At 53.1% G+C, this 61,333-nt stretch overlaps 2 protein-coding genes across 2 annotated transcripts; both read left to right on the forward strand.

Annotated features, from left to right (window-relative positions):
• The first annotated feature begins 3,910 nt into the window (after positions 1 to 3,910).
• FAM180A (family with sequence similarity 180 member A) lies at positions 3,911 to 19,339 on the forward strand. Its single transcript, XM_062198109.1, has 3 exons — positions 3,911 to 4,318; positions 16,506 to 16,606; positions 18,284 to 19,339. Exons 1-3 carry the CDS (start codon positions 4,243 to 4,245, stop codon positions 18,626 to 18,628), a joined length of 522 nt encoding a protein of 173 aa, XP_062054093.1. The 5' UTR covers positions 3,911 to 4,242; the 3' UTR covers positions 18,629 to 19,339.
• Positions 19,340 to 24,791: 5,452 nt separating this feature from the next.
• Positions 24,792 to 60,505, forward strand: SLC13A4 (solute carrier family 13 member 4). Its single transcript, XM_062198115.1, has 16 exons — positions 24,792 to 24,890; positions 29,139 to 29,267; positions 40,623 to 40,759; positions 41,859 to 42,031; positions 42,428 to 42,482; positions 44,999 to 45,038; positions 45,734 to 45,814; positions 46,405 to 46,589; positions 47,924 to 48,043; positions 50,103 to 50,204; positions 51,552 to 51,653; positions 52,464 to 52,561; positions 52,787 to 52,911; positions 55,800 to 55,961; positions 57,391 to 57,528; positions 59,435 to 60,505. Exons 1-16 carry the CDS (start codon positions 24,792 to 24,794, stop codon positions 59,570 to 59,572), a joined length of 1,884 nt encoding a protein of 627 aa, XP_062054099.1. The 3' UTR covers positions 59,573 to 60,505.
• Positions 60,506 to 61,333: the final 828 nt, after the last annotated feature.

Here is a 61,333-nt window from a genome sequence, read left to right on the forward strand (position 1 = left end):
CCAAGATGAGGCTGTTTTCACCAGGGAGACTGGCAAGCAAGCCTCTCCCCAGTGCTCCAGCGCTGGTTTACTAGCTGTCCTCTGAATGTGAGGCTGTGAGGCAGGCTCGGGGGGCAGTTTTGCACGCAGGCCATGGAATCACATGGCCCTAGGTCATCTCCACTAGACAATGGCCTTGGGCAAGTTACTGAACCCCTCTTCACATGTACATAGAGCCGACGTGTTGAATGCTTACTGTGTGCCAGGTAGTGTTCTCAACATTTATACTTGTTAACTCATTGATCTCACAACAGCCTATGAAGGAGAGACGAATATTTTCTCCATTCTTTACATGAGGAAACTCATAGCAAAGAAAGATTAGAGAACTCCACTGTCGCGAGCGCCACTTGTTATGCAGCTCAACAAGGCTAATGCAATGTGTCGGAGCACAGGGAAGAATAGCACAGAATCGTCATAGTCTTTTCAATACAATTTACTATTCAATGATCAATACCACTCAATATATATATTCAAGGCACACATCTACAGATCAATATCACTCAATATGTCGTTAGTCCACAGGTTATAACACTCATCTAGGAATAAGGCAATTTCCAGAAATATCCAGCAATAGTAATAAGTATAACACATACAAAGTATAAAAGCATAACCAATCTAAACGCTCATGGCTAAGGATGTAATATGAATGCTGCATTCTCAAGGTCCATGTCACGTTCATGAAAAGTCCAAGTCCAGAGTCCAAAGTCTCCATTACCACTTGGAGAGATGGATCTCAGAACAGTCACTTACAGGCAGGAGTCGTGGGATGACTGGCACTCTGGGCAGTAGGCTCCAAGTTCCAAGATGGACAGCAAGGTGAAGGGTTGGAGAGGTCACCTGATGAGAGGTCGGTCCAGCTCTGATGTCATCTCCGGCAGAGGCTGGGGTGTCCAGGCAAGGTGGGCTCCAGCAGAGTGGCAGGCAGAGCATCAGTCAGTGGAGACTGGGGCAGTTTCAATTGCACTGAGCCATGGTCCCCGAGGGGATGAAGAGCAGCTCTGAGGCTTGCCTTTTTATCCCTCTCTGGGGTAGGTGGGCAGTGAATGTGCCCTGCTGTGTCACCAATCACAAACTCATCCTTTGGGGTGTCACCACCCAGATGTTGGTGCCTGGGTGTGACCAATGGTGTTTCAGGGGTCCCCTGGGTGTGGCAAATTATGGTGCAATAGTGTGGGTGAAGTAATGCAGTAGCCAGCTGGTTCTTCTTGTGATGTAATGTCCCCAGTCCTTATCAGGCCTCACCACCTGTGTCTTCTGACAGATAGTCTGGGCAGTTCCTGGTGCTTAGCGATCTTAGCTTAAGTAACTCCATTTTGGTTTTGCTTAGCTTAAGTAATTCCATTTTGGTTTTGCTTTTTCTCTTTCTTTTTGGGTTAGCGGTGCTCTGTAACTCTTTTGGGACTCCTGTGGGATTCCCCACATCTACCAAGATCACTAGTAAGTGACAAGAGGACAGGCAGTCTAGCCCTAAAGGTTGCCTGCCTGAGGCAGTAGCCATTGATGACCTATGGCTATCAAGGACATGAAAGGTGTGGCTATGTGAACCATATGATTGGTTTCAAAGAGTTCGTTTCAAAAAAAAAAGGAAGGAAAGAAAAAGAAGGATAAATATCCTGTCGATATTGTATTGATGAGGCTGGTGTGGTGCAGAGGGTTAAACTGCTGTCTGTGATACTGTCATCCCTTATAGGCGCCTGTTCTAGTCTTGGCTGCTCTGCTTCAAAACCAGCTCCCTGCCAGTGCTCCTGGGAAAGCAGCAGAAGATGGGCTCCTGGTTGCACCCTGGCCCAGCCCCAGATGTTGCTGTTGAACCAACCAGTGGATGAAAGATCTGTGCCCCTCTATGTGTGTGTATGGGGGGGGGGGGGGGGTTCTCTGTCTCTTTCTATGTTAACTCTACCTTTCAAATAAATAAAATGCATCTTTTTAAAAAGTATATTGATTGGGGGCCAGCGCTGTGGCATAGTGGGTAAAGCCCCCGCGTGCAATGATGGCATCCCATATGGGCACCGCCAGTTAAAACCCAGCTGCTCCACTTCCAATCCAGCTCTCTGCTATGGCCTGGGAAAGCAGTGGAAGATGGCCCAAGTCCTTGGGCCCCTGCCCCTGCATGGGAAACCTGGAAGAAGCTCCTGGCTCCTGGCTTCGGATCGGCTCAGCTCTGGCCGTTGCGGTCATCTGGGGAGTGAACCAGCAGATGGAAGACCTTTCTCTCTCTGTCTCTGCCTCTGCCTCTCTGTAACTCTGACTTTCAAATAAATAAATATTTTTTAAAAAAAAGTATACTTATGATGTGCCAAAATGATAGTACCCTGGATCTACTGCATTAAATAAAAGGTATTATTAAAATCAATTGCACCTATTTCTTTTTACTTTAATGTGCTGCTAGGAAATTTTAAATTTGACTTGTGGGACTCGAATTCTACCCCTGTGGGAGAGTGCTGCCATTCACCACCCAGGGGCTTGGAGTGAGTGAGCACTGGTTCAGCCAATGTAAGGAGGACTCCAAGCACAGAGCACCAAGCACCCAGCAGCTATGACTGTGATTCTTATTAGTGAAATTAATGATTTTCACCTTTTCAAACAACTTTTTTAGGTCTATTTTATTTATCTAAAAGGCAGAGTGACAGAGAGAGAGGGAAAAACAGAATGAAAGAGAGATCTTCCATCTGCTGGCTCATTCTCCTAATGGCTATAATAGCCAGGGCTTGGCCAGGCAGGAGTCAGGACACCCCGTCCAGGTGTTCCATGTGCGTGGCAGGAGTCCGAGGTCTTGGGCCATCCTCCACTGTCTCCCCAGGTGCACTAGCAGGAAGTTGGGCAGGAAGCAGAGCAGCCAGGACTCCAACAGGCTCTCTGACGTGGAATCTGGACATCACAGGCAGTGACTTAACCTGAGGCACCACAATGCCAGCCCCTCCAATTCTTGTAACAGATAAAAGAGGAGCTCCGATTGAAGGGATGAGACCCTCAAGAGTTCATCTCCAACAGCCCGCTCACCCTGCCACCCTCCACAAGCAGCAATCCCACAATGTTAGTGACTTTTACATGTGCTGTCTGTGGTTTCATACAAGGTGAGAAAGTCATATTGGACAAAATTAAGGTGTCTACGGAAGCACTTTTCAAATGATCATGGGAAAACACTACCATTTTGCTTGTGAGAATCAAAGTGGTTTGGTCCCAGGTTCCCTGTCTGTCTCTTGCCCAGAGAAATAATAAAAAGAAGAAGTTAATGTAGTTCTCCTGAAACCCCAATTAGTTTCGACAAGAACGGGTTGTTATAAAAAAAAAAAAAAAAATGAGCTTGACCTTGAATCTTCTGGCTTCTTGTCTCACCATAGGATCTCTTTTATTGTGATGCTGCTCCCCATGGCCCTAATAAGAGCCAATGAGATGCCAGTGCCATGCCCTTGGGCCCCTAGAATGGTGAGATAAATAAACCTCTTTTCTCTATAGCTGACCCAGCCTTGGGTATTTTGTCATAGTGATGAACACGGGTGGGGAGTCCTCTGACCCTCGAATCCTCACCCACACACGTTCACACATACACCTACACACCTCTCCACTTCTGCTCCCTTACAAGTGCAACGACCCCTCTCCCAGCCAGAGCGCAGGGAAGACTCAGCACCCAGACGCCTAGGTCTAGCTCCAGAGAAGGGCACCCCTGACACCCGACCCAGGCACCACAACGCTCTTGCTGTCCCGAAGGCAGCCTCCTCCCAGCCCTTCCTCCGGTCGGCCCTGGCTCGGGTGCAGTGTGTGTGGACGGGGAGAGCAGCCAATGCTTCACCGGGCTCTCTAACAAGTTCCGCGGGTCTGTTTGTGAAAGAAAAATTCCAGTGGGCGCATCCAACACATGGAAGTCAAGAGCAGAAATTATATTTATCCACCCCACTGCCAAGGAGATCACATGCCCCGTGAGTCACTCCAGATGTGCTCAAAAAACAGTCTCTGTGTGGAAGCCCGGTCCCCCAATCCCAGAGAGAGAGCTGGATTAAGAGAGGTGCCGGCTCCCGTCCCACCCAGGAGGCAGCCGTCTGCCTCCGCCCTCCTGAGGCCAGGCGAGGGCACTTCGGCTCTTCCCGAAAGCGAAGCGAGTGGCGAGCCATCGTCTCCCGGGCAGCATCGGCTTTCCCGAGCGTACCTGTAGCCACCGGGGTCCCATCGGGGAGAAAGGGCCACTTTCTCACCTTGGCAGACAAGATGTGTTGGAAGACACTGCTGCTTCTGCTGTTGTACTACAATGCGCAGGCCACCGTGTCCCACAGGTGGAGCAGGGGTGAGTTGCTTTTTATTCTTTTGTTGGTTTTCTGCTGTCTTTCCTTTCTTAAAGACAATTAGGGACTTGGAGGGGAAGGAGGGGGTGGGGAGGAAATTAGAAACCCCGCCACACCCTCCTATTATCTCTGCCCATTGCTTTACGCTCTGGCCTTCTTATAAGACGGGGGTGGGAATATGGCACTAGGAAAAATCAACGCCGCTGCTCTGGGTCCTTGGCCGAGGCAGAGCACGCAGAGAGCATCCCTCCTGGGCAGGCCAGAGCTCACTGCTGCTTCACAGGATGTGGGTGTGCTCCCTGCAGGTCCCCCCGCGCTGCTGCAGCTGGGGCAGGGCGTCAAGAGCAGGTGCTGTGGCCCGCAGCTGAAAGCCTGGAACATGGGTGCTGGGCCGCAGAGGCCTCTCCAGGCTGCCTCCTGACCACAGGTGCACGCAACTAGGCAAGCAGGTAGAGCAGGCCCCGTGGCAGGCAAGGACAGACAAACCCCTCTGCACCTGCTATGCATGGGCCCTGTTACTCCCACCAGCCCCTCACCAATCCGCCATGGAAGGCAGGGTCCCCAGCAGAAGCTCCTGTCTCACTGCCTGTCCCCGAGGATGTGGCCCTCAGACCTGGGGTGACATCTTTCCTCCACACTCCCGGGACTGGCTCTGCTTGGCAGACACTGGCAGCACCCCCAGCCAATCAATCGTTCTTAGGAAATGAGGGTCCAACGTTGCTGCCCACTCTTGGTCAGTTTAAAAGGAGGCCTTCCCATGCCCAAAAGCCGGCTGAGGTCACCCTCCCAGCAAGAACCGGAAGGAGGATGGGGCTCCTTCAGGTCAGGCTCGGAGGTGCTTCTCGCGCTCCCACTGGCACGGCGGCGTGGGACGGGATGAGCCCCCTGCTGTCAAGGGCAGTGTCAGGAAAGGAGTGAGCAACACAGAGGAGCCTGCCCTGAAGTCGGGGTGGGGGGGGGGGAGTGGGGGCAAAGCCACTGAGCTTATTTCGGTTTTTAGTGCCTCACAGTTCAGCCCGGTATTAGGGACCTGCCCTCCTCTGAGCTGAGCTGTGAAATAATTGTTGCCCAGAGGCAAATAATGTAGCCTTTTACCCTTTCTTTTCATACCAACACTGCATTTACACACAGAGACACACACGCGCACACCTGCTCATGATGTGCACACACATTGGGAGAGGCACAGTGCAAAGATGTCCCAGGGCTGGATTCTACTACCTCCTCCCGTGTCCCGTCTACTGACCTTGCCTGTTGAAAAGGGATAACCCGGGCTGTAGGAAAACCAGAAGGGATCTTGAACTCATAATACGGCTTGTAAGCACGTATGGTGAGCTACCCTGCAAGGGACTCAGATTGAAGCCAGCCACAGCTGTGTGATCGCTGGCCAATCTCGGAACTTCTCTGAGCTTTGCTAACAACTGCCCCTTGTGGTGTTACTGAGAGGCCCATATTAAAAAATGGGAGAATGCTTTCTAAATGACAGAGCACCCTGTAAATGCCGGCTTAAACATGAAACTCCTTCCTTAAAGGAAAGTCTGGGGCTCTCAAAAGAGGGTCCAACAGCAACTACTCTGGCCCAGCCCCCTCCTCACTGGGGAAGGGCTGTCCCCCGTAGGTTCCCAATCGGTGGAGAGACCCAAGGCCAACGTGACCAGCACAGAGGGTGCGGTGAGGCCACGGATGGAAAGTGCTGGAGCAGTGGCCCTAACCCGCGTTCAGAGTCAGCAAATGATATGGAATCCTTCCACCAGCTTCGGAAGTCGTCCCTGATTCCCTTCATTTTGAACATTTTTTTTGCTAATTACCAAAAGGAACACACAATACTTGCCATTTTTTACAGATGGACTGGGAGTCACACCCAAATAAAGAACAGTTTGGCCACATGTCCCATTCCTCTCACACCTTCGTCCTTCTCCCACCCCAGCTCCAGCTCCAGTTTAGAACGTCCTTTGGAAAGAGTGTGAGGATGCCCTCTGCCTACACCAGGCTCCTGTGCCATCGCGTGGCCTTGGCCCCCTGCCCCCTGCCACCCCCCCCGCCCCATCCCTGCTCCCCCTGCAGAGATGCACAAAGAGCCCAAAGATGCGCAGCTGCGACAGGGCGCCCTCTTTCCTTCCACGGCCCCCACCTCTCTCAGAAACGCTCTCTAGGATCCGCCCTGGGAGGCAGCTTCCACGCCAGGATCCAGGGTTGCCCAATTCCCGCCCCGCCTGCTTGATTACCACCCAATGACTCACCTGCGGTCAGTGCGGCCAACCTGGGGCGCCCGATCTCTCTCTCCCTCTCCCTCTCTCTCTCTCTCTCTCTCTCTCTCTCTCTCTCTCACACACACACACACACACAGTGGCCAGATTCCCCACATCTCAGGTCCTGCTGAAGCACTGCTTCCCAAGAGAGCCCTAGCCAGACTTCAAAAAATTAAAGTATATGTATATATAATTTTTAAAAGATTTATTTATTCATTTGAAAGCATTATGGGGCAGGGGGAGAGAGAAAGAGAGAGAGGGAGAAAGAGAGATCTTCCATCTGTTGGTTCATTCCCCCAGGCAGCCCAAAGGCCAGGGTGGAGCCAGGCCAAGGCCAGGGGCCAGGAGCTGCATCCGGGTCTCCCACATGGGTGCAGGGCCCAAGCACTTGGGCCATCCTCTGCTGCTTTCCCGAGGTCTTTAGCAGGGAGCCGGATCAGAAGTGCAGAAGCTGGGACTTGACCCAGCACCCATATATGGGATGCCAGGATCTCAGGAGGCAGCTTTACCTCCTATCCACCACCTCGCCACTCCCCCTGGGCCGCCCTCCTAACCTAGTGGATCTTTCTGGCCAACACCAGCTCCCCACGGGAGCACTCCAGGGAACCCCAGCACTCAGGGCCAAGACCCTGGCTCGCTCAGAACTCAGATTTCCAAAGGGCTGGCTTAGGAGCCAGAAAGTCAATGACATCAGGAGGACCTGGCGAGAGATCTTTCATGAATGAGAGCTTTTCCCTCCACACTCACTGTCCTTTCCATACAGCTGCTTTAACCAGTTCATTCAGAACTCAGTTGTCTTTTGGCTTGAGCCGGTCTGCAGGCTGAATCCTTTCCAACAGCCTTTCTAAGACAAATGTTAGGCACAGTTAAGTGGAAACAGGGGTGAGCCTTCATACTCTTCTGTTATCTGCAGGTCTAAGCCAGAAAGCCTGGAAGAGGTAGGTGTGGGGAGGCAACAACAGCCTTCATTGAGAAGTCAAAAGCCACTTCTTCCTCGCCAGAACAGGGGCTCCTCTGAGCCGAGGGGAGGAGGAGGTAGAGACAGATGTCAACATCTAATGTCTGATCGTTAGCCAGGACCTGGAACTGCAAAGAAACTCCTGAATCGCCCTGTCAGAAAGAGAAGCAAGGGCCAGTGCTGTGGTGTTGTAGGCTAAGCATCCACCTATGGATGGTACCAGCATCCCAAATGGGCACCAGTTCCAGTCCCAGCTGCTCCACTTCCCACCCAGCTCTCTGCTATGGCCTGGGAAAGCAGTGGAAAGTGGCTTACGTGCTTGGGCCCCTGCACCCGTGCAGGAGACCTGGAAGAAGCTCCTGGCTCCAGGCTTCAGATCGGCCCAGCTCCGGCCATTGAGGCTATTTGGGGAGTGAACCAGCAGGATGGAAGAAGACCTTTCTCTCTGTCTCTCTCTCTCACTGTCTGTAACTCTACCTCTCAAATAAATAAATAAAATCTTAAAACCAAAAAAAAAAAAAAAAAGAAGAAACAGAAGCATTGTGTAAATCACTCTGACTGAAAAGACTGGAGTTTAGTGACAAGGATGGGTAATGTGTTTCTATGGGAATACCACCATGAACAAAACAGACAAGTCCCATACCTTCATGGAGCTGATATCCTAGTGAAGGGAGACAGGCGATAAGTACATACAGTAATCAGAGAGATGATAAAGAGATACAGATTTACAGGAGGACATATAGATAAGAAATGGGGCTATGGGATGGTGATAAAGTAGGGACAGGAGTTAGAGTTCATTTTAAATATAGTAGGCACCGAGGGCCTCACTGAGGAGGTGATGAAAAACCTGAGAAGGGAGAGACTCACATGGCCTCCAGAGGAAGAGTATTCCAGGAAGATGTGCAAAGGCCCTGTGGCAGAGGCAGGCCTGGTGTCCACAGGTGAGGAGGAGGCCTGTGGCTGCAGTGGCATGAGCCTGGGGATGAGGGCAGCTGAGTCCAGGGAGGTGGTAGGAGTCTGGCGGGGAGCCATCTGAGGAGCTGCGCTTCCCTGGAAAGCCACAAGGGGCAGCATCGTCAGACCTGTGTGTGCAGATTCCCTCCGGGTGCTGTGTGAGGAAGGCAGTGAGGGCCCGGGCCAAGGATGGACGCAGACACCATGGGGAGATGCTGAAGGTCGGGGCGAGGTAAGACCCAGCGAGAGCCACGGGAATCCAGGGCAGGCCAGGGAGATTCGCCGGAGAGGGGAAGCGGAACTGGAGAGGGGAAGGCAAAGGGAGGGCGACACCTGAGCAGCCAGCGAGGGAGATGACGCAGGAGGGGTGCGTGCGCGTGTGGGTGTGTATTGTACGTGTTCAGTGTGTGCTGTGTCGTGAGTGTGGTGTGTTGTGTGTGTTGTGTGTGTTGAATGTGTTGTGTGTGTTGTATGGGTGTGTTGTGTCATGTGTTGTGTGTGAATGTGTGTTGTGTTTGTTGTGTGTGAATGTGTTGTGTGTGTCATGTGGATGTGTTGTGTGTTATAGGTGAGTGTGTGTTGTGTGTTGTGTCATGTGTTGTGTGTGTTGTGTGTGAATGTGTTGTGTGTTGTGTGGGTGTGTGTTGTGTGTGAGTATATGTTGTGTGTTGTGTTGTTTGTTGTGTATGAACGTGTGTTGTTATGTGTGAGTGTGTGTTGTGTTGTGTGTTGTCATGTGTTGTGTGTGAATGTGTGTTGTGTGTGTTGTGTGTGAGTATATGTTGTGTGTTGTGTTTGTTGTGTGTGAATGTGTGTCGTGTGTGTCATGTGGGTGTGTGTTATGTGTGAGTGTGTTGTATATGTTGTATGTGTCATGTGAGTGTTGTTGTGTGTTGTGTCATGTGTTGTGTGTGTTGTGTGAATGTGTGTTGTATGTGTCATGTGTTGTGTTGTGTGTGTTGTGTTGTATGTGTTGTGTGTGTTTGTGTTATGTATGTGTGTTGTGTCATGTGTTGTGTGTTAAGTGTGTTGTGTGTGAATGTGTGTTGTATTTGTCATGTGAGTGTGTGTTGTGTGTTGTATGTGTTGTGTTGGTGTTATGTGTTGTGTGTGTTGTGTATGTGTGCTGTGTGTGAATGTGTGTGTCATGTGTGTTGTGTGTTAAGTGTGTTGTGTGTGTCATGTGAGTGTGTGTTGTGTTATATGTGTTGTTTGTTGTGTGTGAATGTGTGTTGTGTGTGTCACATGGGTGTGTGTTATGGGTCTGTGTTGTGTGTGTCGTGTTGTATGTGTTGTGTGTTAAGTGTGTTGCGTGTGAATGTGTGTTGTATGTGTCATGTAGGTGTGTGTTGTGTGAGCGTGTGGTGTGTGTGTTGTGTGTGTTGTGTGAATGTGTGTGGGTGGGTGTGTGTGCCCGCACTGAGGGTTGAGGATACAGTAAGGAGAAATGACAGCTGCCAATGCACCAGGTGTCACCAGGCAGCTGGCAACAGCGCTGGATCCATCAGGAAGTGCGTGTGGCCAGCAGCGAGCACAGCGCTCAGGGCCGGGGCCAGCGCTGCGGAACAGGGAGGCCGATGAGCAGGAAGTGAAGACGGGAGGAGCAGCAGCACTGGAAAAGTGGGTGCCCGTGGTGGGCGAGTGAGAGCGAACGTGGGGCGAGCGCACATCACAGGGGCTGTTCTGCAGCCACGCGGGTGCTCGGGGCCAAGCCTAGAACAGGTGGAGCTGGGCTGTGCTTGGGCCAGGAGATTGCAAAGGACCAGGAAGGGAGACAGCAATGAAGGATCCATGCAAGCCAGCTGGGCCTCAGGTTGTAGCAATTCGGCCTGATACACACACTGTTATAAATCAACGTTTGAGCTTTTACAAATGCTTGTGATTCATTTAAGGATATGTGAGGTTTTTGTTTATTTATTTGAAAGGCAGAGTTAGAGAGAGATAGAGAGATCTTCCATCTGCCGGTTCATTCCCACAATGGCCACAATGGTTGGGGCTGGGCCAGGCTGAAGCTAGGAGCCCAGAACTCCATCTAGATCTCCTACATGGGTGCAGGGGAAAAAAGCATTTGGACCATCTTCCACTGCTTTCCCAGGAACAGTAGGAGGGACGTGGATCAGAAGTGGAACAGTTAGGGGCCAGCACTGTGGCACAGCAGGTAAAGCCACCACCTGCAACACCAGTGGCCCGTATGGGTGCCAGTTCCAGACCCAGCTGTTCCCCTTCCGATCCAGCTGCCTGTTGATGCACCTGGGCAAGCAGCAGAGCGTGACCCAAGTGCTTGGCCCCTGCACCCATGTGGAAGTCCCAGAAGAAGCCCTAGGCTCCTAGCTTCAGCCTAGCACAGCCCTGGCCATTGCAGTCATTTGGGGAATGAACCTGTGGATGGAAGATATCTCTCTCTCTCTCTCTCTCTCTCTCTCTCTCTCTGTAATTATGCCATTCAAATATTTTACAAAATAAATCTTAAAAAAAAAAAGTGGAGTGGCTGGGACCCAAGCCAGGGCTCACATGGGATGCTGGCGTCCCAGGCAATTGCTTACCCTGCTACCACAACACTGGCCCTAAGACTATGACAGCAAATGCATTCACTCACCCATAATTCACTGGTCGCCCTTCTTGTAGTTACTTAGAACTTGGACTGCCCAGTCTTTGGGCAGATGCACCCACATAAAAACATAACTGATCACCCTCTGGGTGAGACTGGGTTTTAGGGTCTCGGAGATCTGGGTTACAGCCTAGTCCTACCTACCTCAAACAAATTGGGTGGAAGGATTCCTGAGCCGCCTAGTTTCTTCATCTATGAAACAGGAAGTGAGTACCTACCTCCTAGGAACACAGGGACAGCACAAGGCACATAGACAGGCACCCAGTGCTCCCGAGCTGCACACGGTACAACTTCTGTCTGAGGTCCAAAGTTGTCTCCCGCCAGGAGACGCGGACAGAACACGCCCTTACCCGGGAGCCTTGAACCTCTGACTCCGCTCCTGGACTAACTTGGGCCGTGTGGCGTGACCTTTAGCAAGGGAATCACTTGTTCTATGCTGGTCGGTCCAACCTTTCAGAGGCCAGGAGCCCGTGCCAAGGGCCAGCCTGGGCAGCGGTCTTGCATGTAAGGAAACGACATGCAGCTCAGATGTCCCCCGGGACAGAGTCACATCCTGGAGGGTGAGCTGGGCTGGGGTGTGGACTGATGTAGAAAGCAAACAGACTCGGTTTGACACCAAGCGGGAGGTGCACAAAGCCAGGAGTTCGGACGCCCACGCCTCTGCAGCCTTGGCTGTGGCTCGGTGCTCAGGTGACCTGTGGCAAGCAGGAAGCTGAACTTGAGATGACCTCCAACAGTGCGGGAGACAAGACAGACGGGACGGGAAGAAAGCCCAGCAAAGCCTCGCGTCTCCAGGGCTGTGGTTGTTCTTTGCGTCTAGCTCACGGTCTAGAAGTCATTCCTAAATCTGCATCAAGGCTGCACTCAGAGCTCCTGCATCACCCAGACCCCACGGTCACACAGGAGAAGCGCGGGCCCCTTCCTGTCCCTGCCCGGAGCTGGCCGTCCGGTGACAGAGGGGCAGGATGTGAAACAGGTAGAATGGATGCTGAAAGCACACGGAGACAGAGATGGAAAACAACGGCACACGGTGCGGCTGCCCCGAAGGCTCCCCAGGAAACTTGGCTGTTTCTCTAACGCTGTCAGAGCAAGAGTAGCTTCAAGCTTCGCATCCAGGTGGACAGCTCGGAGTCGGCCGGCCCTTGTCTCGCCATGGGTGTGTCTGGCAGGGTTGAGCCTTCATCATGGACAAGAACATCTCGGGGTGCCTGGACATTCAATTGTTAATCTCTGTAGGTTTAAAAAGAAAAATATGGATTTATTTGAAAGGCAGAGTGACAGGGGGAGAGAGAGAGAAAGAGAGAAAGAGAGCAAGCTTCCATCTGCTGCTTCACTCCCCAAATGGCCACAGCAGCCGGAGTTGGGCCAGGCCGAAGCCAGGAGCCTGGGATTCCAGCCAGGTCTCCCTTGTGGGTTCAGGGGCCCAAACACTTGGGCCATCTTCCGCTGCTTTCCCAGGCGCCTTAGCAGGGAGCTGGATCGGAAGTGCAGCAGCCAGGACTCAAACCTGCACTCCAATGTGGAATGCTGTTGTGACAGGCGGCAGCTTAACCAGCTGTGTCACAACATCAACCCCACTTCTGCGTCCATACACCGCGTCCACCGAGCGGCTTCTCACCCACCGCCTCCAGCATCTCCGGGGGAGATGGATTTGTCCTCTCCAGGTCTCGTCTCACATAGAGTTAGGCATGGGCAGCTGCAGCCAATGACACCCTGCCCCAGGGCTGGCTGCCCTCCAGCCACCTGTGGGGGCACAAGCACCCCCACCTCTGCCCGACACCCACTGTCAAAGCGGCTACGGAAACGTGACGGCAGTTACTGCTGGGGCTGGGGGCCGGGGAGGGAGGGACCCGCCTGTAAGATTCCTGTGCTCCCCACACAGACCTCCCAGAGCAACAGTCTGGACACTGGAGCCCTGGCTAATGTTACCCTCCAGACGGAGGCATTATTAAGTAGGCGAACGAGGGCTATTGGAAACAAGCGTTCCCATTATCAGGCTCAGCTTTGAATCGGAAGCATTTTCTTCTCGACCCTTTGAGAACTGGGGGTTCACCTGGCGCGAGCACGCTACCGCAGCATTGCTGTGTGCAGGCAAGCCATTGAGTGAGGAAAGTGCAGGTTTAGGGCAGAGAATGGCTTCCCAGGAGGTGGCCACCCTGTGATTACAAGGGCAGAAAGGCCTCCACATCCACGCCTCTCCCTCCCTGTCCCCTCCATCGGCAGAGCAGTGAATGTTTTTAAAAGGGAACAATACCTTTAACTTTGCAACAAGAGAGAACTTCTGGGAGCAGAATTAAAGAAGCAAAATGGATCTCACAGATAGAGCCTACCCTGAAAAGGGGTTTCATCCATGCTTTCTTGATGGGAAGAGGAGTTGGGCACAGAGCAAGAAACAGGTCACACCCCAGGCGAGACCCGTCTAGGACCACTGTGAGCCTGGTTCCATGTCCCACTGAGGAGAAAGCAGAGGCAAAGTCTACACCCTCTTTGTGCCTCCACGCACAGCCTCCAACAGCGTGATGCCCTTGGTCTCTTCAGATGTCTCCAGGAGGCCTGCTGGAGTGAGCCTTGAACTGCTTTATGGTTCAAGGGCTCTATCTGCTTATCAGGGACCTGGGCCACCCAATGGTGATCGACACTGGCTGCCATTGTCACCTGGAAGCTGTCAAAGTTCCAATGCCACCCCCAGGGAACCCCTAAGGTGGCCTAGGGTGTGATCTTCAGTTGAGAGAGGTTCCCGGGTGATGCTGGAGCAAAGTCAGGTTGATGACCACTGGGCTAGCCCAAGAGCGGACACCCAGCAGGGGCAGTGGCTTCTGTACAACTTCACAAGCACGGTCCAAGCTCCTCCTGATGAGGACAGTGATCCTCTACCCTGGGAAGATGTACAAAACCTAACATCCCCATTACACCCTGGCTCTGCAGAATCGGCATCCTGGAGCTGGGACCAGGGCTCAGTATTTTTTTAACAGGTGATGCTAATGGTATGAACCGGCAGAGTCAGAGATGCCTCACTCGCCTGAGCTCCCCTAAAACCACAGGCAGAGACAATGGATGAACAGAAGCCAGGGCTTCCACGAGCCCTAACAGCTAGGAAACTCTCCTAAGACCCTGGGCTATTGCTCCGAGTTCAAAGGCTGCTTCCCACGATGGTCGCACTGTAGGCCAGAGAGTCCTTCAGAGCAAGGATTCTGCTGACCAGTAGCTAAGCCTAGTGCACTCCCTAGAAGCCTGCCAGGCTCTGCCACAGGTGCCCAAACACAAAACCACATGTATCCCAGCCCCTGAGGAACTTGGGGTATGGATCGTAACAAGCTACCTCCAACCAGCTCGTTTGCTGGGAAGTGGGAGATTCCTACAAGGAAGTTTCTGGAAAGTTCCTGTGAGTTGAAGCTATTTCACCTTTTATCCCTTCTGCCAGAAACCCATCTTAAATGCATGAACGTGGTCCCTGCCTCCTCCTACAACACCGTGCACCGGACACCACCGGGCCTTCTCCTCAGGGCTCCAAGCTCCATCCCTGACCAGCAGAGTGGTCGTTTTCGGTTCTACACGTTGCACTTTGCACAACTTCAGGGGGCGCCACTCTGCCGTCTCAGAGTCTTAGTTATGTCCTCCATTTTCTGGCAGATGACAATCAAGTGTCTTGGAAAAACTGCACCTTCTGTTATCAGCTGGCAGCAGGCTTAGCAATCATTGCAGCACAGGGGGCTGTGGCGGTAGTCAGGGCTGTTTATCCCAGCCTGATACCATCTCCGAGAACTGCAGCTTATAGCCATCACGCCTGTGCTTGGTAATAAGTAGTCTATCTCCTCCCCCTGCTGGTCCTCAGCAAGCTCCTAACCCTGGCTATCCCGTGTCTCTCTGTGCTACCCCTGGGGAGCAAGATTGACAAATCATTGACTGTGGGCTGAGTGCATTCTTAAACCACGGTGCCTGGGGGAAGCCCTGAGCTGGGCCTCACGGTCCCTCGGTCCCTCGGAGCCAGATGTCCGGGTCTTGTAGCAGCTCTCTCCCTTTATTTTTGCCCTCTGTATATATTTTGGAGGCCAGGGTAGCCCTGATCCTTGATGAAGAGCATGGAGAACGATTATAAAGCAGCACTTTATTCTGATAAAATAAAGCGCGAAGGGGTGCAGTACTGTTGGAGAACAGTACAGAGGAACTTCCAAAAGTTCACGGAAAACGGAATTAAAAATAAGATGGGCGGACGCCGCGGCTCAATAGGCTAATCCTTCGCCTGCAGCGCCGGCACCCCGGGTTCTAGTCCCGGTTGGGGCACCAGATTCTGTCCCGGTTGCGCCTCTTCCAGGCCAGCTCTCTGCTGTGGCCTGGGAGTGCAGTGGAGGATGGTCCAAGTGCTTTGGCCCTGCACCCCATGGGAGATCAGGAGAAGCACCTGGATCCTGCCTTCAGATCAGCATGGTGTGCTGGCCACAGCACGCCGGCCACGGCGGCCATTGGAGGGTGAACCAACAGCAAAAGGAAGACCTTTCTCTCTGTCTCTCTCTCTCTCACTGTCCACTCTGCCTGTCAAAAAATAAAAAAAATTAAAAAAAAATAAGATTATTTGAGTGCACAAACATTTTGAAATCCAGTGCATAGATTATTCACCATATACATGTTCCCATGAGCTTTTTCAAGGTCTCTCATATAGATGAACTTTAAAAAATTTGAACCAAAACAGACATAACACCACTCTCTGTGAACTCTTTGAGATACCCTCCTATCTTTAGGGACTTCTTTGTTGAATTTGGGACTTTAGCTTTGCTCACTTCTGTTCTGTTCATTATCTGTCTTTGCTTTAGTATAAATTCCTCAGGGCCTACATATGCCTAAGCACATGCATTTTTCACAACTTTCTCAGGGGACCAGCGCTGTGGAGTAGCAGGCATCCTATATGGGTGCTGGTTCAAGTCCTGGCTGCTCCTCTTCCCATCCAGCTCTCTGCTATGGCCTGGGAAAGCAGTAGAAGATAGGCCAAGTGCTTGGGCCCCTGTACCCATGTGGGAGACCCAGAAGAAGCTCCTGGCTTCAGATTGAACCAGCTCTGGCCATGGTGGCCATTTGGGGGAGTGAACCAGTAGATGGAAGACCTCTCTCTCTTTCTCTCTCTCTCTGTCTCTCTCTGCCTTTGTCTGTAATGATACCTCTCAAATAAACAAATAAAATCTTAAAAACAAAACAGAAACCTTCTCAGGTGGGCCTGATGAGCCATCAGGTTTGAAGCCACTGCAGGGTCAGGGTCTGATACCCCCCGGAGCTCTGCAGGACATGCCAGGGGAGTCGGTCCCCATGCCCACTCCATGTCCACCACCATGCTGAGTCTATGGCTTCCAAGACTCTCTGGCCATAGCAAGGCTAAGGAGGGAGAAGGGCAGTGTAGACACAGCCTCCCGGAGCTCACGTTCTGTTTCTTTCAGCCGTGCTGTTCCCTGCTGCCCATCGGCCGAAGAGGTCCTCGTCCATGCCACTGAACCCAGTCCTGCAGAACTCCTTGGAGGAGGTGGAACTGCTCTACGAGGTAGGCAGACGGGACGGTCATCAATCTGGGTCGCCTAGAAGGCACTGGATCTTCTCGATGCTTTCTGGAGGAGTGACCTCCTAGAGACCCTGAACATGACTGGTCCCTGCTGCTGCAGGGAACGGCCTAGACTCGTTGCAGGGGTCATGGAATCCTGCGGGTCCCAAAATAGCCCTAGGACCTCCATCCCCCCCCCCCCCCAAGCAGGGTAGGAAGGCATCAGTCCAGTCGAGGCAAGATTAGTGCTTTGGTTTGATTCCTGGGAGTCACCGCCAGCTCTGAGGCAGGACTCACCAAAGGGTCCAGGGTCTGGGTGCCGTCATGCTGCCAGGCTTCCCTGCAGGCAGAGCGGGGCTTCTGGAAGCCCAGGGCCACCCTGCAGGCTCTCTGCGCTCGCCTCTGAGCCCCACCAAACCACAGGGCACACGTCCTGAAGCTGCACTGCCCACCTCCCCCGCTCTGTGGCTCCAGATCTGAGCCTCAGCCCTGGCTCTGTCACCCCTCAGCCGTGTGACCGTGCGTAAGCCACCATTTCTCTCTGGGCCTAAATCAGGGTGTTTAACTCTGCCTTTGGCATCCCCTGATTTCGCACACTGAGACTACTGGGTTAAGAAAGAGATACTGTGCTCTAGCCACACCACTGAATCCTGCCACCGGGAACACAGTGGAAATGCCACGTCTCACACATGGAAGTCACACAGCAGATCCTTGTTTGGCTGGTTTTTTAAAGATGGATTTGTTTCATTTGAAAGCCAGAGCGATAGAGAAAGAGATCTCCCACCCAGTGGCTCATTCTCCGGATGGCTGCAATGGCCAGGGCTAGGTCAGGCTGACGCTGGGAGCCTGGAACTCGAGCCAACTCTCCCACGCGGGTGGCAGAGACTTAAGCACTTGGGCCATCACCTGCTGCTTCCCAGGGACACTGGCAGGAAGCTGGCTCCAAAGTGGAGCAGCCAGGGCTCAAACTGCTGCTGTGATATGGGACGCCAGCATTTGCAAGTGGTGGCTTAAGCCACTGTGCCACAGTGTCAGCACCCCCACCCCCACCCACACGCCATCCATGTTTTAAGAAGATAAAAGACAGTACCACGCAGGAGGGAACAGAACAGGGGGAAGATGGAGTCAGAGAGAAGAGTTGGGATTTGGAGTTCCTCCAGCTACGAGCATCTGTGAGGTGCCTGCTGTGTGCCTGGCCCTGCCCAGGGAAGGAGACGGCAGGCCTACCCAGTCCTTACCCTGGGCAGGCAGAGAGAGACACAACCCAATCTCTGTATCCCACCCAACTCCTCACACAATCTCTTCATCCTTCAAATCCCGAGATTCAGATTTGGGAAATTATCCAGAAGAGCCGGTGTATGCATTAGGAGGTATGTGGTGGGTGGGATGGAGTTAGGGCGGCAGGGAACGGCACCAGACCCTGGAACCAGTGGTCCCCTAAACAGCAGCTCTGCGCCCTGCACCAGGCTGGGTGTGTCCGCGCTCCAAGGCTCGGAGACATTGAGCAACTCTCGGCCCACTCCATGGGCAGTGGGAAAGGCAGACCCGGAACCCACATCTCTCTGGATTCCAAAGCTCCTGCCCCGCAGCCTCCCCGCGCGAATGCGGGTTGTGAGGAATGTGGCTTTGTCCTCAGCACGGCCCGCCCTCATGTCTTCCGCCTCCTGTGTTTCTCACCAGTTCCTGCTGGCCGAGCTGCGCATCAGCCCCGACCTGAAGATCTCCATCAGGGACGAGGAGCTGGACTCCCTGCGCAAGGCCGCGGCCTTCCGTGCCGTCTGCAACGAAGTCATCCCCAAGCGCCTGCCGGACGTCCGGCGGCTGAGTGCCAGCCTGGCCGGGCGCCCCGGCGTCCTCAGGAGGGAGGACTTCGAGAGGACCGTGCTGACCCTCGCCTATGCGGCCTACCGCACGGCGCTGTCCCAAGGGTATCAGAAGGACATCTGGGCCCAGTCCCTGGTCAGCCTCTTCCAGGCCCTGAGGCATGATCTGATGCGGTCCGCAGGCCCCGGGGCGGCTCCCTGAGAGCCTGGGCCCTGTGCAGGGACCTGTACACACAGCAATCCAGAAAGGCTTCCTTCCCTCACTCCTCCCACACAGCCCAGCAGGAAGACCGCCCAGCAACACAGATCGGCCGAGATAAAATGCGAGGAGCCCCTCTGCGCTTGGTAGCTTCCTGCCAGGCGCACCTGCCGGGAGAAGGGGCCGCTGAGGTCCCTCGGGATGCCTGTGAGGCGGGATGCTCTGCCTGAGGTCATGCAGGAATCTTTAGGCTTCCCACGCAGAGCCATCGCTGGACACACCAGGAGTGAGGGCGGGAGAGGGAGAGGGCGGCAGAGACGTGTGGCCATGGCACAAAGATGGGGTGGGGGGACAGCGGCCTGGCGCTGGCTTGAACGAATGTCTCCCCAGCAGTTCCATAGTAAACTCCAAGAAGCTAGAGCTACACCCAAATAAATGCGTTGTGAGCCAAGGGTGTACTTCCTGAGTTTGTCCGAGGTCAGGAAATCAGTAGTTTTATGACCTGTCTTAACTCACCCTCTCTACAAGAAAGGGGGCCACAGAGATGCTGGGAGCCCAGTCCTGCCTTGTCTTTCCAACAGAGAACCCGAGCTAACGCAGAGGGGCCTTGCGAATGGAAGAGGTGGCCCCGGCCTCTCTCTCCCAATCCTAAAATAAGTTAGCATCTTCAAATAACCAGGTGCTCCCAAGAAAACACAGGATTTTACTCTGTCAAATGCCCAAATATTGATTTAAGTTGATTCAATACTGATTTCCACATCTAAACTATACATATGAAAAGCTTCAGCTTTTATTTACTAGCTTAAAAGACTCATTGGAAACAGTCTAATGAACGAATTGATAAGATAATCTCTAAGATTCCTTCCACCTTTGAAATTCCTACAATCGTTGAACTAGCTGTGAGATACTGCAGGGAGGGACAACAAGAGGCCTGCAGGACTGTTTGTACCGACCCTGCCCTGCAAGCTGGGGCTTGGCCTGTTCTCTGCCCAGGTCTGAGTTTTTCTGCTACCTCCCTCACCATCACGCATTTTTACCGATGTGACCTGCCTTCCCTAGTTCATTCTTCCTTAGCCTAAAGATTAAGGTAGTGAGCTATGTTCTCATTCTATGTTAAAGAGCAGTTCCTGGCTGAAGTGTCTGCTAGGAATAAAATACCTGTAAGGGCTCCTCACAGCACAGGAATGCTACCAGCTTTGGCAAAGTATCAGCTGGGGTTGGAGTGGAAGCTGCAGAAGTCTAGTCTTCGAATGACGATCACTGGGCTAAATTCGATTCTGCGAAGGTTATTCAACAATTGTCATTTGACACAAACGAGCTTTGCCTATCAGCCCTAGCAGCAGGGTCTTTTTGGAGAAATACAAGGATGCAGGAAATGTCATCTGCATCATCTCCAGTCTTGCATAGTGCTACTCTCAGGCCCAGAGGAGCGATAACTCCCAGCCTCTCTCCCCATCATATTGCTCTTATACCGCCCTCAAGCTCAGGTTCTGAGTTACGCTTGTTGTTCAGTCTTTCTCTTTCTAACTGACATGGTAGCTCTGCTGGTCTCTTCCCTTTCATTCCAGCATTTCTGCCACTCTGTATTTGGACCCAACTCTGAATATCTGTATCTGTTTCTTGATACACCTCCAGGCCCCTTCTGGTTGACTCTCTCCACTTCTATCCCTCTGACTGCTCGTACTCTGATACTGTCTTTCAACCCAACTCTGAATATCTGTATCTGTTTCCTGATAGACCTCCATGCCCCTTCTGGTTGACTCTCTCTCCCTCTCTCTCTCCACTTCCATCCCTCTGACTGCTCATACTCTGATACTGTCTTTCAGTCTCTTTGGCTAAAACCAAGAGCAGTGTACAGACAGGACTGTGACTCCCCAGAGGAAGTGAACCTTCTTTCTTTCCATTCTTCCTGCTTGTGGGATTGGGAAGTGACCAACAATGGCTTCGGTCCCTAGACACAGTGCAGTCAGTTATGCGCCTCCCCCCAGACTCCACCCCCATCCGAAGGGATCTGTACCCAGACCTCATCAGATGGAAAGACCAGCTCTGCAGTCCCTGCCTACTGTGTATGATAAATGCCTCCTCCAATGGTAGGAGACCTGTGAATTGAAGGCTCAATCCCAGGATCACTGGTAGCAACGCTAGGTTCATTCATCCAGCAACAAAAAATTGAAGGCACTTTGTATGTTGAACTTTTGGGACCTGAAAGTATATGGTAGTCAACAACTGACAAAAAAGAAATTGCCTTTTTAAAGGCAAATGAAGACTTCATTTCCCATAACTAGGTTCTTAAACACTATTTGAATCTGAAAGCAGATTAATTTCTTACCCCCAAAAGTTTTATAACAATTACTTTATTGACATGAAAAATGATATATTATGCTCACCATCCCTCACTCCCCAAAATACCCTGCCCCTTGGAGCAAGAATTTAACACTTAGTGATTAATACGCCTACACTCCAAATTAGAGGGCCTGGGTCTGATTCCTGGCTCCAGCTCCTGACTCCAGTTTCCTGCCAATGCACACCCTGGGAGGTAGCAGTGATGTCTCCAGTAATTAGGTCCCTGCCTCCTACATGGGACACCTGGATTACACTACCAGCCCCTGGATCCAGCCTCAGCCCCATCCCCCAACCCTCAGCCCCTGGCTGTTGCAGGCATTTAAGGTGCAAACTGGAAGATAGAAGCGGTTTTCTCTCTCCCTTAATTTTTTTTTTAAGATTTATTTATTTATTTGAAAGTCAGAGTTGTACAGAGAGAGGAGAGGCAAAGAGAGAGAGGTCTTCCATCCGCTGGTTCACTCCCCAAATGGCCGCAATGGCTGGAGCTGCGCCGATCCAAAGCCAGGAGCCAGAAGCTTCTTCCAGGTCTCCCAAGTGGGTGCAGGGTCCCAAGGACTTGGGCCATCTTCTACTGCTTTCCCAGGCCATAGCAGAGAGCTGGATCGGAAGCAGAGCAGCCTGGTCTCAAACCGGTGCCCGTATGGGATGCCAGCACTGCAGGTAGTGGCTTTACCTGCTACGCCACAGCGCCAGCCCCTCTCTTTCTTTCTCTCTTCCTCCCCATTTCTTTCTTTCTCTCTGTCTCTCTCTGTCTTACTCTTAGCCCAGTGAACAAGAGAAGTAGACTAGATAGAAACTGACCCTCCCATTTCACCTTGATGATGTTGCTCTCTTCACAACGACAATAGGGCTGCTTTTTGTCACATTTACTCACAGAATAATGTGACAGTGTGATGCTTGCAGTGAAAACTTGTCTTACAGACTCATTTCTGCCATTTGTACATTGCTGGGAGATTGTAGGATCTAAGACCCTGAAGGTTTCCGCCGTAGTTGGCATCCTCACAGCTATCTCCCGCATCACGCAAGAGACATTGACAAACCTCTTTGCACTGCAATTTGCATTGCTCTGTCGTCTCACCTTGAACTGACTGAAAATACAATCACATAAGTGGTCAATCAGCCAACAGATATTTCCACAGCTAAACTCATCTAAAAGGAAATGCTCATTAACTGCCTGTGCACAACACCCTTTACTTTCTTAACCCATTTCCTTGTTGCTCATTAGAGGAAAAAACTCATAAAAGTTACCATCTTAACCAATGTCAAGCGTACGGTAACGTTAACTAAATGAAGGATTTTCAGGAAGTTCATGAAGATGCCTATTATGAAAAAACAATACAGAACTTTCAAAAATTCTTGGCACTCAAATAAACATGGTTTCACTCCATTTTCCATGAACTTTCTGAAGCTTCCTCCCATGCTTGTGCCACAGATGGCCACAAGTTTTAGGTCTTGTGAAACTGAAGCTCCGCACAGTGGATCCGCCCCGCCTTGCCCCTCTGCCAGCCCTCGTCGGCCACCCTTCCACTTTCTACTATTCAGGGTTAACTACTTTAGACCTCTCATCCGAGGGGAACCAAAGGGTTTTTCTTCATCTGAAATATGCGCCAAGTCCTGAAGGAGAACTTCTGGTCTTACTGTGTCACTTGCCTCACCTAACTTTATGGAACAAATATTCCTTTACGGTGTAATAAAAATGCCATGATTGAGTTACTAAAGCCACTGGAATCCTTGTTTTCTCAGATTATCTCACCCAGGAATCTGAAGTGGCTCTTGGGTGGAACATCGGATGTTGACTTCCCCAGCTGTTCATTACCAACCAGTCTCTTTAATATTTGCAGCCCAACACCACACAGGCAGTAGTGTTCATTCTGAGTTTCAAAATTATTCCACATTGGCATCCCCATTAATCTGAGTGGACGTCTAAGAAACTGAAGGAAGGTAGTTTAGGTGGTCCTAACAGCCCAGAATATAGTGAATTCAGTAGCAGGTCTTTTAGAGAAATGAGCCATCCCAACCAGTCCTACAATGGCAAGATAATTCCAAAGAGAACCTGGATGTCCCACAGTTGCACCTGCCTTTGAAGTCAAGAACTGGTTTTGGGGGCATTGCTCCCCTGGGCGCTTTACCTTCACCCCAGGGGATCGTTTTCAACTGGCCTGGCTGTACATCTTGGAAGGCTGCCATTCCTTGGATTGTGTGAACTCAAGAGATCATGGATTTCCTGACGCCTTGACCCTCCTTAGCATCTCCCCAACTAAGGCAATGCTGTTGAGGACCACCGCTTAGAGAAGGGTTAGGGTTTTCCTCTGCATTTTTTTTCCCCTTGTCCCAAATCCACATGCCCTCCCTGAGAGAAGAGCTACAAGCTTCTCCCAGTCTGTAAGCGGAGGAGATTCCAGAGTGTAACTGCTGGGGAAGGCTTGTCCCTGAACTTGCCAACTTCTTCCCTTCCCTCTCACCTCCCCTCTGTGGGCCAACCAAAGAAGCCCTTCTACCTCCTATCTGGAAAGCAGCGTTTGAACAGCTGCCCCAGCCAGAAAGGTCACTGACGTAGGAGCTGGAGGGGCCTCTTAAATGGGCCTGGCATCTAGACTTTTGCAGGGATGCAGCAACCTTCCCATTCGTCCTAAAGGGTCTGGGGTCTTCCTTGCAGGCTCAGGCTCTCTGCTGGCTTAGGGCCTTTCTTTTCCCCCTGGAACAGAGCAGTTTTTCCTTTCTGAAACGGGAGGTTTGATATTGTACTCTGTGGCCAAAATCCTCACCCTCCACCGGGTACATCATCTTCCTAAGCAGGTCAGCAGGTGGCCTTCCCTGGGAAAGCTCTGGGGCTTATGCCCTGAGGCAAGGAAGCGGCTGGGGGAGTGGGACTATGTTTATCAGGATGGTCATCACTCCAGCCCCAGGATGTTGGAGAAACTGGAAAATAAGCTTTGCAAGCCTCCCAGGTTCTGCAGAATCAGCAGGCCCCTGCTGTGGCCAATCAAGAACTGCCTCTGGCTCATTCTTTTCAACTTGCTGATTGGCTTTGAGCAATGGGTGGGGCCACTGCCCCTGTCCTGCCTTCCCATTGGTGAAGGAGAGTTTAAGGTGGGCCTCCAGCAAGTTTTTTTGTCCTGTGACAAAAAGGAATGTCTTGGGGATTTGCTGCTGCTCTGGAGGCCTTGGCTCAAGGCAGATTCTAAGTAGGAAACCAATTGGGAGGAAAGAAAGTTGGAAAGAGTTAAGGTGTCAGGTCCTGGCCGAGACCAGCAGAAAGTCTGACAAACTCTGTGCTCGTCTTAGGGGCCAGGGCTACTACATTCTGACCCACGGCGGGCACAGGTAGGAGAGCAAACAGGTGCGCCTCCAAGCAGGCCAGCAGAGGGAGGAAGATGATGGCAAGCGCGACAAGCTCTTGGTCTTTTTAACTTTGCCAAGCTTTTCAATGACTTCTTTAAGCCCCAGCAGCAGCCGCGGAGGTGTCATTGTAACTGCTTGAGACGGCTTCCGTCGGCACCCAGAATGGAGTCACCGGACTACTAACCGAGCGAGGAGGAGCCCACGATGCCCCCGCATAGAACCCTGTCCCAGTTCCTTTTCGCCGGCCATAAAACCATGCTCATCAATCCTACCTAACGCCGAAGGCAAGGAGCCCAGGCTTTTGTGGAAACCGGGGGTGCAACTGCCCTCCTGCTCTGTCCCTGAGGCCAGAGACGGACTCTTGGGAGCCAAGAGGGGTGTAAGACGTCTCTCTGGACCGGGGCCGCCGAGCAGAGCCCGAAGCCAAGGCGGCCCGCCTGCGAGCGGCTCTGAGGGGAGCGGGAGAGCAGCCAGGGCCACCATGGGCTGGCTGCAGGGCCTGCTGCGGGCCCGGAACCTGCTGCTGGTCGTCTGTGTGCCGCTGCTGCTGCTGCCGCTGCCCGTCCTGCACCCCAGCAGCGTGAGTACCGCCCGGGCCCGGCCCAGGCGAGGGCGCGTGGGCACGTGGGCGCGTGGGCACAAGCTCCAAGGTGGAGGTTTGCGGGTTGGAGGCAATGGAAAGGTTTCCCCCGGAGAAGGCCAAAGACGTCTTCCTCCGTCTCCGTGTCCCAGTCTGCAGACCCCAGGCCCGGGCCAGGCGTGAGGTCAGCGCAGGGGCCTCACAGAGCGCTGGGCCAGCCAGGCCTCGGAGCTGGGGGCCGGTTGGGAGAGCCTGGCTTTGTCGGGGTCAACCTGGCAGCTGGAAACAGAGCCGCCCGCAGGCCCTCCCCAGAGCGGGCTGGGGGCCGAGAGGGGCTGTGGAGGCTCCTGGGGTCTGGGGTCGGGAAACGCTGAACCCCCGGGGCTCCCCAGGAACTCAGAACCGAGCTGTTGTCCGGGCCCTGCACGCGAGGCCCCTGGCTGACTCCTGTCCACTCTGTTTTCTTCTCTGTGCGGACACAGAGCGACCCCCCCACCCCCGGCACGACGGGAGAGGCCCCGCACCCCAGACTCTGGCCCTGTCTTACGCAGGGCTCATGAGAGCCAGGGAGCGACGCCTTGGCCTTGCTCCCTGGCCTCGGCCCCCTCTGGCTCCCCTTCCTCTCCTGGTCTCCTCCTCCTGTGTGGCTTTGCCCCCCCACACACACACCCCGAGCTGGCACTGCCCGGGAGATGTTGAGGACAAATGAGCTGAGACAGGCTAAACGTGTTTGCGAGAGGGAGAGAGCCTCTTCCACTTGGCTCCCGAGTCACTTGGTAACCAGGGTTATGTGAAAGCGTTAAATAGCGGGGATTAGAAGATTCTTCTCAAAAACAAGCTGGCTTAAGTCTTTAGTGGAATAAGTAGCCCAGAGTGCCAGGGAGACGCTGATTACAGCTGGGCTGGAGTTAACAGTGATTGCCACCGACTTCTCTCCTAGTCAATTTTCTACTTTGTCCAAAGGCACCTGATTGTTTTCCCTTTTTTTTTTTTTTTTTTTTTTTAATTCAATGTCAGGTTGACTTAAGGGAATGCTAACAAGATACACATTACCCACCTTATCTTTGGGGTCCTTGTCCACTGCTTGCAGGAGACACAACCCAGGTTCCTGACACATAGGATGTCTCTCATCCATCCTGGACCCCTGGCATCAAACCTGCAAATTCTGATACTTAATCTTTAAAATTCCTAGATGGATTCGCTGGCTCTGGGCTAGAGTGGGGCAGAGTGGCTGGGTAGCTGGGCGGGAGCTCCTGCTGGTTTCTCAGAGCAACAAGAAACAGCTGCACTCGACAGAGAGTCAAAATACCCTTCCCCCTGTTCTTGCAGTCCCCTGAAACCCTAGGTCCAGGCTTGCTTATCATAGTAAAAAAGAGAGTACAAGAGGGGCACCCATAACTAAACCCGTCTTCAGTATCCCCAGCAGGATACAAGTTGCACCCCAACCTGCCAAGCTAAAATTTTTTAAAAGGCCCCTTCCCTAGTTATTTTGACAGTAAAGAAATAGACACCAAGTCCCTTCCAGTGGACTGTCCTTGGCGCAGCCAACTGCAAAGAAAATGAGCAGATCCAGGCCTACATTCGCCACAAGGAAGGGAACATTGCACACAGGGATGTACTACTTTTGAATGCTCTCCTTTACTTAAAAACAGGAGCCAAAGAGAATGGATAACACTCAGGTCATTGCCCGGATACGCACCAAACCCAGTGGTGTTAATAAGGGGTTTGGGGGCTCCAGAATATTCTCCCCGGTAGATAAAAGAGAACTGTTGTCCAGCAGAGAAGTCCAAAGCAGTGCCTGCAACACTGCTTGGCAGGATGATCGGGACGCGAGACTCCAGCAACCAAACATCACAGGGTGTTGGGTTGTCCAAATACAGGCTCGCCCGTTTAATGTTGAGAAGCTTGGGAAGAGGTGGAAGGACGTTTATGTGAATTCCATGGGTGAACTAAGTGAGAAACAGCTGGAAAGACCCTCTAACGCTGTCTTTCACCCATTTTCCTGTTGGAAGGGGAGCCCAGATAAGATTGATAGTGGTTTATCCTGTTTTCTACATTGCTAGATGAAGATGGGTCCGGGGACTTCCTCCAGTAACCTATTCCAGTGCCTAATGAGAGTTATCTCTGCTTACCCAAATTCCCCTTAATTTGTGGCCCTGCAATGACCAGCATGAGAAAAACCAAGGGTTTTCAAGAGGAGATAAGGATGTCCCCATAAGGGGTAGATACTCTGTCCCATTGAGTTAAGCCCTGTCATTCTGAGTCTTCCCCAGAAAAGAGATAAGAAAAGGGAGACTCCAGTGGGCTTTGGACCCCTTGGGGGTAGTTTTATTTCTCTTCCAAATAGAGTTTTTTGGTTTTTGTGTCTGTGACCCTCACTATTGATTCTGTTGTCTTATCAGCACTTCCAAAGTGTTATCTGCTCTCTGGTCTTTCCACCCCAGAAGAAATCTCAGTGGGAGCTACAGTCAACAGTCCCTGGGCCCCAGTCCCACCTCAGACTCCAGCCCTGTAACCCATGACTGCCAGGAGAGAGCAAGGTCCCCTCAGGCCGAGCCGGGTTAATCACTCCTGCGCCCTGCTGATCACTCTGACCTTTTGTAACTTTTATGCAAGAGTTTGAGGACCCTGTTCGCAAAGCAAGGGGCTATAAATAGAACAAGACTTGTCCAGTTCCTAATCCGCAGCCAGCCTCCAAGGAGGAGGTCAGACCTGAGCCCTGACCATTTAGAACTGGAAAAAAAATCAGCTGTTCAGGGTAATCAGTGCAACCAGAGACCAAGGTGAAGGGGGGCTGGGTTCTGATGAGTGTTAGACTTGGGACTCTCTGCGCCCCTAGGCTGTGCAGCCAGCACGTTGAACGGGCTGGAGAAAATGCTGATAAATTTCCAGGCCTGGGCTTTGTGGAAGGAGGCGTCCATGGCATCAGGCGTGTGTGGAATACAGTCCACGAGCAACGAGCCCAGATCCTGCATGGAGCATGGCTCCCAGCCAGGGGCCAGTTGTCTCCTCCCCCACAAGGGATATTTGGAAAGGCCTGGAGACCTGTTTGGTTGTCCCCGCTGGGGAGACAGGGCAGGTTCTACTAAACACGTAACACTGCCCAGGACCATCTCCACCACAAGGAATTATCTGGCCCCGTATGGCCTTAGTGCCAAAGCCGAGAGGCACTGAGCTGGGAGTTCGTCCTTCTTCCTCATCCCAAATGCGAGCCCAGGTCTCGGGACCGCTGCCCTCCCCTCCCCTCCCCTCCCCTCCCACCAGGCTCCCTGCAGCTCCTCCAGCTCTCTGCTGGGACGGCCACATGTGAGGAGCCCAGCATGCCAGCTGAAGTAGGACACAGTCTGTCCGTTCTTGTCTGTTTATCCAGCTACAGTTCACTGCTAGTGAGCTGTTTCAGTGACTAGTCTGGAACACGAGGATTTAACTTCACTCATTCATTTTTGAAGCAGTGAGGCCACTTTTAAAATTCTTGCAACAGAATCCGTGTGGAATGCTGTGATTTACATGACTGATGTACCTGTAGGTCGTATAGGAAACCTGGGCTACTTTGGCTGGGGTGAGGCAGGAGAAGGCGTCTGGATCCAAGGCCCCCTGGGAGAACCCCTGAGACACACTCCAGACCCCCCCCCCCCATCCAGTGGCTGTGAGAGCAGAGTGCAGAGCCACTTTGGGGATTACATACAAATCTCACTTCCTGCTCCTCTACTTCCCCTTGGTCAGACACACATCTAATGTTACTACGTGCCCATAGCTTACGCACAGGTGCTGATCTTGGGATTGCTGATCTCAGCACTCCCATACGGACCCATCATACACGTTGATTCCAACCTCCAACTACCCCAAGAGCCACTACTGTCCCATCAACTTGACACAGCTATGTTGGGTCCCAGTCCAAGTTAGAGCTTTGAACTTCACTCTCCTACTGTACGATCTCGGGGCTGGGTGTTGGCAGTTCATCAGTCCCCACCATCCCCAGTTTCAGAAACCAGCAGAGCTGTGATAGGACCACGGTCCAGTGATCCCTAGCTGCATACTGATGCAAACCATATGCCAGGCGTGAGCCCCAAGGACCAGCCATAACACCACCCCTGCCAAACACGTGCCCAACACACCCGCCTGCCAAGTTCAGCTTGGCACCTCCCAGGGCTGCCTCCCAGCGCCCGTGTTCGAGTCTGAGGGCTTGCTGAGATTCTCGGCGGCTGTGACTGTCCCTGCGACTTAACCACTTCTTCCATCCTCTTCCAGGAGGCTGCGTGTGCTTACGTGCTGATCGTGACCGCTGTGTACTGGGTGTCCGAGGCCGTGCCGCTAGGAGCTGCAGCCCTAGTGCCTGCCTTCCTCTACCCGTTCTTTGGAGTCCTCCGGTCCAGCGAGGTTAGACCACACCCTGCTTGGGTCCCTTCCCGGCCAGTGAAAGAGGGCTCCTGGTGGAGGGAGATTCGCAGAGCACTTGAGAAGGAGGGGGCTTTTGTAACCCACTGGGACGATGCCTTGGCAGCTGCTGTGTAGGGCCTGAGTTCCTTCTCTCCAGCCCATGACTCTCATCTCCTTCAAACCGGCTCAAAACTCGCCCCTTTCAGGAAACTCCTTGATTAAACGTTTCTGACTGCTCCTCTGGTCTGAAACCTTTAGGTACTATATGATTGGCACCCATAACTAGGCTATTGTCGGTCTTTTTTGGTCTTAAAAAAAAAAAAAGATTTATTTCATTGAAAGGCAGAGTGACAGAGAGAGCGAGAGAGGCAGAGCCAGAGATTGTCCACTCCCCAAATGGCCACAACAGCCAGGGATGGGCCAGGCTGAAGCCAGGAGCCAGGAACCCCATGCAGGTGTCCCACATGGATCGGAAGGGCCCGAGGACCTGAGCCAGCATCTGTGGCCTCCTAGGGTGCATTAGCAGGGAGCTGGATCAGAAGTGGAATAACTGGGACTCTTACTGGCACTTTGATGTGGGATGCTGGTGTCCCAAGTGGTGGCCTGACCCACTGTGCCACAATGCCAGCCCGTTTCTTCAGTCTTCTGTATGTTCCTTTAGCCTGTAAACACAGAAAGGCAGGAGCCAGGCCTCCCATCTAGGGTATCTCGTTATAAATCTGAGCCCGAATGAAACAGGTACTATGTTTGTTGACAGTGATTCCTGAATCCTAATAATGTTTTTATCTACCCCTGTTTAAAAAAAAAAAAAAACTTCTGTCCCTTCTTCCCCAACTCCAAATTTCTGCATGTTCTTTCTCTGATTGCTTGTGTACCCCCTGTGTTCACTTTCTGTGGCATCCTCAGAAACTGGCAATATCCAACCCAGGTTGTGGCCAATCTCAGGGCGAACATTCTGCCGATCACAAATAGAGAAAAAGAAGAAGAGGCAGCCTGCAGCAGCTAGATGAGCAAGGATCCCGCTCGTGAACACCTGGTTCCACTTGGAGAGTCCGCTATGGCACCTGGCCTCTGCCTCCAGTTTCTGATTATGAAAACAGAATAGTAGAGGCGGACGTGAGGTTAAGGGCAGAGGCACAGAAAGAAGAGGCGAGGGAACCAATGGTTGGATGCCTACCTAGCATCGGGCCCCAAACCACAGTGTTAACATTTGTTATCTTGCACCCCCAACGATCTCTACAAGGGTAGCTTTAGTATTTCCATGCTGCAGGCGAGGAAAAAGACAACAGTTAAGAAACTTGTCCCGCATCACGAAGTAGGCAGTAGCAGAACTGGATTCAAATCCGTACCTATTAGATTTCAAGGCTTCTGCTCTTGCTTACTATTGCATAAGGAAAACACTTCATGAAGTAGTATCATGTGTTATAAATACATGGAGTTATTACTGAGAACGGTGGGCCTCTTGCTTCCTTGCTGTGAGGAAGGGAGAAGGAAGTGGCGCCTGTGGGATGCCTATAGAATTTTTTGGAAGTCTGGAGATAGAATTGGGCAATCGCTGTACTTGTCTTTCTACTGGACGGACTCAACTGACCGGATTTTTGTTCATTTCGGTCTTGGATTCCTTCTTTCCTTCCTTCCTTGAGGACCAATAGCCTCAGGTGCTCCAAAAAGGATAGGAGCCCAAAAACTCTGAATTGTGCTTTCACTCCTGAAGGGGGCACAGTCCCAGGCCTCTGGGGCCCGCGTGAAAGCTACGCTGGGACCAGAATCTCCAGTGTCCTCCTTCTTCTTTTGTAGAAAGGGAATAGGGAATATCGGGGTGTTGTGCATGCCTAAAGAGAAAACTCAACCTCAAGTATGGCTTTTCCTAGGAGAGGTATACAAACTCATTCTGCAGGTTCCTCTTTAAAACTGCAAAACTCAAAAGCCATTGAGAACAGGGTTTGAAAGTAGAAGGTGGAGAAAAAAAAAAAGGTGAAGTTAGAAATAACTGAATCCTAAATAATATTTTACAGTGAGATAACTATTCATTAAGAGACTTGACATTTGTGTTTCACTCCAGGCAAGCCCAAAGCCAACAGCATGCCTTAGCCATAAAGTGGATGATGTCTCTATTTCTCCAAGGACTGCCTTCCATGGAATCCCACGGGTGGGCCCTGTCAGCCCATAAATTGGCACAGAGATGTTGCTAGGCAACAGCCATTGAAGGTCCACCCCTTCTCACAGCCAGGAAGGGCAAACCAGTAAGCAGAGCCTGGGGAGGCAGCGGCTTGTGAGGTCAGGAGGACTTTGTGAGAGGAAAAGTAAGACTGTCGGAAGGGACCAGGCACTGCTGCCACTGGGGGAGTAAGCAGGCTTGTTCTGTCCCTTGAGGTGCAAGTCCTAATCTGTCTGTCCGCCAAGGTGGCTTTGGACAGTGATGTCTCTAGCAGTTGGGCTACACGGAGCAGCTTAGTCCAAATTTAGTCTGTTTAGCTGCCTTCTTAGCTCAGAAAGAGGAAAATGCTTGTAAGGTAGAGGATGTGGATTCTAGCCCCTTGGTAACCAGTTGACTTTGCAGAGGAAATACCTCTCCCACCACCCGTGCCCCCACACCAGCACACACTGTGTCCTACACCAGCACACACTGTGTCCTACACCAGCACACACTATGTCCTACACCAGCACACACTGTGTCCCCACACCAGCACACACTGTGTCCTACACCAGCACACGCTATGTCTATACCAGCACACGCTATGTCCTACACCAGCACACACTGTGTCCCCACACCAGCACACGCTATGTCTATACCAGCACACGCTATGTCCTACACCAGCACACACTGTGTCCCCACACCAGCACACGCTATGCCCTACACCAGTACACGCTGTGTCCCACCAGCACACACTGTGCCCCACACCAGCACACACTGTGTCCCCATACCAGCACATGCTGTGTTCACACCAGCACATGCTGCACCCCATACCAGCACACGCTACACCCCACACCAGCACATGCTACACCCCACACCAGCTCACATTGTACCCCACACCAGCACACACTGTGTCCCCACACCAGCACATGCTGTGTCCCACACCAGCCCACGCTGCACCCCACACCAGCACACACTGCACCCCACACCAGCACACGCTGCACCCCACACCAGCACACGCTGTGTCCCCACACCAGCACACGCTGTGCCCTTACACCAGCACATGCTGTCCCCACACCAGCACACGCTGTCCCCACACCAGCACACTGTGTCCCCACACCAGCGCATGCTGTCCCCACACCAGCACACGCTGTCCCCACACCAGCACACACTGCACCCCACACCAGCACACACTGTGTCCCCACACCAGCACACGCTGTCCCCACACCAGCACACGCTGTGTCCCCACACCAGCCCACGCTGCACCCCACACCAGCACACGCTGTGTCCCCACACCAGCACACGCTGTGCCCTTACACCAGCACATGCTGTCCCCACACCAGCACACGCTGTCCCCACACCAGCATGGCTCACAGGCTGGTGCTATTCAGCGGCCTTCAGTCATCTGCCAGTCCAGTTCCAATCCCCCTCTCCCTTGCCACAAGCCAGGCCATTCGTCCATCTGGGAAGGGTGTCCCCAGTTCCTTCAACTTTTAAAACCCTACTCTGTCACCGTCTTTGGTGAGGCCTTTCCAAAGACCCTTGGCAGGAGAGCCTCCTTTCTGGTCTCATGGATGCCTGGCACAGTTTCCCACACAGGCCCGTCCCAGATGAAGGCCCAGTGCCCAGACTTTCTGCTGACCACTTTCTAATTGCACTCTTTTAAAGGGTTTCTCTGCTCTCTTAAATAGAAGTTCTTGACTATAAATTAACTTTTTCTTTGGAACCTTCAACATTTCCAGGAGAAAAATATGTCCTCACTCAGGGAGTCAGTGTGGGCTAGATGATCGGACGGCCGAACAACACGAGAGCCGGCTGGAGAGCTGAACCAGAAGAATCTTGGGTAGCTTGTTGGCAGCCAGTGGGAGAGAGCTCGGATGCAAAGATACGAGGTCGCGATCAGATTTGCAGTGAGTCAGGTGGATGGCTAGCTAATGTATGGTGACAGGATCCGCGTTGACAGGATGAGACCATGGACTGACAGAATGAAGCTGAATAATGATTCATGTAAACGGCTCTTGGCGTTCAGCTAAGCACAGGCTCTGTGTGAGCCATCCCAGTCTAATGTGGCTGCCAGCGTGTTGAGGATTTATCATGCGCCAGGCACCGTGGGAGGTCATTTACACACACTGTATCATTTCGTCCTCTGTGAAGGAGCTATTGGGTGCGCCTTCATTCTGCAGAGTAGGATGCTGAAGTTCAGAGAGGCTGAGTAATTTACCCAACGTTACACAGCTAGGAAGTGGCGAAGCCAGGACTGGAACCCCAGATTATAGGATTCCTGAATAGGAGCTCTTAGCCGCTGGGCTATACAGACCACAGCCGCAACTGAATTAATAAACCATGTGTTCAAAGTATCGCACTCTGCATTTGGAGCTCATCCAGAAGTGGCCAGGATGTCCAGTGTCTGGAAACAGACACAAGAGGAAAGAAGGGAATTAAAGGGGATGTGGTTGCTGGCTTCTGTAGCTCTAGGTGCACCAGGCTCAAAGGGTCAAACCAGAAACAAAGAGCCAAAGCAGTGCAAGGGTGCTCCCATTCGGTGTAAGGGGGTGACTTGTCCCAGGCAATCCTGGTGCTCCTGGCCCTGGGGCTCGAGCCTAAGGACCGTGTCAGAGATGAACTCTGTGCCTCGGGAGATGGGCTGGACTTAGGATGCCCCTGGTGATCTGCCTGTGAGTGTGCAGCCGCTGCTTCGTCTGCTGGTGCGCAGAGCTTGTTTGGGCTGGAGTTTGAGTTGTACTTGCCTATAGGCTGGTTTTTAAGTTTGGTATTTTGTCTTGGCTCCACTGTGGCTCTCACTGCTGTCATTCTGTCGTCCTCTAAGCCCCTCCAAATGTATTGATCACATGATTATGGCTGGGCACAGCCCCCTTGTCAATCAAGTTAGCTAACGTTTCCTATAGGAGGGCGTAGAGGTGGGGGCCAGAGGGCTCTGCGGCAGAGTGAGGAGCTTGGTTTGCATGCTGGGGCTTGGGTGGCTCTCCAGGAAGCCAGGATCAGGAACCACTTCCGGTAGCAATCACAGGTGCTCCCTTTCTCTTTTACGTGCACACGTGTGTACATGCACACACACAGTCACACTCACCCTGGGCCCCACCAGCTGTCTCAGCGGCCCTGCACCGCAGGCCTCCGGGCCAGTCTCATTCAGATTCTAGCTCCTGCCAGCGCGAGGGAGAGCAGAGGCAGCTCCCGCTGGGATAACAAACGGCATCAGCAGCCACATGAGCTGGAGTCCATGTCCGGCACCTGCTTCCCTGCAGGCTCCTGCCCCTGCTGACCTGCTGGATCCCTGCCCGCTGCCCAGACCCCGGGCTGCCTCTGTTTGTCTAAACCAAGGCCATTTCAGGGCCCACTCTCTGCTCTGCTTTTCTGGCCCCCGCTCACTATGGGAGCGGACCCTTCTCCCGCCTGCAAGCTGTGGGGCTGTAGGCTGAGCCCAGGCTGCACACCGCTCTCAGGCATCCAGACACAGCCCAGGGCTGAGTTCCATGCCCAGGGCTTATGTAGGAATCTACAGATCTCACCGTGAGACCAAGCTCCTGTCACTGTTGGACCAGCAGCCCCCTTGCCCCAGGTTCAAATCCCAGCCCCTGCCTCAGCCTCCCCCAGCCTCAGAGAAGAAACTGAGGCAGAGAGGGAGGTACGAATCAGTGTCACCCACAGGCAGGGGCTGGACTGGCTTCTGGGTCTCTTCTGTAGACAGCCCCAATGTAGAGTTGGTAAAGAATTATTTCTAAGCCACAAAGCCTTTTCTTTCAACCAGATCTTGATGGAAGACTTGATGTTGAAAACATGAAAGGGCAAGCTGGACTCTAACTGGGAATGGGGGCCCAGAGCGCTGGCTACCTCAACACCCCCCTTCCTACAGGTAGCCCCTGAAGTGGTCCCGGCAGTGGACAGGATTTGAAAGCCTCTGTGCTCGGGAATGCACAGGCCAGGAGAAGGGTGTCTGAGCCCACCCGGAAACCACATTCCTGCCCCAGGGAAAGGTGGAGGGGCAGGCACATCCGCCTGGCCCCACTGCTTACTCACTGGCTGCAGGGGCATGGTGTGTGGCTCCAGCCCCAGCAGGGCCTGGCTCGGTGCTGAGAGGGAGTTGGCCCAGGTGTCCACTCCAGTGGTCCAGGGGATTTCACTGCAAAATTGTTCAGAGGAACCACTGAAGCCTCTACGTATGTCCATTGCCCAAGGCCATCCTTTGTCTCCCAGGGGGCTGCAACCCCCTTTCCCCCAACTGACTTGTGCGGCCAGCACTGGTTTCTGAGGGACCTGTCTGGTGCCACCAACGCCCATGTCAGCAGGTCAGACACAGTCAGAGGCATGCCTCCTGCAGCTCTCTGGCTCAGAGAAGGGACAGGGATTCTTGGCCCCAACATGAGCAAACAGAGTGGAAATACAGACAGAGAGGGGGCAGGTCCGAGCCCGTGGAGTAGGGTAGAACCGAGTTTCAGATCTGGCTTTCTGACTAACTAGTGCTGAGCAGCTCGTGTAACCTCTCCTGACTGCCGCTTACTGATCTGAAAAGTGAGACAGAAATATCTTCCTCATGGGGATTAGATTTTACGCTATCCTGGATGGTACACGATTTAAAACTTGTGAATTGTTCATTTCTAGAACTTTCCATGTAATATTTTTGGACCACAGTTGACTGCAGGTCACTGAAACCTCAGAAAGTGAAACTGTGGATAAGAAGGAACGAGATAATTCTGTGTCCAAGAAGGTGGTACTGTTGAGAGCTCACCTCTCCCTGGGATCACTGCCCTTCTCTCACGATGAACCGGTCAGCGACAAGACCACACTGGCCAGTGTTGCTGTCAGCAGGGGCTGGGCAAGCTCTCTCAATATGGTCACCTTTTGCTTAAGAATTTTGGAGGAATGTCTGTCCTTTGTTCCCTCTTGCATCATTTAAGCTTTGCTTTCTTTAAAATAACATTGATTGAGCACCTGCTATGTGCCAGGCACTGTCCTGAGAGCCTACTTGCATTATTTTACTTAAGACCATGGCACGTTGGGTTAGGTGAGCTCCACTACTGCCACTTAAAACGCTGGCATATTTTCATTTGTAAGAGTGAAAAAGCAGTGCAGTGGTTTTGCTCTGTGCAGGAGACACTCTGCGTGCACGTGGCCTCGGGCCAGGTCAGCCTTTGCATGGAGCACTTAGCAATGAGAAGAATCACCAGGAATCCTGACTGTCAGTATAGCTGGCCACCATAGCTGGTTTGCGTATGTCATTTAATCTTTGCAGTAATCTTACAGAGTAGAGACTCACACAACCTTTGCATTTTTTTAGATGAGGAAGATGAAGTTCAGAGAGGCTGGGTCTCCCAGCCAAGTCTTGGCTGATCCTGGAGTCCCCACTCCTGCCCGCTTTACCTCACTGCCTCTGTACTCACAGACCTCACACTGAGCCCTGTTACACAGCATCACTTACAAGGGTCCAGGGGGCTTTTAAGTAGACCTAAGCCCACCAAACCCCTAATGAGAAAACAGCACATAGCCAACATCTCAGGAAGCCAGGCCTTAGAGTGGGCCCAGGCCTGGCCATTTAGCACCAGTGTCAGGACTATGCACCGGAAATGGGTGCCAGCCCATGTGTTTGGAAGACCAGGGACCACCACCTCACCCCCACCCCCCAGAGCTGAGCCGGATGCATGGTTTCCAGGTGACCCACCTGGATTCAAATGAAACTGGGCTGCATCGCACCTCTGCACCTGCCCTGGGGCCTTGGAAAGGCTCCTTAGCCTCTCTGGGTTTCCTCATCTGGGAAGTAGGATGCTAACAGCACCTGCCTCCTAGGACTGTCCTGCAGCTCAAGGGAGAAAGTGAATGCAAAAGGCCTGGTGGGTAGAAGGCTCTCTCACCTCATGGGTGCCTTTCCTCTCCCATGGGGAGGAATCCAGGGAAAGGAGCCCCACCCTACCCTTGGGGCACTGAACCTTCCTAAAAGGTCACCACAGACAAACCTGTGTTCCAGAACAGCAGGTCCCAGGCAGGCAGAAAACTGTTGTTGCTCCTTCCCCTGGGGAAGGAAGTCTGGTAGCACTGACTCCTTAAAAGCGTCACCGAGGGGGCGAGCGGTGAGGTGCATTGGATTAAGCAGCTGCAGCAGACTGCCTGATGGACTCCTGGCTGCTCCGCTTCTGATCCAGCTTCCTGCTAATGAGCCTGGGAGGCGCTAGATGATGGCCTAAGTGCTTGGGCCTCTGCACCCACATGGGAGACCCAGATGGAGCTCCAGGGTCCTGGCTACAGCCTGGCCCAGTCCTAACTATGGCAGGTTACTTGGCTCTCTCTCTCCCTGTCACGCAGATGCCTGTCAATTTAGAAGCTTGGTGGGGGTGGGGATTTGGGGGGCAGACATTTGGTACAGCTGTTAAGATGCCACTTAGGAGACCGTGAACACCTGCTCCCATATCAGAGTTCATAGATTGAGTCCTGACTCTACTTCCGATTCCGGCCACCTGCTAATGTGCACCCAGGAGGGCAGCAGATGGTGGCTCAAGTACTCGGGTCCCTGCCACCCACAATGGGAGACCTGGATTGAGTTCTGGGTGCCTGGCTTCAGCCTGGCCCAGCCCTACCTGTTGCAGGCATTTGGGAAGTGAACCATTGGATGGAAGATCTCTCTCGCTCCTTCAGATAAATTAAAATAAATAAAAATGTTTAAGTAAGAGAAGAAAAAAAAAGATTCCCAAGGGGCCACATGTCCTGAGTCACCCAGTGGTTCTCCTACCTCCCACTAGGGGGCAGCACTCTCCCCATGGTCACCACCCCTCCCAGGAGGCCTCTGCCCCAGAGTTAGAACTGTTCCACAGAACAGGGGTCCTTTCCTGCCCTTGGAGGGGCACGAAGCCCCCCATGCTGTGTGACGCCAGTTCCTGACGCACCCCGTCTACACGTTGTTAGCACACCTCTCCCCGTGGCGGGTGGAGACGCTGTTCTCTCACAGGCCCGTTCCGTCTCCTTCCATCCGCCCAGCTCAGTCACACAGTAGTTTCTGTTGGCTCAGGCGCCAGATCCAACAGCAGGACGACTCAGGATATTGTGGACGTCAAACGCCGTGTGTTTCACTTCATCTGAATGTCCTTCGCTGTTCACTTTTTATTTCTCCAGCAGTTAAGCATTTCTCGTTTTCTCACTTTTAGAGGATTTTAAAGCTAGAAGTCTCATATCTTTTCCTCTCAGTTTATGCCATGGCTCTCCTGATGCAGAGCAAGGCTCACGTAGGAGACAAGTATTCATTGAGCGCCGTTTGCATCCTAATCTTCTAGTGCCAGGTGATACAGAAAGGCCCTTGACCAACAGGGGCTGCGTTGTGTCGCAGGGGGATAAGCCACTGCTTGTACGTTAGTGTCCAATGTCAGGGTGCCAGTCTGAGTCCCAGCAGCCCTGCTTCCGATCCACCAGCTGCTAATGTGCCTGGGAAAGCAGCAAAAGATGGCTCAGGTCCCCGGGCTCCTGCCACCCACATGGGAGCCTGGATAGAGCAGCCGGCTCCTGGCTGCCTCCTGGCCCAGCCCTGGCTGTTGCAGCCAGTTGGAGAGTAAACCAGTGGATGGAAGATTTTTCTGTGTGTGTGTGTGTGTGTCCCTCTCTCTGTCACTCTACCATTGAAAAAACTAAAATCTTTTTTCAAAATTTAGTTCTAAGAGAAGGGGGCTACACATATAAGCAGTAGCAACAGGAAACAATTGTGGGGAAAAAAAGTGGAAGGAGGCTTCTAGCTGCTGCTGTGGGTTGTAAGAGGAACTTCATTAGTCTTCGGATCTGTACACTGAAATATTTAGAGGTAAAGGCCAAGATGTGTGTGATTTAAAGACCCAGGGGCGCGTGGAGACAGACGATGTAGGAGTATCCTTATACTGTTTTCAGTTGTTGGAATTCCTTGGACCTTTGGAATTATTTATTAAATTTCTTTATGGGAGACCAGGAGAAGCACCTGGCTCCTGCCTTCAGATCAGCGCGGTGCGCTGGCCGCAGCGCACCAGCCACAGCGGCCATTGGAGGGTGAACCAGCGGCAAAGGAAGACCTTTCTCTCTGTCTCTCTCTCTCACTGTCCACTCTGCCTGTCAAAAAAAAAAATTAATATTTAAGACATTATAAAAACATCTTAATAACTCTACCTCTATAGAAATAAACACATTTAGACAAGGAAAAAGATTTATGAAGAAAAGCTGTCTTTGCTACATTTGTAATAGTAAAAAAAAATATTCAACAAAAGGAAAATTGCCCAATAAATTCTGCGGTACATTTTCCCAATACATTTGCATTTTCCAAATACATTTATCCATAAGAAAATAATCAGAGTATGATGTTAAATTTTAAAAAGGCAAGACATAAAACCATGCTTATTGTATAAATCCACTTATATATCTTTATGGACATAGGAAAAAAAGAATAATTGAAGGAAATAACACTAAGGTATCAACACTTGTAGGATTAAGGGTAATTTTATATTCAGTTTTTTATACTGAAAACATACTAATTTTCTAATAGAAATGAAAATAACTAAGTTTTTCTAAAAACAATAAAAATGAGAAATGGAAGATAAGCTTAGGGTTATTTAAATAATTTTTAAATTTAAAAGTATTCATGTTTATTCTTTAAAATCATATTCATATCAGACTTGAATTCAGCAGTTTATATTTTTAAAAGTGGAAAAGGAGTGGGCATTTGGCCTACCCGTTGGGACGCCTGTGTCCCACATCCGCGTGCCTGGGTTCAATTCCCGGCTCCGGCTCCTGACTCCAGCCTCCTGCTAACGCAGACCCTGGGAGGCAGCAGTGATGGCTCAAGTGATTGGGTTCCTCCCACCCCTCTGAAAGACCTGGGTTGAGTTCCTGGCTCTTAGATGTAGCCCCTGCCCTGCCCTTGTCATTATGGTCGGTCGATCTCTCTCTCTCTCTCTCTCTCTCTCTCTCTCTCTCTCTCTCTTCTCTCTCTCTCTCTCTCTCTCTCTCTCTCTCTCTCTCTCTCTCTCTCACATCTACCCTATGGAGTTCTTGGCTGGATTAAATAAAATTACGTTTGCAAAATTCCTAGCCTAGGGCCTGCCCCGGCAGGCACTCGGTGGATGGACGTTCTGCCAGCCAGCTACTGCACTAATCCTCACCTCCCTGCTCCTTCTCCCATCCCAGCCCCTGGCCGCACTCGGGTCTTACTGAGCCTGGCCCGGGTGGGGGTGGGGTGGGGCTGAGCGCCCCTGGCCTCCCCGCAGGTGGCGGCAGAGTACTTCAAGAACACCACGCTGCTGCTGGTGGGCGTCATCTGCGTGGCGGCGGCCGTGGAGAAGTGGAACCTGCACAAGCGCATTGCTCTGCGCATGGTCCTGATGGCCGGAGCCAAGCCGGGCATGTGAGTCGCTCTCGGGGTGCCGGGCTGGGGTTCACCCCTACAGCGCCCTGAGTGCCGCAGGGATGGGGGCCCGGCCTTGGGTCACAGCGGGATGTCCACCCCAGCCTCTTTTTCTACCGATGGGGATGGGATGACCCCAGCGCCACCGTGCGTCCCCGTCCTCTCTTAAAGTGAGAGGAACCATGGAACACAGTGACCTTGGTGTCCTTACCGGCATGGTCTAAAGAATTACCTGACAACTTAGCATGCAAGGGAGCAGGTCCCAGCACACAAGGGGATTTCAAAAATGCTGGTGGAAAATGGAATTAAAAGATTAGTTCATTTGAGTGCAAAAGCTTTTTGAAATCCATGCACAGTTTTTTCATAATACACGTTTTCTGTGAGCTTTCGGAAGACCCCTTGTCAGTGTGGATGGTGCGGTTTTAGAAGCACGTTCCTGCCTCCCAAACTGTCAGGTGGAGCTGCTGAGTTTAATTCAGCGCCCTTGTTGGCAACAATCCTCGGCCTGCAATGGCGTCTCTGACATCGCGTTGGAACCCTGGCTCTGTAAAACCTCTGGGTGCCATTGTCAGTGGAAACACTTCCACTCTCCCAGTTTACGACGTCAGCCAGCAAGTTCCCAGGCCCCGTGGTGCGTTGCCGGACGGCAACGTCTTGTCGCTGTCAGCCTGAGCGTAAACACCATGAGGCCTGGTGCCCAGGTTGTGCAAAGTCAAGGATTTCACCTGACATGCTAAACACGGGTGCTCGTTAAGTGGCTGATCCTATGGGAACGGGACCCCTTATCTGTACACTGCTCCACTGGGCCACCAGTAACCCGTGTCCTGTGACCTGGCCAGAGCGAATCCATTGCCTAAGGAAGGGCTTCTTTCCGACTGCAGTCACTCACCCAGGAAGTGCAGTTCATTCATTCATTCATTCATTCAACAAACCCCGATTTCATGCATACTCTGTGCCGAGCAGTGCAACTGTGAGAGGCACCCAGAAAGACATCAAGGCCCGATTTCCCGATCAGTGTCGGTCCCGGAGTCACCGCGGGGTGGGCCCTCCGGAGCCCGCCCTCCACCCACCGGCCGCCCCCGCGCCCCCTGCCCCACAGGCTGCTGCTCTGCTTCATGTGCTGCACCACGCTGCTGTCCATGTGGCTGTCCAACACCTCCACCACCGCCATGGTGATGCCCATCGTGGACGCCGTGCTGCAGGAGCTGGTCAGTGCTGAGGAGGAGCAGCTGGCGGCAGGCAACGGCAGCGCCGAAGAGGCCGAGCCCATCAGTACAGTTTGCTGGAGTTCATCTCCCCTTTGCTCCCCCAGCCTCCCCTCGGGGTCTCCCTGCCCAGGGCCTCCTCACCTAAGCTCCTCCCCTCCTCTTCCCTGCCCTCCCCACCCCACCCCAGCCCTTGGACCCTGAAGCTTCCCTGGCCCCAGGCCCAGCCCTTCCTCTATTCGCACGTGCCCGGCCCCCTCCCTCTGCTCCTTGCCGCCACACGCTCAGGGTCCCCACAGTACCCTGGGGCCTGCCCGTGTCCGTGAGCCCTGCCGCACCTGCAGAGCGGGGGGAAGAACTGTCGCACACCATGCCTGCAGCCCCGAGCCCCCGAGCCCCTCTCCCACCCACAGCAGCAGCTCCAGCCTCCACACAGCACTTCCTGGTCTTCCTTGCTTCTTAGGTCTTGAGGTGAACAACAGCCAACCTTCGCTGGAACTCATCTTTGTCAATGAAGAGTGAGTATGACTGTCCTCCTCCCAGACCACACCACTTGCAGTGCCCTGGAGAGGCCGGGGGGCGGGGTGGGCCCCGAGTTCCCAAACAGCTCTTCCGGCTGTGTAGCCCAAGCCTCCTGGCGTGCTGCACCACCCCCTCCCCCTGACCTCCTCTCCATCCCTAGGAGCGCTGGCTGAGGTCTCAGGGGCGGCCCCCTTAACCACAGGGTACTGTAATGACGACAGTGAAAGACTACACTGAATCGCATACGGGAGGTGTCCATACAGCTACCCAGTAGGAGTTCACCTAAAATGTCCCTCTGACGAGCCCGACACGTTTATGCCTCAAGAAACATGGAATAGATTCCGCTAGAAGTGCGGGGACAACCACAGGCTGTTTGCTAGATACCAGATTCAGCCTTACTAGTCTGGTCCCGTTGCCATGGCAAAGGAGAGCGGAGGTGACAGGCAGGGATTAGGGGCAGCTCAAGAGAGGTGGCCGTGGCAGAAGCTGGAAAGGGCGAACTCGTCTCAGACATCCTGAGAGGGAAATCCGGGAGCAGCTGGCTCGGGTGGAGATTCTGAGTCGAAATGTGACTTCCCAGTATGCCATGGGGAATGCCACACACGCAGTTCATTGCTGGAGTTCATCTCCCCTTTGATGAACTCCAGTATACACTCCGTCTGTGACGGAGACCAGCTTTCCGATCGGCCCTTTTCTTTAAAAACTGGAGAACTCGCATGGAGTGAGATCAGCACGTGCAATGGAGCAGGTGCAGAGGCGTGCCAAGGGCCCTGCCTTGTTCTCCGTCCCTCCGTGTGTGGCTCTTGCTGTCACAGAGCAGTGCCTGCCTCCACGGGAGGACACAGGGAGGGAGGGAGGGACGGGGCTGGTGCTTTCTCACAGCGGCAGGACCAGCTTTGCCCTCAGGGCCTCTGCATAGCCCCAGGCCCAGGAGCAGGCCACTGCGCTCCTGCTTGGGCTCTGCCCTGGAGGTCCACTTCCCGACAGCCCCTCTGCCTCTTGGGCAGGGCCTTTCCCAGCTGGTCCCGCCCTGCCTCCTCCCTCACCCCTCCCCGGGCCCGCCCCCGGGGAGAGCGGGCACACCTGCCTGTTGCACAGAGCTCACGGGCTGCTCCCGTCCCTGTGTCCCTGTGCTCCCCACTCCGGCCTCTGGCAGCACCGCACCTGCTTCTTGACTTTTCCTTCTCCACACAGAACTATGTACCCCCAACCCCAAAGCAAAAGCTGGAGTGCCCCTCTATGGGGTGGGGGCAGAGCTGCTCGCCACCCCATGAGGATGGCACCCTCATGACCAGTGCCCCCCCCCCAGTGCCACCTGGGCCCCTGCCTCCCTCTTGGGCCCATTTAGGAAGTAGCCAGGGACACATCACGGCATATTTGCCAAATAATGTTTTCCTCAAAACCCTACCACCTCCCATCCTTCCCCGAGAGCATCTGGGGACAAGGGATGGCCACAGGACACCGTATCCTGCAGGTGTGCATCCAACGCTCTCCTGTGCCTTCACCAGGGGTGAGCTGTTAGCACCCATAGTCCTCACAGCTGAGACAGCCCAGAGACACTCACTGAGCAATAGGTGTGTTCTCAGGGCAGGCGCCGGCCAACAGGTGTGGGAGGGACTCCATGTGTGCAGCCAACTGCTCTTCACCTGGTCATAAATCCCCCCTCCCATCTCCTCATTCCTATTTGCCTTTCCCTGGGTAAGGCCAGGCCTTTGCCTCTCACACTGCCTCGGATAAACATGGCACTCATTTCTATTCCTGGACTCAGCCTGGGGGTTCGTGGTCTGGGCACAGGCTCCCCAGCCAGCCAGAGAGGGCTCCTGTCTGTCCGTCACTTAGACGCTGGTTCTGGTAATGGTGAAAATGGAGGTAGCGCCGCCTGTGCTGTGGATCTGTTACAAGGACCACAGTGTCCTGAGGGTTAAAGTGGACGTGTAGGGCGGTGTGCCTGGTGCACAGTAGAGACACTCCTGTTCAAGTCCTGACTCAGTTCCAGCCTCCCTACTGTGCATACCTGGGAGGTAGCAAGTGAGGGCTCAAGTACTTGGGTCCCAACCAAGCACACGGAGATCTGGACTGAGTTCCGCCTCCTGGCTTCAGCCTGGCCCAGCCCCAGCTGCTTCAGGCCTTTGGGGAATGAACCAGCAAATGGAAAATCTCGCTCTCTCTTTCTCTCTCTGTGCCTTTCAAATAAATAGAAGATAAATAACCCAAGAGAGCGAATCAGAGTCAAAGGAGGTCATCACACTTAAAAAGAAAAAAAATGTTTAAGAGCAGCCACCCCACAAGGACCCCATGTCCGCCAGCAGGAGTACTGTTAGCTTCCCTAGGGAGGAATCAGGCCCTTGGCTCCACGAATCCCACGGCCTCTCAGAGGTGAGGGAGACCTGGGGGCCGAGTCTTCTCTGTAGGCCGGGAAGGTGGAGCCGGACACTGGGTCCCTCAGGCCAGCTGCCCAGCACGGGGGGAGAGCTCCTGTGCCACGCTCCCCACTGTCTGTGTTCCGTTCCAGCTCGTCGACGACAGACTTCGCTTCTCTGATGCACCATAAGGTATGGCACCAGGTTGCTCCGTGCTTTGGGGTCGCTTAGAAGTCCCTCAGTACAACTCGGGGGGTGGGGGCAGGATGTGTCCCACCGCCTGCGTGGATGTCGGGGTGGACAGGCGCTCACCACGGCCTGCACACAACAAGGATCAGTCGGGCTCCTGGCAGCGCCTGGGTTACCTCCAAACTCCAGCCCCAAGCACAGCATTTACCCACAGAAAGTACATGTCAGCCATTTTTCTCGGAAACCCAAGGTGTGGCCAGCCACTCTTCCCGGAGCCACACACTCAGCCTTAGGATGCCGGTCGGGGAGGAATCCATTCACAAAAATCTTGTTATTAGAAGGAAGCCATGCATGGGGGACTGCGAAGCCCACCCGCACGCATCTGCTTGAATTCACCCCCTCCCCACGGAGCGCCACGTCTCTCCTTGAGGGGTGTCCCAGGCCAGGCCAGCAGTGGACATGGGCAGGGAGAGTTTTCCCCACCACTTTCTTAGTGGTAAACAAAAACGAAAGGTTCCTCGTTAGCGAGTGGAGTCGCAGGAGGTGAGCTCTCTATAAGGCCAGTCACGTCCTGCAGGGCTCAGAGGCTGCATGGGAAGCCGTGACGATAGAAGCGGTCCACGGGGTGCCCTCAGGGCAGGTTTTCCCTGGCTCATCCACTCCCGTTCCTAACAGGAAAATGGGCTTTGTTCCAACAGAACGTGAACGGAGTGCCCACAGTGACCAACACCACCAAAACAGCCACCCCGCACCGGAGCCAGCGGCAGCCCGCAGCCCAGGTACAGGCACCGCCCCTCGGGCCGTTCTCTGGGCTTGAAACACCTCACATTTCCAAGGGTCCTGGGCTTGGCGCTGTGAGGGCATCGGGCTGGTGAGCTGTCACCAGGCCGTGGCAGTCTCTGTGCACCTCCGTGTCGGGCCCGGGGGTGGCCTTGGGAGAGATCGTCCAGCTCGCTTGACTTCGGCGTGGCCTCCAGTGCCTGGGTCCCGCTCTCTTCCCCTATAAAAGACAGGGCTGGCATAGATCCGAATCTCTGACCACATGAAAGTGACTGCCCGGTACACTTCCAGTTGTAAAATAGGTTTCCACCAATCAAATGCTACACTTATGGTTTATGCATCAGGGTTCTGTGTAAAATGTCACCGGACCACATAACCAGGCTCTTCCAGCTCTGATGGTGCATGGATCTTTGAGAGATGTTTGGACGCAGCCAGCCTTACTTTGGCCCTCCTGGGAAGAGGGGCAGTGGTTAGGGGCTCTGAGGCCGGGTGACCTCTTCCCCTCTGGTTTTCTTGTAACCTCACCTACTGACATTCACCGTGCAAGTCCACGCTGGGTTTGAGACTCTCACTGGCTTTTCTTTGGCAGGGAAAGCCCCCGGCCCGGGCCTCCAACACCAGGAACCAGGAGCTGAGCCGGAAGTACAGGTCCCAGCATGACCAAATGGTCTGCAAGTGCCTCTCCCTGAGCGTCTCCTACGCGGCGACCATCGGCGGCCTCACCACCATCATCGGCACCTCCACCAGCCTCATCTTCCTGGAGCACTTCAACAAGTCAGTAATCCGCTCAGTCAACAAACACTCACTCACCGCCCGCTGTGGCTCAGGATCTGACCTGGCTCCCGGGGCTCCTGCACAGCCCCTGTCCCCGGCTGGCCGGGTCACTTACAGCGCAGGGTGACCGCAGGAATGCAGGGGGAGCCCACCCCGGCTGCAGGGGAAGCCGTGTAGGAGGGCCCGGGGTGCACACAAGAAAAGCAGACAGGGCCAAAGGAGGCCTGGCAAGTGGATGGGCGGATCTCAAAGGGCTTGGCGCGGCCCACGAAGGAAGTTGGACCTCATCCGAAAGGCTGTGAGAAGCCTTTAAAGAATTCTAAGCAGGCAGTGAAGTGATCAGATTTATAGTTTTGAAAACTCATTCTGGATGAAGAAATGGGGACTGAAGTGGAAAGGGCAGAGCAGGCAGCAGGAGGACAGCCTAGGACACGGCTGCTGTTGCCTGGGGACGGCCTTGGCAGCCCCACAGGGCAAGGCGGCCGGAGGGAGGGCAAGGGGGAGGTGGTGGTCCCATCAGATTTGGAGGTCTTGGGAGGATGAGAAAGGGCCTGATGGAGGGGAAGACCCAGTCCGGCCCCCAGGCTCCCGGCTTCCCCGGCCTGGGGGAACAGAGGGCAAGGATGGGGGGTGGGAACTGGGCATGCAGGTTGAGAGGTCCAGCGGGAGGTACAGGCGGGATCCCTAGAGGATTTAGGCGGAAGGCACAGATCCTGTGTCAGTGGCCTGCAGGGCTGGTGTCTGAGGTGTGCCCGGGCCGGCATGCTTAGCTTCCCTGGCTGGAAACTCTTCATCGTCTTTGAGCCAGGGGTCCCTATTTTCATTTTACGCCTTGGTCATGGAGGCCATAGGAATGAGATTGGAATGGACAGCGCAGGGGACGTAGATCAAGCACGCAGATCTAAAGCAGGCTGCACAAACGGCATCAGACAGGAAAAGAAATCTGATGTCATCCCACCGAGGGAGGAGAGTGTTTGGGGACAGAGTGGCTACAATATGTGGCGTCCGTAATGATGATGCAAAAATAAAAAAGTGGGGGGATGCAAATGTAGCCATGAGACTGGGCGACACAGAGGTTCCCGGTGACCTGGGCAGGAGGAATTCCATCAAGTGGTGGAGAAAGCAGTGAGATTTCAGTGAGCTGAAGACTGCCATGCGGGGAAGAGCTGACGGTAAAGGCAGGCGGGGGAAGGGGAAGGGGTTTCTAAAGTGGGGGGCCATGATCTCTCCCCGAGCCCCACCGCCTGTCTTCTTAGAGAGCGTTTAGCTTTCTACCCCCACAATGTCAGAGGGAAGTCCTCCCTTTGCTCACCGCCGACCTGCTCTCCCCACAGCCAGTACCCGGCCGCATACGTGGTGAACTTCGGCACCTGGTTCCTCTTCAGCTTCCCGATATCCCTCATCATGTTGGTGGTCAGCTGGTTCTGGATGCACTGGCTGTTCCTGGGCTGCAAGTGAGTGCCAAGGCCCCGCGAAGGCCGCACATACCGGGGGACTCTGCGCCGGGGAGGGGGGGCCTGCCAAGAGCTACAGGCGGTGCCCCCAGGAGGGTGCGGTGCGCTTAACCAGGGAGTCAGGCACTGCCTGTCTGGACACTCTACGAACATTCCCGGCCTTGGCCCTTGGCACTTCACTCTCAACGCCACAGTGAAATCTCTCTCTCCTTTCTCTCTCTCTGTCTCTCTCTCTCTCTCTCTCTCTGTCTCTCTGAGAGGCAGAGAGACAGAGGGAAGTAGATAGAGAGCTCCCACTCGCTGGTTCACTCCCCAGATGGCCCCAATGACCAGAGCTGGGCCAGGGTCACAGCCAGGGGCTGGGAACACAATCTGGGTCTCCCTCCTGAGTGGCAGGAACCCAGTTACTTGAGCCATCACCTGCTGCCCCCAAGGCTCCGCATGAGCAAGAAGCTAGCATCAGGACCTGGGGCTGGGAGTCAAATGCAGTCACTCCCATGGGGGATGTGTCCTAACCAGTGGGCTAAGTGCCTACTCTCAAAGTGTGTATTTATTTATTTAGAGAGAGAGAGACAGAGAGAAAGAGAGACAGAGACAGAGACAGAGATCTTCCATCTATAAGTTCACTCCCTAAATGGCTAAAACCAGCAGGGGCTGGGCCAGGCTGAAGCCAGGAACCTAGAATTCCACCCAGGTCTCCCACATGAGTAGCAGGGACCCAGGTACTAGGGCCATCCTCTGCTGCTTTCCCAGGACACTAGTAGGGAGCTGGATCAGAAGCAGAGACGCTGGGACTCGAGCCAGTGCCTACTGGGGTCCCGGCATCGCAGGCAGCAGCTTAATCCTGTGTCCCACAATGTGGGTGCCCTGAAAAGTTCTTAATTCCAACTAAATGGGTAGAAGATCTCTGCAACTTAGGAAAACTCTGAGTGGTCAGTGCCCCTACATGTCTCTCAAAGCACACCTAGTGATTCCAACTCCTCTAGAGTCTGCCTCCACACAGAGTATGCCTTAGGTGTGATTTCACACACAGGAGTGATTCTACTTGGTGGTGTCTACAGAATATGCACAGATCCTTCAGAATAACAAGTCTGACTTTCCTGGCAGTATTATTGCCAATACTGATCTGAGTAGCAAATTTTTCTTCATGACCATCGGCCTACTCCAAATCTAAGAAGTTACATATGATGTTTTGCTACTAGTCCACAGAATTCAGCCATTAGTCCACAGAACTCAGCACTCCACTGGCCAAGGGTCGGTGTCTGAGAGGACTTGTCCTTTTACTTGGAAAGTGGTGTAAAATCAACGATGGGTGCCTACTTCCGTAAGCCAAGTATTACTGGTATAAAACACCCACTTTCCTTTGCAATAAGCCTTGTCTCTCAAAAACCTGTGTGTATGTGGAATGCACACAGAGATCCAGACACACCACCTTGCACTCATGCTTTTACTTACGTACATGACAAGCATGTAGAAACAGCCCCGCGTGAACACACTTGCAGCTGGTGGGTGCTGTGGTGCAGTGGGTGAGGCCGCTGCTGGGAATCCTGTCTCCCATGCTGGATGTCAGTTGGAGGCCCAGCTACTCTGCTTTGGCTCCAGCCCCCTAACTTTCTTGGGAAGGCAGCAGAGGATGCCTGACGTGCGTGGGCCTCTAGCGCTCACGTGGAAAGCCCAGATGGAGTTCTGAGGTCTTGGCTGTGTCCTGGCCCAGCCCTGACTGTTTAGGCATTTGGGGAATGAACCAGTGGATGGAAATCTCTCCCCGCCCCCATCACTCTTTCAAATAAATTTCAAAAGAGACACACTTTCCTACGTCTACTCAAGATAACCTCACACTGACATACCAGGAATAGACCCAAAGAATGAGAGCAGAAAGCTGCTGAGGCTGGGTGCCAAGGGGGAAGAGCTGCCTGGACAGGCGGGTGGGGAACAGAGCGCGTGGGTGAAGAGGAGAAAGTGATCCGGGCAAGCGAGTGGTCTCCTATTTGCCAAATATTTGATCTATGGGCCTCAGAGGCAGTTTTTCTCTGTTCTTTCGCTCCCGTTCCCTTCTCAGTTTTAAAGAGACCTGCTCTCTGAGCAAGAAGAAAAAGACCAAAAGAGAAGAGCTGTCGGAGAAGAGGATCCAAGAGGAATATGAAAAGCTGGGAGACATCAGGTAAAAAAAAAAAATTAAAAAGGAGCTAAATAAAAAACCAGCCGTCCCCGCTCCCCGCTCCCTGGCGGGGTGGGGAACAGCAGGTAAAGTGAGCACAGAGGCGGCCTTGTTCTGGGCAGCTCCCTGAGGCTGGCAGGCATTTTCCAGGGCTATGAATCCAGCCATCTAGAAGGTGCTATTTAAGGCCAAGCCAAGCTGGACCAGGTGGCGGCGGCCGCCCTTCCCCTCCACTGTATTCAGAGTGGAGGTGTGGGCCCGGTGTGGGGCGGCCAGAGAGAGGGCAGGAGGGGGCCGGCACAGACGTCCTGTGGGCACGCGCTGAGTCCCCTCGGGTCAGGACTCTTCACGGTGCTCTGCTGCTCGCCTCTGGGGGCTGGGGGGTGTGGCGCTGTATTCAGAGTGTGCGGCCGCATACGGCACAGACAGCCCCCAGCACTGGGGTCAGCTTTCCCCAGGGAGCCAGCATCTCACTCAGTGCCAGTTGTACCCACTGCGGGTACATCTCTGATGGGGTAGGACAATTTAGGTATAAACGGTGCAATTTGAAATGTTAGCTTATAAAAGCAATGTGCACTGTAGAACGTTCAGAAAATACAGAAAAATTTAAATTGACTTTTATTCTTAGCATACTGCTGTTAACAAGTGTCAACCTGATGTACTTCCTTGAAGATTTATTTATTTGAAAGGCAAAGTGACGGAGAGAGGGAGGGAGGGAGGGTGAGAGAGAGAGATCTTCCAACCACTGGTTCATTCTCCAAATGGCTGCACAGCCAGGTCTGGGCCAGGCTGAAGCCAGGAACGTGGAACTCCATCTGGGTCTCCCACGTGGGTGCAGAGGCCCAAGCCATTGGGCCATCTTCTGCTCCTTGCCCAGATACATTAGCATGAAGCTGGACTGGAAGTGGAGCATCCGGGACTTGAACTGGTGCTTTGATACAGGCTGTGGGCATTGCAGGCGGCGGCTTAACCTGCTGGACACAATGCTGACCCCATCATGATGTATTTTTTTTCCACGCTTGTTGGGGCAAATTATATGTATTTTTGGTAAAACTTAGTCCTCCCGCTGGCAGTTTCCAAGGGTGCCCATCCCACAGGCCTCTCCTTGGAGACTTTTAAACTGTCATGGATGGACAGAGCTCTGTTCTGTCCCCCTTCAGCCCTCGATTTCCCCAGGGACAGGGTTAATGTCACATCGTCTGGCATTGCTCACTCCTCTCCCGGATCACAGTGGCCAACCAGGGCCTGTGCCTTATGTATTGGAATTCTGAATACAGGGGCTTCCGGAAGTAGAGTGAGAGAGTTACAAGCAGCGTCCCCATCCCTGGACTCTTCTGTGTCATTTTGCAGCTACCCTGAAATGGTGACTGGATTCTTCTTCATCCTGATGACCGTGCTGTGGTTTACACGGGAGCCCGGCTTCGTCCCCGGCTGGGACTCTTTCTTTGAAAAGTAAGTGCTACCCTGTCCTCCATAGGAGCAGCTTCCTTGCCCACATCCTCCAGGCTGTAAGCACTGGTGCCCCCTTCAGAGACTCGGGGCAGACACGCAGGCAGGAAGCATTTTGTTCCCTGGGAAACAAGTGTTCTTTTCAGGGAGGGCTGCGGAGCGGAGTTGGGAAGAAAATACAGTCTTTGGAGTCCCAGTCTGTGGCCGGGATCCGGTGCTGCCCCCACCCAGCTGTGTGCCCTCCGTCGCATTACATAAGCCCTTGGCACTCTGGCTGCCTCACAGCCTGTTATGAGAGTTACAGTACACGTCTAGAAGGGGCCAGCTGCCAAGAGGCTGTGGCCACGGGGTGGCTGCAGCCCGTGGGGCGAAGGAAGGCAGGCAGACACTAGCACGGTCCACACAGGCTCCCGAGCCACACCTGCATGGTGCCCCGAGGGCCAGGGCCACACAGCACAGGTGCCAGCTCTCACAGGATGCTCATGGCACGGGGCCTGCATAGGAATACAGGTTCATCTTCTTCTATTCTCCTGACCTAAGCAACTCCTTAGCACTCCCTCTAGGGCTCTCCCGGATGGATGTGCTCATACATTCACACTGAGACATCGGCCCCGGCTGGGCTGGGCCTCTGCAGGTTCAAAGTTGCACACTGAACCCGCCGTGGATAGCATGGCCATAAGCAGCCAGCAATAAGGTTGCCATCGGTCTAAACTCAGCCCAGAAAAGAGGCGCGAGGCTCAGACTGCCCTGAGTCACGGCGTCACTCCCGCGGATGCCTGACCCCCCTCCTGCAGCCATGTTTGTCTTTGCTAGGAAAGGCTACCGCACGGACGCCACGGTCTCTGTCTTCCTGGGCTTCCTCCTCTTCCTCATCCCAGCGAAGAAGCCCTGCTTTGGGAGAAAGAGTGATGGTGAGAAAAGGTTTAAGGGAAGAAGTTGGGGCTGGCTTAAACAAATGGTACTCAAGTCTGGATTTTCCAAAAGAGGCTGCCCAAGGCCCGCCAGACTCCCCACAAAAGAGCAGAGGAGTCACGCCTAGGAAGGTGCATCAGTGTTCACGGGTTCGTTCTCTCTCTCTCTCTCTCTCTCTCTCTCTCTCTGTCCTCTCCCTCTGTCTCTGTCTCCCTGCGCTCCAGAGGACAAGGAGCCGCCCTCCGCAAAGACAGAGCCCATCATCACCTGGAAGGACTTCCAAAAGACCATGCCCTGGGAGATTGTCATCCTGGTCGGGGGAGGCTACGCCCTGGCTTCGGGTAGCAAGGTAAGAGTGCTGTTCTGCTGAGCCAGCTACTGTCCCGGGCCTTCCAGCCCTGGGAGGAAAGGGCGCGGGAGCAAGGGAGAGGTGAGGGCACCGAGTCCCTGGAACAGGCAGGGCAGGGCAGGGCGGGCATGCTGTCTCGCCCTCCAGTTCTCGCTTCTCGGCACTGCTGAGAACAGCCTCAGATCAGTTACATGCTTCTTGATTTCCTGGTTGGGATGAGACGGGGAAGGAGGAATTGAAGGAGTCAGGTTATGGTTCGGGCGGTTTCTCCCTGCGCTAACCCATTCTACACAGGCTTCCCTTTTCTCTTCATCGTGAGCCTGGATACTGTGCACCCTGGAGAACGAGGGCTCAGAACCCTACCCTGGGAAGGAACCCTGGGTTCCTCCCAGCCACGTGAGATTTCCCTCCGTGATCCCCCTGGCTGGGCCACCTCCGACGCGGGGCACGCCCTGCACAGGGAGCAAGAAATACTCGAAGTTGTTCTTTGCTTTCAGCCCAGATCTTCCACATGAAGAACCCTCTCCTGGATAATCATTATTAAAGCCACAAAAAGCCTTTGTCTCCAACCAAAGCTCCCTAACTCCTTTATTCTTTCCTTATAGAAACAGCAACCCCTTACCCTCCCTATTAAGGGTTTAAAAAAACTAAGATCTCCTTCATTTTTTAAAAAATAATTTTGCAGTATAATTTTACAGTTTATTTCAAATTATGGTATTAAGTGGTTCTGCTGGAAAAATAGTTGCCCCTAAATTATTTCACTTTACTTACAAGTATAACTTAGATACCGTGGGAAATAAAACTCTACTCCTTTATAAAATGCACTGTTTCCACTCAACTGATTGCTTTTCCTCCCTTGCCTTTGTCCAGTGAGCTGGACGTGTTACAAAAGGGAACGATTACAGAGTTCCTGCAGGCCCTGAGCCTCTGTAGCAACCATTACTTGATGCTGTTTCACATATTGGTTAACTGAGTCAGTTGAAAGAAAAAGGGAAGAAAAGTTCTCCGAGGTGAGATGGCTACAACAGAGAGAATTCTGAAGGGCTTTGGTCATCTGTTGTCTACCAGCTTGCCACGGGGTAGCCAGAGTACTGTAGAGATCAAATGGGTTTTTGATGGATTTGGAAAAGAGGAGAAAGTTGCCTGCTGATAATGTAGTGAGGGCTGACTTTACTATTGGAACGTGTGTAGCGAGAGTGACAGCTTAAGGAATCATAAAATGCTTCTCCTTGCTTTCTTCCCCTACCCCCTGTCTCTTTAGTGCCTCTGCAGTCTCTAGGGGACCACAGGAAAAGGCAGAAGTTGGGGAGAAGAAAGGGGTGGAGGGAGAATGCATATGGCAACCTGGGGCTTTTGTCAGTGCAAAAACTTAACAGTGCCCTTCGCTGTTTAGGGAGGACACCCCTGGAAGGGAACGTCTTCCAGCCCAACGAATGATTCCGAGTGGGAATATGCATTTATTTGAATGTGGGCGTATAAACGTTCTTGATGGCAAAGGTCCCCAGTGGGCAATGTGCCTTCAGATTAGCACTAGCAGATGGCAGATCCTGATGTCTCCAGGAGGGGATCTGAAAGTAAACCAGGCCAGGAGGGAGGCACCTTCCCCACCCAATGCAAATAGATGCTTAATCCCTGTCTTCTTTATTACTCAAGTAAACCTTCCTATGTTCAGCCCTGCCCTTTCTTACTCAAAGAAGAAATCACAGAACATTACTACTATCCAAAGATGTTGATAATTTTTTCCCTTTCTTAGGTGATAAGAAAGAGGAATTTCAAAACAGAACAAAGGATTACACTCAAAGTTCACTGTTGAGTTCACACATGGAGTGAGGAGAACCTGAAGAAAGAGCAGTGACACAGCAGACTCATAGAATCACAAATGCTCTAAATAGCACTCTGGCCTCAGAATCAGCCCTTAAGGCATTCAGATCTGACTAAAAAGCCCATGAGAGTATTTCAGGCATGGAAAGCCAAGACTCTGTGGCAAAAAATGACCTAAATGAAAGATCTCTGTGAGTGAGATCCCAATGGAAAGAAGGGGCCATCAAAGAAGGAGGTACCTTTCTCTGAAGGGAGGAGAGAACTTCCACTTTGACTATGACCTTGTCTAAATAACGTCAGAGTTGGCGAACTCAAGAGGCTTCCATAGCCTTGGCAGCTCATGACAAGATCCTTGGGTGATCACTGACATCATAAATAAGAGTGTCAATTGTTAAATCAACAATGGGAGTCACTGTGCACTTACTCCCCATGTAGGATCTCTGTCCTTAATGTGTTGTACTATGAGAATTAATGGTAAAACTAGTCTTCAAACAGTACTTTATACTTTGTGTGTCTGTGTGGGTGCAAACTGTTGAAATCTTTACTTAGTATAGAGTTGGTCTTCTGTATATAAAGATAATTAAAAATGAATCTTAATGAAGAATGGGATAGGAGAGGGAGTAGGAGATGGGATGGTTTGCAGGTGGGAGGGTGGTTATGGGGGGAAGAACCGCTATAATCCAAAAGTTGTACTTTCAAAATTTATATTTATTAAAGTTTTCTATTAAAAAAAAAAAAAGAAAGAACAGTGACATTGACGTTGAGGAGTAAAGCTCTCCAACCCCTGCCCAGACACCATGGCAGAGACCTAAGATGATGCATGGCTTTGGCGGGGGAGGGGTCTCCATGACCCTTGACTCATAGAGCGGGAAACCCAAAGTCTGAATATGGTGCAATTATGAAAAAGGAGTTTCTGGACTACAAAAGCACTCTCCAGCCCGACTGAACATAAACACACTGGGTGACACCCGCTGGCCCCTGCAGTGCTGTCCCGGCCTTCAGAAACCTAGGAGTTGTGTTTGGAGCGCACTCACCCACCGTCCCTTTGTCACCTTCTCTCCCTGCAGAGCTCGGGCCTCTCCACCTGGATAGGCCAGCAGATGTTGTCCCTGAGCAGCCTCCCGCCCTGGGCTGTCACCCTGCTGGCCTGTATCCTGGTGTCCATTGTCACCGAGTTTGTGAGCAACCCGGCCACCATTACCATCTTCCTGCCCATCCTGTGCAGCCTGGTGAGTAGAGCGGGGCTCCCAGACACCCACAAGGGCTCTCCCAGGGGCCTGCAGCGGGCAGCCTGCTCCGGGGCGCGGCCTCCATGGCTTCCTCTCCCCTGCCCGCTGCCCACAGCCTTTACAGACTGCTGTTCAAACGATAATTCTGAAAATGACCTTTGCCAGAGAGCCACGGATATGTGAGCAAATCATAGCAGTTCTAGAAATTCTGTCTCAAAAGTGTAGGACTTCTCAGCCCAGAACAGAAACAAAAGAAGGGACAAGATAACCCAAACACCCTAGAAATCCAGTTCTCACAATCATCACCAACCCTGCTCTCCTGAGATCAGACCTAACCATAGGACCAGAGAGAGAGCCACAGAAAATGCAGGCAAAATAGACAGTCTACAAAGACTGGGAACAGCCGGCGCCGCGGCTCAATAGGCTAATCCTCCGCCTGCAGCACCGGCACACCGGGTTCTAGTCCCGGTTGCCCCTCTTCCAGTCCAGTTCTCTGCTGTGGCCTGGGAGTGCAGTGGAGGATGGCCCAAGTGCTTGGGCCTGCACCTGCATGGGAGACCAGGATAAGCACCTGGCCCCTGGCTTCGGATCAGCGTGGTGCACTGCGGCGGCCATTGGAGGGTGAATCAATGGCAAAGGAAGACCTTTCTCTCTGTCTCTCTGTCCACTCTGTCAAAAAAAAAAAAAAAAGACTGGGAATGCAGCTCTAACGGTTTCATTCCTCCCAGAGGTTCTGAGGATTGGGAGCGAGGTCGGCCTCAGGCCCGTTTGTTAGGCATGGACCAGGGGAGGCAACAGCTGCCAGGTCCCAGCCTGGCCAAGCAGCCCTGAAGGCCATGCACCTGCTCCTAGGCTGCACCTGTCCCATTCTGTGACATGAACCTAGGAAATGAAGGCACCCCCCCCGCACCCACCTCGCTCATTGCTCAGGCGTCTCCAGCTCCTCCCTGCTGCCATCTTGCTTGTGTGCACACAGGCGTACAGTCTGTGGCAACTTGGCAGCACTGAGGGTAGGACCATCAGTTCAAATCCCATATAAGGAAGTTATACGGGTTGGGGGAACAACACAACCTTAGTTCTGTACCCCAAAGGTAAGCACCTTATTCTTGGCATATTTGTTTGAAGAAAGGATTCCTCAGCTGAAGAAAACATTAACAGTTTAAGAACCACTTCCTCAGAGCAGCACCAAGACCCCAACACCCCTCCTAAGGAGCAGGAAGCTCTGTTTGCACGGGGAGCGAGTGCAGCATCAGCCCACGGCGCTGTCAAAGGCACTGCGTACCTGGAGGGCAGGGACCTACCCACCGCCAGCACGTGCTGTCTGGCTCAGTCCACACCAAGCCATCACTTACAGCACATTCATGGCTGTTCAGCACCGGAACTCCAGCCCAGGGTCAATGTCAATGTTTCTGTGGATCCTCTCTTCCAGTCCGAAACGCTGCACATCAACCCGCTGTACACCCTGATCCCGGTCACCATGTGCATCTCCTTCGCAGTGATGCTGCCTGTGGGCAACCCCCCCAACGCCATCGTCTACAGCTATGGGCACTGCCAGATCAAAGATATGGTGAGTGGCAGGTGCCCCCGCCTGCCAGGAGAGCAGGGACGAACGCTGCACCGCCCTGTCCCCGAGCAGTGATGCTGCTCGGTCAACACCCAGTCCCGTGTGTTACACACAGTGGGGACTATACGAAAGGTTTTGCTTGGTCCGTCAACACCAATAGTGAAAGTGTGTTCTCCCCGGTCCTCAGTGGACAAAAGCTGGGAGCACTCAGGCAGTGACAGTTCCAGAAGGCGTGAGCTTGCACAGCTCTTTGCCTGTTTCTTCAATGGACTGGTGGGGATACTCGTTCAGACAGCTGCTGGCTTACCTACTGCACAAGCATGAGAAACTGCCTGACCCCAGGGAGCAAGGGGTCTTGTGAGAACAAGATGCGTGTGCCAGCTCCCCCTTAGCAAGAAGCCCTGGAGCCACAGTGGCGAGATGCAACTGCCACAGTTCATTCTTTGGCTCTCAGTGTGACTCACAGAGGAGGGACCTCAGTGGCCATGGCCAGCCTCCCTCCTTCCTCTGCCTGTATCGCTGTGGAGGCTGGGGAGAGGGAAAATCCTACCGTCATGGGGCCTATCTGATGAGGGCCCGTCCACCCTCGATGAGGAGTTTCACGGGAGGCCTCACTGGCTCTCAGCAGCCCAGTGAGATCTCAGAGGACAGGAAGTTTCAGGCTGGTGACAACATCCAGGCCCTTCCCATCATTCAGACTTCTAAGTCACCCACGCTGCTTCAGGAAGGGAAGGTTGTGGCGCTCACTCTCTCCCGCTGTCTTATTGCTCAACCCTCAGTCTGCCCACCCTGAGCTTGGTCTCCCCTGCTGGGAGCCCCCTCTGCGCGCCCTGTACCCTTTACCCTAGAGTCTAAGTCGAGACAGTCATTCCCAAAGGCACTGGATAACAGGTGAGCCAGGCCTGGTTCCAGTGCCAGCTTGGGCACTGACTCAACACCTTCCGGCTCCTCATCTGACACGTGAGGTTTCAACCAGATGCTCCGTGCACCCCCTTTCCACTCTGAAGGATCTCACTGTAGCTCCCCTGGAGCCCACCCCTCCCCTCTGCTGGGAAACAGGAGCAGTTCTCCCGGTCCAAAGGCTCAGGCTCCAGCCAGACGGCAGGAGAGCGAGCACATGTCTAGTCATTCACTTGGGACAACTTCCCAGGATCCATTTCTCCTCTTCCAATTTTCCCAACTTAGCGCCAGTGAGTAGAACTGTCTGGGCTACGTGCTACATGCATGGTTACCCCCTGGAGGGATGCCGTGCTGCTGACGGTACACACGTTTCCGTCCGGCCCTGGCTCTGCCATGGCGCCATCCCTCACACCCACTTCAGCCTGGGCCAGTGCCATGCATGGCAGAAATGAAGCAGGTCAGTCACTGAGGTGCGGTTTCCTCCAGGTAGCAGGCCCGTGTCACCGTCCAGCGAGCAGAGCAGCTCACCTGTTCACCCAGGTGAATCCAGAGTGTGTTATTCCCATGGGCTGTAAAAAAAATACCAGCAATAGCAAAAGCTTCATATAGCAGAACCCCTCCCATAAGCTCTCTAGCATCTAAGAGTTCCTGCTTTGAAGAGATCCGTTTAATTTTAACATGCTCCCCAACTATTTAGTTGCAGAAGTAAGTCCCCATTCCACAGATCTGGTACCTTCTGGGCTTCCACTCTACATAGAGTGCTGCGATCAAGAAGTGGAGATAATTCTAATCGCCCCTCCCCAGCCCCCAGCCCTCCCTGCCTTCCCAGCCCTTCCAGTCCTGTGCCACCCAGAAAACAGGAGATGACGATGCACAGTAGGCAGCAACTGGACAAATGAGGGCCAAGCGGGTGGAGCAAGGCTTAGCCTGCAGACCCAGGCAGGGACAGCCTGGGGGCCCATGCTGCCACATGGCCAGAAACTAGGATGTACCGATTTGTGTCTCACAGGTGAAAGCTGGCCTGGGAGTCAACGTCATTGGCCTGGTGATAGTGATGGTGGCCATCAACACCTGGGGAGTTAGCCTCTTCCACTTGGACACTTTTCCAGCCTGGGCTAAAGTCGGTAACATCACTGATCAGGCCTAACACAGGTGGACAAACTGGCCAGAGCGATGGAGCTGCGTGGGAAGAAAGCCTCTAGGAGCTCACGCCTGGGGGAACCCTCCCCTCACCACCAGAAGATTCCTCGGGTGATGGACAGGCCCCCTCCCACCTCCAGCACGCGGACACGTCCTCGGCACTGGCGTCTTCTCTCCTTCCCTCCCTAGGACCACAGCTCGAGAGAACCCAGTGTTCAAACTTCCCGAACCTCGTCTTTCCGATCCCTTCTTTCTGAAAACAAGAAAAGCCTGTCCGCACTGCCCATCAGAGACTAAGCTAAGTAGGCCTTGCACACTGACCAGGCCCTGGGTTTAATGTCCTTGCTACCTTCTTAGGTAGCAAAACTTCCCACCCGGGCAGGGAGGGAGACCGGAGACATCTCTTCGGGGAAAAGCTTGCCCCGAACTTGAGATGTCTCAAGGGCTTCCCATCCTACGATCTCCCCATGAAGAGGCCGCTCCTTGTAGGTCCTCTTTGTGGCCATTAGTTCTCTCATCATTAGTCTGATTCCCTTTAAGCACCTCTCTTCAATGGCTCCCCTTTACCTGGGCACTGAATTCTTGAGAAGAAATAGCGTTCCCCTTCAGAAAGAGGCTGCTGGTGTCTCTGTCAAAGGAAAAGGAAGCCGAGAAAGAAGACACATTGAGATTAGCATCTCTCGCCACCCATCACTAACCCAACACTGCACGTGCTGGGAGGGAGGAGATCAAAGCTATGATTAAAACCATGGCACTGTCAGTGGCAGCAGCTTCGTTTGCTTCTGGGTTTGATGAGTGGTTTATCCCTGAGAAGATAAGAGCGCTGGGTATCACCCAAAGGTCCAAACACATGAGTCGCCTCCTACGTGTCAGTGAACGCCGTGAGGGGAGGGAAGATGTGTGTGTGTCACATAGCAAGCTCTAACCGTTCAATAAACATTTCCCGTGAGAAAAGTCATTCTGGAAATCGAGGCTTCCTTCTTCCTCCTGAGGACCACGCCAGCTTCCCCAGGAGACGCCTGGACGCGGTTCTCAGTCCCTCCTGTTTGCTGGCGTCCTCACGCATTTCTGATTTCTACCCTCAGTTGCTTGCTAACTACATCTTATGGGAAAAGGGAGTCCCCTGAGGTTCCTGCATTGTTTGGGTTGATTTTAAGTTACTGTTGATGCCAAGTGCAACTTTCTCACAGTTTATCGATAAAGCCACTCCCGTGGTTTATCAGGTGTCTCTGGGTTAAGTTTCTTGTTTGCCAGTCAGTACCTGCACTCTTCAACTACACAATGTGAATGACCAGGTTTAGCCAAGAACATTGCTGCTTCTGCTGTCAAATTAGCCAATATTTGGTCATTTACAACAGTCAGGACCCCTGAGGCCAAAAGTTGACTCAGTAGTGTGGACTCAGAATCACCAGCCACGTTCAGTCCTGAAAGCCTGACTCACTCCTCAGGGGAGGCACCCTCACTCCCTGGCAAGTGCTGCCAGCGCCCCGCCGCGCCAGCTTGGGAAGCCCTTTCCCCCCACTTGGGCCATGGGCCGCGCTCAAGAGCAGCTCTGTCCTTCCCCAGAGTCAGAGATGTAGGCAAACACCACTGAGCATTCCAGTGTCAGGAAGTGAGACAGACTGATGGCTCCGTTACCTATAATCACTCCACCCCTGGATAACGGTAATCTTCTAGGTAATCTTGTGTTGTCTCCTGCAAATATATAATTGGATTTTGATCTTATCATATCATACTATATGGGTGGAAAAGCAGTAAATGATCATTC

This window comes from Lepus europaeus, chromosome 1 (assembly GCF_033115175.1).
Source record: "Lepus europaeus isolate LE1 chromosome 1, mLepTim1.pri, whole genome shotgun sequence".
NCBI lineage: Eukaryota > Metazoa > Chordata > Mammalia > Lagomorpha > Leporidae > Lepus > Lepus europaeus.

Excerpts from the sequence above, each read along its gene's own strand:
- FAM180A (XM_062198109.1), top strand. The coding sequence starts at position 4,243 with ATGTGTTGGAAGACACTGCTGCTTCTGCTGTTGTACTACAATGCGCAG. Across the intron at positions 4,319-16,505 it reads GTCCCACAGGTGGAGCAGGG|CCGTGCTGTTCCCTGCTGCC; the intron begins GTGAGTTGCTTT and ends TGTTTCTTTCAG. Across the intron at positions 16,607-18,283 it reads AGGTGGAACTGCTCTACGAG|TTCCTGCTGGCCGAGCTGCG; the intron begins GTAGGCAGACGG and ends GTTTCTCACCAG.
- SLC13A4 (XM_062198115.1), top strand. The coding sequence starts at position 24,792 with ATGGGCTGGCTGCAGGGCCTGCTGCGGGCCCGGAACCTGCTGCTGGTC. Across the intron at positions 45,039-45,733 it reads CTTCTCTGATGCACCATAAG|AACGTGAACGGAGTGCCCAC; the intron begins GTATGGCACCAG and ends TTGTTCCAACAG. Across the intron at positions 57,529-59,434 it reads ACTGCCAGATCAAAGATATG|GTGAAAGCTGGCCTGGGAGT; the intron begins GTGAGTGGCAGG and ends TGTGTCTCACAG.